General features: G+C 45.8%; 2 protein-coding genes across 3 annotated transcripts; one reads left to right on the top strand and one right to left on the bottom strand.

The window, feature by feature from the left end:
* Window positions 1-31,519: 31,519 nt before the first annotated feature.
* Window positions 31,520-33,558, bottom strand: CEBPB (CCAAT enhancer binding protein beta). Its single transcript, XM_090020666.1, has one exon. The coding sequence runs from the start codon at window positions 33,423-33,425 to the stop codon at window positions 32,535-32,537; it is 891 nt and encodes a 296-aa protein (XP_089876792.1). The 5' UTR covers window positions 33,426-33,558; the 3' UTR covers window positions 31,520-32,534.
* Window positions 33,559-48,394: 14,836 nt separating this feature from the next.
* On the top strand, window positions 48,395-70,409 carry PEDS1 (plasmanylethanolamine desaturase 1). Of its 2 annotated transcripts, none has more exons than XM_090020667.1 (6): window positions 48,395-48,558; window positions 52,811-52,930; window positions 65,266-65,357; window positions 66,949-67,093; window positions 68,173-68,385; window positions 69,158-70,409. In XM_090020667.1, exons 1-6 carry the CDS (start codon window positions 48,429-48,431, stop codon window positions 69,277-69,279), a joined length of 822 nt encoding a protein of 273 aa, XP_089876793.1. In that variant the 5' UTR covers window positions 48,395-48,428; the 3' UTR covers window positions 69,280-70,409. The 2 variants fall into 2 exon arrangements, with proteins under 2 accessions (XP_089876793.1, XP_089876794.1); XM_090020668.1 differs by lacking the exon at window positions 48,395-48,558 and adding an exon at window positions 48,760-50,568.
* The last annotated feature ends 918 nt before the right edge of the window (window positions 70,410-71,327 follow it).

Here is a 71,327-nt window from a genome sequence, read left to right as displayed (position 1 = left end):
ATGAAGTTACCTTTGATATAATATTATAAATGTCAGAATGAGATCCTGGTTCCTCATCTTATCTAATCATAAAGGCCCTGCTCCCCCACTGGCGATTTCAGGGACAGAACAGCTTTGGACCAGGCAGATTGCAGAATCCTTCTCTTCCATTGTACCACTGCTTGGAGAACTGGGCTCAGCTGATTCAGCAGCAGTAGGCTTTTGGCACAGGCTGGATGGCTTCAGCATCAGGTCACCCTTAGCAGCCAAGAAATATATGTAGCTCCTGCATACGCCACCCTGACTAGGGGTTGGATGTATCTCAAGACTCAGAGCTGTGGTGCTAGTGGGGCACCGAACTATGCACTCTCCTTGCTGGCCTCACATCATTTAAGAGCCAGAAGTAGCTTGGAGCTGTGTGGCAGCAGTGTTGTCCCTCACGCAGTTGTTGGTTCCCTTGAGCTGCTCAACACAGCTTACCCTGCATCAGGACCTGTGCTTTGCTTTTGCATAATGCAGGATCAAGCCTAGACTGTGTGAGCACACGTGCATTCACTGCTCAGTGCCCACTTGGATGCTGCACACAGCTGTATACTTGGATGGACTGATGTTTATTTTACAGGGACTGTGACAACACTGCCAGTTTATTAACTGTAACCCCACACACCAATCCCAGCTAGCAATCCACTTTATGTTGGGGTTCAGCAGATGCCAAATGGGGCAAACTTACGCCTCCTTTTTTTCTTTGTGCCATGTAACACTATGGAATGAAAATCAGATCTTTAGAGGTGACTTGTTTATTACATGTATTTAAAACAATTACATTTGCATTTATTAATTTTGTAGCAAAACTGGTATTACCAGTTACTCCAGAGTGTAAAAATTACTGTCACAGATTTCATTGGCTACCAGACCAGTTATCACTCTACACAATAAAACTACACTGATAAATTTCCTACTGAGCTCTGCAGGCCCTCCTGGGCTGTTGAAAAGCTGCTCGCTTGATTTTCCATGAGGAGTATCTGCAGCTCTCACTGGGTTCAGTATGAATTTGGAAGGCTCAGCACCTCAGAGAACACATACATATTCTTTGTAACAGCGCACACATACTATGCATGAGAAATCCTCATGCTGCTGTTGTCATCTCCCATCAGCACTGCTCCAACCATGATGTCTGAACCTGCCGATAAACTCCTCAGCCTTCCCTTTCAAGGTTCTTGCAGCCTCATCCCTACATTATCACCCCATCATTGTCTCCTAGTTTTTGTCTCCTTTCCAGCATTTCTATCAACTCTCCCTTCTTCTGGTTTCCTTCACCTCCTTCTTTCATGGATTCTTTGATTTTAAGGCCAGAAGAAGCTCTTACGTGTGTATAATATGACCTGATGGCCACAGACCTTCACGCTGGGATTCCTGCATTAGGTCCAGTAAAATGCCATTTAAATAGTGTATCTTTAGTAAAATGTCCAATCTCACTTTAAAGACAGGCTGTATACTACATTCAGCTCTGTCCTAGTTCTCAGTGGGCATGTCTACACATGCAAATACTCGAGAATAAACTCTCCTGGGTATGTGTCTTGCAGTGATGCAGGAACAGATTTGCTGCTTCTGGCAGTAAATTGCTCCTGCTTCCTGTGACCCTGCAATGGGCCCCTGCAACAGTTGGGGGGAGCTCTAGGCTCTGGGTACTAGCCCAGGGGCCAGGAGACAGTTGTCTCCTGGCAGAGGTTGAAACATTGCTCCCTGCCCTCAGGAGCTGCCTGCTGCTGGGATGGGCTACACCACTGGAGCACAGGCAGGGACAATGACTCCCTGCCTGGGCAGCTGAAAGCTCCCAGCTCCCTCTGTAATTGCAGATTCCAGCCTTGGAGATCCTTATCTCTCAGCACCAGCTTCTCAGTCAAGGGACCAGTGAGATTCTTCTCTCTCAGCCCTGCAGTCATGAGACCTGGTCTGGGAGATCCTTCTCTCCCAGAACCTGCTCTCCGGTTGTGAAGCCAGCACTGGGAGTTTCTTCTGTCCCAGCAGCAGCAGCTCCATGGGTCTCCTAGCCCCTGTCTCCATGACCACAGGATTTGGGCTGGGAGATAAAGATCTGCCAGCCCTGGGACCATGGAGCGTGGGCTGGAAGCTCCTTGCTGCTGGAGCAGGGGGACATTGTCTCTGCTTGGGCTTTGGTGGCAGAGCCCGGCCCAGCAGCAGGCAGCTACATCGGGCAGGGAGCAATATCCTGGCCCCTGCTGCCTTGCTGACCAGGGGCACATTTTGCTTCTGGTCAGGGAGCTACACATGCACTACTGCATGGTAAGTAATCTCGAGTAAATTTGCTACTTGCATTTGCAGGTAGCAAATTTTCTCTTGAATAGAGCCAATTACTGCACAGTAAGCATCTTCACATGTAGACGCAGGCATTTACTGCGCAGTAATTAGCTCTACTGTGCAGCAAAGCATCTCATGTAGATGCACCCAGTTAAAAGTTGGCACATGTTTCCACTTGGAAATGTTTAGTCTCCAGTGTTGAGCCATTGGGTCTGGTTATGACTAGAGGAGAAAGTTCTGAAGCATCTTCTTCCTGGCCACAGTTGTTATGGCACAGTAATTTAGTACTTGCATAACCAAGTACTAAGTGACTGCTCAGTAACCAGTGTCACTGCGCAGTAGTGTCCCTGCACAGTTTTTATCTGATGCTACTGCGCAGTAGGGCTGTGCAAAATGGCACTGTTCCATTTCGCCTTAAGTTTTGAGGTTTCGAAGAAACAGCATTTCATATCAAATTTCATTTTGATTCAAAACAGCTGTTCTGTTTTGCTTCGCTGAAACAGCGAGGCCGTTTTGACTTGTTTCAACATTTCGCTAGATCAGCGGGGTGGGAAGTCAGCCCAGCTGAGCTGACTTCCCATTCCCGGCGCTAGATCCGGCAGGGGACAGGGAGTCAGCCCACCCGAATTGGGCTGGGGGCAAGAAATCAGCCCAGATGAGCTGACTTCCCATTCCAAGCACTGGATTGAGCAGGGGACAGGGAGTCAGCTGGGCTGGGCTAGATTGGGCTGAGGGTGGGGAGTTAGCCCAGCTGAGCTGAGCTGACTTCCCATCCCCAGCGCTAGATCCAGTGTCCCAGTCAGCCAGCCGCTCCCTGTCCCAGTCCCTGGCCTGATCTTGCGCCGGGAATGGGAAGTCAGCCCAGCTGGACTGACTTCCATCCCCAGCACTATGGTAGAAACTTTTCAAGTTTTGAAACATTTTGAATAGCCTTGTTTTGTTTCAACACTGTTTTGAAGCCCTTTGTTTTGTTTCGATTTTGCTGTTTTGACCTTGAAATGTGCTGAAACAGTGTCAAAATGAAATGGCTGGCAAAATTTTGCACAGTCCTACAGTAGCGTTGCATTTTGGTTAGTGCCCCCCCAATGCTACTGCACAATAGTGTCTCATGTGGACACAGCCCCTATATAGTAGTCACTTCTGACTTCTGAGGTGTAACAGGTTATGATTTCTTTGGCTAAGTTAACATCGTTAATGTTCCTGTGGTTAACATAGGTTAGCGTTTGTTGTTAATGTTCCCATATCAAATGGTTCTGGCAAGCTTTGGTGGCCTGGCCTCATGGGTGTTACTGAATTTTGTAAGGTGACTCTGATGCATTCTTGCTAGGAATGCTGTTCACACTAAAGTAGCTGTTGAAGTAGAAGGGAAATTCTTCAGATCTACAGCTAAATTTCTTATGGATAAGAGTACAGTCAACTGCATCTTAGTAAATGCAAATGCTGGTTTATTTTACATGGCAGAAGTGATTGGTAATGTTGTTTTCCTGGGCTGTGGTGGATAGCTGTAATGAGAAAATTTCAGTCAGAACGTTTTTACAAAGTTATGAACTATTTCCAGATTCTAAGGCAGCCTCAGGCTTCACCCTATGGAATTTATAATTCTCATGAAATAAGACACATTACTAGTGCCACAGAAGATCTGTGATTATCTTCTAGTGACAAGGAAAGTGTCCCTAAAATACACAGTTTATTTATTCCAAGTTTGAGGAACAGTGAGGTAAATTTTAGGCTAGGCCAGCCTCCTGTTGAAACCATCTGCCTCTTGACTTGACAGTCTTATCTATAATAGGACCAAGATTTTCTGGCTGTGGGCAGAAGGACATAATGCCCTGAACCTAAGTTACCCAAGCATCCTGTACTACAAAAGAGAAGCTTGCGGCATTTTGCAACAATAACTATTGTGCTGCTTCTGTGGAATTTTCTGACCCCCTGATAGTGTCTCCTCCCTGTTACCAGTAAAAACCACACCACAGCTTGCAAGCTTTTCAATTTTTGTTCTTATCTATTTACCACAAAGGAAGAGGCAGGACTATCTAGTACTGAGAGCAGGGAGCTGGCAGTCAAGGTCCTCTCCATCGGTGACGTATGACACATCAAATCACTTAGACCAAACTTTTTGAAGGGGTATGGATTTTGGATGTCTGACCTGAAATAATAGATGACAGTCTTCAGCGGTACTAGCCCTACAGCATCCAAAGACCTCATTTGAATAGCTGGGTTCTTCATAGTTTCATAGTTTCATAGTTTCATAGTAGCTAGAGTCGGAAGGGACCTAGGTAGATCATCTAGTCCGACCCCCTGCCTTAGCAGGAAAGAGCACCGGGGTCAGATGAGCCTGCTCCCCGGGCTCCAGGCGCCGGTTGCAGCATTTACCCCGGGAGCCTGGGGGCCTATCCGTGTGGGGCCGGAGCCCGCTTCCCAGGCTCGGGCAAGCGCAGGGCCAGCCCCCAGCCCGCAAAAGGGGACGTACCTCTGAAAGTCAGAAAGTAGAAAAACGTCTTTCCTTTGATCATCCCAGATTATTCATTCCTTTGAAAAGACCTGGTTGTTTTAAGGCCCAAATTTTATATTCATCCATCTTTAAATGCAACTTCAGGTTTCTAGGTACCTAACAGGGACTCATTCCTAGGTATGGTCACCCTTATTCTGCAATAAGAATGACACGTGGCATTTGGGTCTGATCTACACCATGGTGTTTTGCTGAAAGAAGTTGCATCTTGGGCTTGTGTGTATCCACACACACGTTGCTGTGAGTTGACAATGACGCAGCTTTGTGTTCCCTGAATAGATAGATCCACCTTCCTAAGTGAAACCAGCCCTCAGCCAATAGACAACAGCTGACAAAAAACCAGCCTGGACTTGCTCCGGCAACATCAGCAGTGGTAAGCCCTGAGCTCCTACCAGTGGCACCATGTCTTCTACTGATCCAGCCTCCCACCGAGAGGACTTGAGGCACTGGCAAGAGCTGCCAGGTGTGACACAGCAATGTCAGTACCTTGCTGTAAGACAGCAAATGTTCTGTGGCAGGACATCCTAGGGTAGTACAAGGAGTTTATCAGGAATAACTCCATGTGTAAGCAAGAACTTCAAGTCCCTTAGAAAATGGGATTTACCATCTGAGTCATGCAAGTTTTGCCCCACACAACAGATCAATGCCTTAGTGCTTTGAAGAGTATGGACCCCATGAGATTCTCCAGAGTGCATAAGTACCCACAGCAATTAGGCACCCGCACTTGTCTGAACCCCCCACTAGGTGCTTGTCTGTGTTCTAGGTACCTACATGGTTTAAAAAAAAAAAGCCTGGCCATTTGCACCCCAGATTGCAGACCTGTGATAGGAATAATGACACTTAGGACACTGTACTGTGACTATGCAGTAGTGTAGCTATATGTGCAGGAGCTTTAAACTAGTTGGCTCGATACTGGTAGCTGAACAGAGCTAAGCCCAGACTAGCCACCTAACTATTTATCCTGCTTCTCAGCACGTTTTGCTACATGCTGCTGGCACCAACATGAAAGTAAGCCAACTAACAGTTAAGTCAGGTAAATCAGCAGGTATCTCAGTGATGCAGCATAGACAAACACTATTAGCATTATCGCAGAGACACTGAGATGAGACCTCATTATAATTAAAATTTCTATATTACCTGACTTCCCCTAATGACAGTCGCTTTAATTGTGCAACCTACTCTTAATTGTTTTTCCAAGAATAATTAATACTTCAGAGTTCATGTTTTGCAGTAGCCTTTTTAGTCACAAATCGAAGAGTTACCTTGCTATGGACTTCTCCACGCCCATCAACAGCAACCTAATGAACTAAGACACAGAACATTTTTTTGTGAAGCAAGAGAACAATCTACTCACCCTAATCAAAATTGGGCTTTTTCACTGGATACCCAAAAGAATAATTAGCAAGCCTGCAATAAGTTTTGTATCTAAGATGATGCCATGGTGATTGTGTGGAATGGAGCTGATCATTTGATTAAGTAATTCATTACTCTGATACACAGATAGGACACTCAACAGCTGTGTAGGCTGACAAAAGACATCAGGTCCAGTCCTGTAAATAGTCAGATGTGTTGGTGACTTTACACACAGGTGTGAGTAGTCCCTTTGCATTCCATATTTAAATCTGTTGCATTGCTCTCAGGAGTAAAATTCCTTTGGTAAATGCTTGTATTTATTTAGTCCTGCAAATGACAGGTATTATCACCCAACCTGAGAACTGACCCTGCTCAGCACTCGATAAAATCAAGGTGTTCAGTCCCAGTTCACCAAAGCTTGTTAGTGCATGCTTGACTTCAAATCAGTGGGATCTGGGCCCGCATACTTAGGTGATTTGCTGAACGAAAGTGAATAGTTTATTCAGCACTTACCTAAGTTTTAATTGTGCTTTCAATTGTGTTTAACTTACTGCTGGTAGAGAAGAACCAACCTGAAGTTGATGTTTTTCTCTAATGAGTGATAATAATGTAGAGCTGGGTTGGGTCATTTTTGCTGTAGGTGCTGTACTCTAGCTCTAGACTTCAACAGGACAGTTCCTGAGAGTACGCTTTCACTAGAGTAAGGGGCTTTGATGTGTGATGCATTGTGGACAGACTGGGAATGTTTTATGCCAGTTGATGGGCAGTTACTCGTGCAAGTGGTCACCTCAGCATCAGTATGATACACCGTGTGACCCAAAATTATCTTAATGCTGTTGTTTATTGCTGTAATACTGACAAGACAACCAGACTAAGGCCCCATGGGGACGGCCAGACAACCACAGATGTGCAGCATGTGGCACTATAGACCCATCTGCAGCACCACACTCCACATATGTAGGCATTCCTTGTGCCGCTACTTTGCTGCTACTTTTGACCCTGGGGAGATCCTGGGGTGAAAAAAAAAACCCATGCCAGAAAAAGCAGGGTGATGCACAGGGTGGCAGCATGTGCTGCCCAAAACCAGAGCCTGCCTGGCCAGGCTCTGACTGCCGGCCAGGTTTTCTGCCATGGCTGCAGCTCCTGGAGGACTCTAGCATAGTTGCTGGCTCCAGCCTCCCGTTCCCTACCTGGGGTAACTTGCTGCACGCCAGAGCATGTGTGGCATGGGCATTCCCCGGGGACAAATAGCAGCAGCATAAGGTGTGCCACTGCTACTTGTCCCTGGGGAAGCAAACGTTCCTGCTCTTCTGGATGGGCCTTATGTGGTAGGTTTTGGACAAACATCGAGCCCTTGCCCCAAAGAGCTTCTATACTTTGGAAATGTTCTTTTTTCCTCCTTTGTTGGATGATACCGCTCTAGGGAGTATGTTCATTCAAACAGGAGTCTTAGAACTGATGACCATGGCATCAACTCAGAATATTAACACAAAACAATTTATTTCATTCTTATTAGCTCAATAATTTAATTTAGTATCGCATGGCTGAAGTGACATTGAAATTAGAGGACACGAGTGACATTAGGAACAGAGTTAACAGCAAGGTTGCCACAGGGGAAATCAGGGAACTGCAGGACTAACGTTGTAGTATAATAATAACATTCCTTGCAGCCTCTTTGCAGCGTGGAAAGCTGCAAGCCGACATTTTTCAAATGTCCCAAAGAATCTGAAATGTAAATATTTAGAGAAGTGTTTTTCTTGCCAGACTGAAGCTGAGAGGGATCATAAACATCAGCTCCTAATAGAAACATTTAAAAAAGCCGCACTCACCATTGCCAGCTTTTGAGAGCAACATCGTTTAAATTAGATAGGACTCTCCTCTAATTCCTGACACTCTATGTCCTCCTGCTGTTTGCCAAAAGTTGCTGGCTTAATGTAATGTTTGAAGTATAAAATATTAACTGCAATGATATCAGATATGCTGCTTATACATCACACAGATGAGCAATAAATGACCTGCTTGGGATTCAGCTCAAGGAAGACACAGACAGAAGGAAAATGCCAAGTGAAGAGAACTATTGTTTTAATCATGAACTACTTTGGTGACATGTGTTAGGGCACTTTCTGTGGCCAGAGGAGCCTGCAGACTAATTGAGACATAACTCAGCAACACGTGACAAGAAATGAAGGCCCTTCTTTGACTGTGCTCTGCTTCCTGGGATCCTCATAAAAGGAATAGGTCAGATAAACCAATAGCCATTTTCAGTCTATATTGAGAAATGCTAAAATCTTGCCTCTCTCACCATGTCACCTCTTTTACATATTAACCACGACCTTCTGGAGAGGAGGGGAGCAGGGCGAACTTTAGTACCTGAAAGTTTTTGGGTCCAAAAATGCAGATGTTGTTTGACTGAAACACTGAATTTGTGTCAGTTTTAGTGAACTGTTTCAGGACTTTGAAAAAAAGCAGACTGAAAAAAACCCCCTAAATCGGTCGTGCTAACATTTTTCAAACAAAACATTGTGATTTGTTCATCTTAGAACTACTGGTATGATTTATTTTGAAATTTATTTCAGTTTTATTTAATTCTACCCCCCTCCCCCCAAATATAAATTAAACATTTGTTTTGGGTCCAACTAAATGTTTCAGCTGGTGATTTTTTTTAAAAAACTTTCTGGTTCACTAGGAATTTCAAAGAATTTTGTCTTAGGTTAATCCCAAATGACATTTTCTGATTTTTTTTCAGAAATGCCAGAGAATAGAAACAATCAGCTCCTTGCTCCATGCTAGAAGAGAGTGCCATCTCTGGTCACAGACCAAAGCTCCTCTGTATTCACTGCTCATTCATGCTCCTCTTGTTGTGTTGTGAGAGCGCTGGAACCAGCTTGTCTGTTTGTGCTCCATAAGGACTCCTTGCAGCTTCTATTTTGATAAGGACTGACCCTAATAATTCTCCCAGATTTTATTTAAACCAATCTTTGCTGGGGTAGGGCTTTGAGTATTTAGGGGGAAGATTTTCCAAGGGCAGTTCTATAAAATCCTAGTTTCGGCTTCATCTCCCCTTTAGGCAGGGCTGTGTGGACACCTTAATGCTCACAGACCTTTATCAGGTACCACAAACCCCAAACATTTAGAAATTATTTCTCAAGTCTCCAAAATCATGAGATTGGCTTAAAAGTAATGAGATTAAGAAAAGATATATTTGGGGTTCGCATCTAGTTGTCTTTTGGATTTTGAGCCTGTGGAGTTTATGTAGGTTCACTCCTGTAACCATGATAGCTGAGACCTCGTGTTTTCATTTAAATGAAAGATGTGGTTCACCTGGAAACACAACTCCAGGAACTGGGGCTTTAAAAAAAATCAACTATTACAAGACTTAGAATAAAACTACAAAAGCTGGCAACATGGTATGTCTCAGCGAGGCTCAGTCCTTCCATTCCATTTAAAGATTTCCCAGCATGTGGGACACTACCCAATTCTCTTTTGAAGCTGTAGAGTGCAGCTATTTTATTTTCTTTTGGTCCATCCCAGTAGGCTCAGTACTCAAGAGAAGGTGGGCCAAGGATCCTGAGAAGAGCTGAACATATTCACAAGTCTTGTGATAAAAAGCAAGCAGGAAAAACTCTGTGTCATGAAAACCAGAAGTCAATCTGAGCAACATAGGAGCCAGTGAGTGAGTTCAATTAATCCTGTGGGTTGGAATTGACTTTTTGCAGGAGCCAGTTGGTCCCTTTGGTGAAGAAGTACAAACTGGGATCTGCAGTGCTAACTGTGTCAAGGAACAGAGGCTGAGAAGGTAGAGCAAATGAGGACTGGGCATCAATTCAGCATGAGTGAAAAAGTATGGGGAATAGGAGATGCTACAACAACATCAGTGATGATGGAGAATAAAAGGATTTGAACTCTATTATTTTCCTATTAAAACTAGTGTGTGTTTTACCATCAGCTACAATGGGAGGTACACTGGACCCTCTGCTGCTTCTTACATAGGAAAATGAATTACAAATTTTAAAAAAGAACTAAAATTCCAACCTGGTTTGCAGAGCTAAGAAACTACAAAGAGCTGGGCCCCTGCACTGCCAAGCAGAGTCCTAGCTCCCAGCACCCTCTGTGCATTGTTTTCTTCTTCTGTCCCCGGTAATCATACATCCCCTTTCACTCTCATGCTTACTCCCAGCCCTGTGATTTCACCACTAGGCCACACAAAATCTCATCTTTACAGAAAGGGCCATCCAGCAGAGATCAGCTCAGCAAGGCTTGTATGAGCTTGCCAAGGCCAGGGGCTGCCAGCCTGGAAGGGGCAGCAGGAAAAGATTGTGGGGAGAGAAGAATCAGGCATTTCATTTCAAGAGGGCTTAATCCCCCTTTTATCTTCCTCTTTGTGGTGGTTTACAAAATGCTGGGAAAGAATGCTAAGAGCCAAAAATACTGCAAGGAAACCAGTCACCTCCAGACCAGTGCCCAACAGGCACCAAATGTACCCACTGAAGAGCTCTGCCTGGTATTTAGAAACATGCTTGTAGAGCCCTGTTTTCAGTTGGCTAAGACTTGCCCTTCTTTTGCACTCACTGAACTGAGTGTGGGAGTAGATCCTAAGCTCTTATGCCTCTGCCTACCTGGTTTGGGCTGGCCAAATTACTGACTCAAGTTTTATGGGCATTATTTGGAGCCATAAAATGAAGACAGCCCTTTGGGCACCTGGCACTTCCTTTTCTGGGAGCTAGTTTTTATTTCACTACAACCTGATGCAGTCTCTCCAGCCATTTTCTCTCCCCTATTTTAAAGATTAGCCTTCCCAAAACGGCCACCTCTAACAGCCCAGAATCCATATGCAGACTTCACATCTCTATAATGGACAGAAAGAGGGCCCTGGGAAGAAACCATCTCAGAGCTTTGGATCAGGAAGTTAACCGAGGTCAGAACTTCCTGGCACTGGGCTATTCTTATGCATGGAGATAATACAAGTTGGACTAAAACCTACATTTGTCTCTAGAGCCTGGTACCAATTGACCAGAACAACAGAGACTCTGCGCCACTCCATATAAGGGCCAACTCCTGCTTTCGCCTGTGTGTAATGGTTACTCCCCACTGTAGGCCTGGTGAATATTCAAGGAAATAAGAATTCCATTTTGGTGCAAGGCTTGAATTGTAAGACAGAAAGTGTCCAACACAAGGAAGAAAAGAAAAAGAAAACCTTTTCAAGGGACACATTTGAATGTGGAAAATGTTTATGTATTTGTTTGCTTTTAACTGAAGAAACCACAGTTATTTGCTGTATAATCTCATGAGGACATGATACGACATGTTGCTTCCTGCTGGGACCTGGCTTGCTCTAAAATGATTTTGTGTGTTAATTATGTGGTTTAGATGATGAAGATTAGTTCTGAATAAGCTGGTTCAGATAAAAGGAGAAGAAATGGTGACAAAGCCTTGGCCCCAAACTCCACGCCAAACGTTTCTGAGCTTTGCAAAAAAAAAGTTCATTTAACTTTTCTTCATTGCTCCTTTGTTTTGCAGTTAAAATGTTATGCTGCAATGCATTGTTATTTTATTAGCTGGTTTCTGCAGGGATTTGAAGGAGCAAAGTGCTGTATAAAGGGTAACTGCTGTTATTGTGCAAATAGAGGAATGCATGTATGTAGTTCACAAAGTTATATTTCTCCCTGATGTCCTGAGCTGGCTGCTGAACTGGGTTTAAGTTTTTTTTAGATTCATTCCAGGATAAATAACAATAGCAGGGATCTCCTGCTTCAGCATGTTTCTACAGACTTTCACTTTCTAGATCTCTTGGCATTGCATGTTTAGTTATTGACTGACTTCCTGAGCTGGTAATCTAGCCAGCGTTTCTCAAAACATGAGTACATAAAATTAGGTTCCTGAAACTAAATGTAGATGCCTGCATGGTCAGATTTTTCCAAACCCAGCGAGAGCTGCTGGCTGCTCACCTGTTAGAAAATCAAACTACATTCTCAGGGAGCTAAACACAAACTGTTTTATAAATGCCCATTTTGAACAGTTGCCTTAGTCTACTGCAGACCCTGGATTTCATTTTAAAAAATGTTTGGCATTCAGCAATCAAGAGAAATTATACATGCAGTTACAGTCACTATGCAGACTGGGCACTGCATGTGCAAGTGCTGTTTGGATGTATAATTAGCCATTTGCATGTGCATTTACTTGGTTTGTACATACATACATAGCAAGCATGAGCCAGACTCTTCACTGTGAGGCACCCTCCTGTAGTCCTTTCCAATTATGCAAAGTGAGAGCAAAATGCTACCCGATTTGAAAGACAGTGCAATATATCCATTGGACTTATGAGACTTATGTATATATAAAACCCCTGGCATACATTAAATTTAAGACACGATTAGTCTGTTAATCACATCTTAAATAGTAACGCAGCCACACATTCGTGGAATTAATGGTGCCCCTAAAAAGGGAAAACAGCGCTTGTGTAATATTTTTGTGGTTGGTTTCCATCTTGCCTTAAACTGAACATGTGGCAGGGTTAGGGTTTCATCAAGGTCTCCAACCAGTCCTGGTGATGTCCCCACTGGTCAACAAACAGCTGGTTTTTGGCTGGATCTGGCACTGTCCCAGAGCTCAAACCAGCTTGTGCCAGCTGCCAATCAGCTGATTGTCGGCCAGATCTGGGACCGTACCAGGCCTCAAACTGTCCCCAGGGCGCAGCAGGGCCCCCTGGAACCCTGGTGCGTCCTGGTTCAGTCAATTATCAGCTGATGATCAGCTGGCTGTGAGGGTGGGCTGGTTCAAGCCCTGGTGCAGTCCCAATCCAGTCAACAACCAACTGAGTGAACCTGGGTTCCTGCTGCACTGGCAAGTAGGGCACAATTGGGATCTGATTCCTGATCCCAAAATCTTGTGTCCTGCCATGAATGCATGGCATGGCAGGAGGCATGACTATTGGGATTAGGGGTCAGATCCCATCAGCCTTTAAATGAACATCTGTCAGTGCCCTAAGACTACACACTGTGTAAGGCAGTATACAAAAATAAGCCTGAAGTGTCCAAATTAGGCATGTGGGTGACGATTTGGGGGTTCCTGATTTTGGATGGGGGAGGAGGAGACACAGCATTTTGTGTGAGGTGGTATGATGCAGAATTTCAAACCAGGTGGAATCAGGATCTATTAAAAATGCTGTGAGAGAGCCTGCTCTGGAGAAAGATTCTGTTACGACTGAACCACAGAGGCTTGAATTAACATGTGAACTGTTGGGATGCTTTTGTTAAATAATTGCAGAATCTTCTAAGAGCTTCTTCCATCAATAATTAAGACCCAGAACTATTTGTCTCTGTTTAGTGCGTGTTCTTAGCAATTTTTACTTCAAAGAGATTTGAGTGGAAAATAGTCCTCTGCCCTGGGATGAATGGAGTAAATTAGACTTGGGCTAATGAACTAAATTCTTCCTTGGTAACTTGTTTTCCCTGTCCGTATATAAAGGCTACCAACTAGTCAGTGCCAGCCCCCTTTATAAGTTTATACAAGTAATCTGCTACAAAACTGCACTGGATGACTTCTAAAATCTGGGTTTAAAATGCAAATTCTTTCCTCTGTAATGGCACAGCAAAACGTTTTGGTATTTGTGCTTGTGCCGGAGAGCTGGAATCTAAAAGTGCCTCTGAACAATAGTGAACCAAGAAGGCTATTTTTATTCCCCTGTTCCTCCCCTTTCCTGAGTGAAAAAAATAGAAATATTATTAGGAAAAAAGAAAATGAGAAGGGATAGCATTTTTTTGTTTGTTTCAGCTATTTAATTACTAAGCTAATACACTTTGTTTCTGCTTTGTGAAGCAATTCAAATTTTGGACATTCTTATATAAAAGTATGTCAGGCTTATATTTAGTTATACAGATGCTGGTCTGAACTTTTCATTAGCTGTTATTCATAGCACATATCAGCACAAGGAGATGATTGTGTTTTCAGTCGGTATCTGTGCAGTAATGCTCAGATATCTCTCTGGCCTGTAGCCGTCTGTATGTATGTATGCACATCCTCTGTACTTACATGCCAGAAACTACAGATCTGTCTTGTATCATCCGGGCAAGCAAGATGCTGTTCAAATAATGTACATGCCTTCAAAACAGTTCAGATCAAAGGTCTGCCTTCTGATAAAATTAAAATGACAAACTTTTAAGGCGGTTTTACCAGTAGGGCTTGCTGTATGCAAATAAGCTCTCTCAGTCACTCTGTATGATGCCTGGCTAAATTAGTTATACATCTAATCTTATCTAGCCATCTGCCTGTCTGTCTGTTTTTCAGCATTTCAGTACCCATCACCGTATTATCTAGGCGCCACCACAAGATTAAGGAGCTCCCATGTCACATTCACAGCACAGTCTGTTCAAAGGGCAGCAGGAGAGGATTTTATGCTGGGGAGTGTGGAAGAGGGCTGCAGGAGAGAGAGGGAAAGGAAAAGAAGGGCATAAGTGGATAGAGAAGCAGTGATTCTGCTGGTCTTGAGCTACTTAGCTAGTATTAAAATATAAAAACCTCATGTCAGCCCTCGGATTCTGATAAAACCAATTTGATTCTGATAAAAGGACTGTCGGATAGGAAGGTTCTTCTGTTCATGTCTCTTCAGAAGATTGCCTTTGCTTGGTCCTTGTTGGCCTGCTGCTGTTCCTCTTTCCTGATATTGTTCATGTGTGTTGGTGTGCACGGTCCCAATAGGTGAGATGGCACGGCCTTGCAGTTCTCCCACATGCAGCTGGGAACCTCTGGCCCTAATTAACAGAGAGGCAGAGTGCATTTGAGTTTTACCTTGTTGTGCACAGCCTCATAAATTACCACATTTGAAGAAATTTGGAGCATGTATTTAGATATGTGCAGAGCCACGGTCTCCAAAAGCTGGTTTGATGCTATGAAGGTCTAGACCTGTTCACCTGATTGCTATTAACCCCCACTCACTGCAGTGGGAATAGGCTCCAGCTGATCTGTGTAATTTCCAAGATGACCCTGCAGTATCAACCATTCTGCCATCATCAATGAGTTGTGTTGCTGACCATTTAAGCACATGCTTGATAAAATAAACATTATCAGAAACACGTTCCTCCATCCGTGACAGGAGACAGTGGGTATTTCATTATCAAGCCTCCTTACTGGTACTTCAGTGACCTTTTGTCCCTCTTTTTATTTCACTGAAGTGTTATCCAAGCGGGAAAGAAAGGACCAGAGTTGGAAAGTCATCATTTTATGTAGGTGTAAGTGAGTATTGAAAGCTTTATGAATATGGCCTCAAGAAAGTTTCCCTCCACATAATTAAAGAAGCAGATAAGTATCTAGGTGGAGGGCATAGATTGGTTCCGAAAGAATTATCAGCCAAGGCTGGTTCACTGCACCTATTGTTAAAGCCAACATAGACTATCAGATGAATGCATTATATTTGCCTATTATAACACTATGTCATTATATGACATGTTATAATTAAAGCCTGAGTTAGTAACAAAACTATTTGGCTGGGGTTATGTTGCCTTATGGCTTTTGTGGTTTTGGTTTCCACCTTTTTTTAACCCTTTACAACCTACATTATAGCTTTTGTCACTATATATATAGTTTCTAAATTAGAATTTGATTTCTGTACCCATTCTGTACCCAATGTCAAGAGTCAGAATCTAGCCTATAATCTGCCTGAATCTGTGCATTTGCTTGCAATGAAAATGTACAGTGATCTTTAGGACCTGATGAAGAATGTCTTGCATTTGAAAGCTTGTCTAACTTTGTCCCAGCTAGATAGTTGGTCCGTTAAAAGATATCACCCTAAGAAATCCTTGCCTCGTGCAAAACTTCTGGACCATCATGGCTACAACATCACTGTTACATTACTTTAAGATTAAGGTAATATTGAAGATGGACATTAGACAAACTGAGATCATGTGTACATTGCCTCTTCAGTTCCTTTCATTTTAATTTTGCTGTTTACAATCTCAGGGCTCCTCTTTTTCCTCTTGTTTTTCTCTCGATCTTTTACATAGGGAAAAAAGTGACAGCTAGACAATATTCTGGACCTAATCCCAGACAGCTTGCATTCACAAATACCAATTGCTAAATTGAGCGTGTGATTGCATGTACAAGATTACTGTGGTTACAGTTTGGGTTGCTGCATGTGTAAATGTGTTGAACTGGTGATTTGTATATGCAAGTATTTTAAATTTCAGCCATTGGTTATTTATGCATGCATTTAGCTAATTTATATGAAAATTAGATGCAGTGTAATAATCAGATGTCCATAATATTGCAGCCATGCCTCCCCTCCACTTCCCCCAAAACGCACAGAGCAAGTGTCATGGCAAGTCCACTAGCAGTGTTGTTGGAAGCATCCAGGCACTCTTTGTACTGGGAAGAGCCTGAGATATTTCAGGGCAACATGATACAACACTAGCTTTTCTGTTGTTGTTTAGCAACAACTTCTATTGATAAATATTTTGGAAGACATAAGTCCCACTGGTGTCTGTCTTTATATTGATAACTGGACTGAGACTCTTTTTGGACTGGAGATGAGGCTAATAAAGGTTATTTATTAAGAGGTAGCTGCACATAGCAAGAAACACTATCCCACCAACCTGGTAGATCAGTCAGTGAGTGTGTCTCTGGCTCCTGTGATGTTTTTAACTTGATGCACTGCTCTTTAATGACCTTTCTTCCGGGCTTGGACAGAACTGGATTCAGCCCCTGTAGATTGCTCTTCCAGTTTCAGCTAAGTGGAATTAAACTCTTAAGGGTAATTTTACCGTCATCACTATCACCTGGATCTTTTGACATGTGCTGTCTCATCATGGATAAGATTCTTCCCGTGCTGCCAATGACTATAACAACGGTGTTGCATCAATCATATGTCCTTTGCTTCATCGGTCTGGGCTTTATTTGGAGTGTGAGTGATCTAGAGGATGGGGAAGTTATTGTCAGCTTCTCGTCAAACCAACTACACAGTTAAAGAAAAGTGAACGTTTTTCTCTGGAAGCCTGATACTTTGCATGGAAAATTTCATTTTGTCAAAACTCCAAGTTTTCTTTGGAAAAGAGCTTTGATAGAAAAGATTTCAGCCTTTCCTAATTAGTGGCATGCTGATCTTGCCCTGGTCCTCTGCCTAGAAGAGGATTTTACCCCCTTACTCCTTTACGCTCATGAGCCAGTCAGTGGGCTTGTTCCCTTTCATGTGACTCTTGCTTGTACTAAAGTCAGTGGCCTGCTCCTGCTCCCATGTAATTTGGTGGGATTGCTCCACATGCCTACAGTAGAGGAGAGTGTGCTTCTTCCCACTACAATTCATTATTTACTCAGCAAAATTTTTAGCAATAAAAAACAGCTAATTTCTCTTCTCCCTGAAACTTCCCATCAATCTCTCAAAGCCACATTTACTGAACTCCATTGAGTGATTATTGCCCCATCTTTTTGGAGTCAGGCAGAATTACACAGATACTTTATCATGACACAGTCAGTGGACAGCATATTATTATGCACTTAATAAAAGTGTGACTGTTCTCATCAACATGGAATGATATGCAAGGGGAGTTTGAAGGGAAAATACAGAGGGGCCAGGGAAACCAACTTAACATAAGGTTCAACTATGTAGGGAAAGAGGACTCAGATTTTTGCTGTAAGAGTCATTTCAGAGCACATTTTACAATTGGGTTTGTTACCATGTGGAATGTGCTGGCTAAGCCATTCTCAACAAAATACATATGTATTGCCTGTAAATCACTTGCAATGAATTTTACCCCAGTGCAGAGGCACAGCACATGACCTTTGCCATTAAAACAAGGGGGAAGGAAGTGATGCAGAGGCCCCTCTTTAGCTTGCTTCTCCCTCAGGCTGCAGCAGCTATTTTAAAACTCCTCACCTACATTTACAAAATCTTAGTTTCATAGCTGGTAGGGTCGGAAGAGACCTGAGCAGATCATCAAGTCCGACCCCCCCATCATCAAATCTAACCCCCAAACATCTAATAATGTTTTAGTTTGCTTGCAAATGGATCCATAAATAGCACAATTGGTATTGTTGGCTCTGGTCCTCAAAAGGCTGGAGCTGTTTGGTAGTTGTTCTGCAGTGTATGAACACAAGGGAATCTCAGCTCTGTTTTAAGAATGTTTCTAGCCTTTCTCCACCACCTTCTGTCCAGCGAGCCCCTGACATTTTGCTAATATGAGTGAGTTAACCTCCTAGTCCTTGATCCTGGTGTCCCAGTCTCCATGAGCTATGTCAGCATTATTGCCATTTTTTTTTACAGATGAGGAAACACAAGGCCTGAGCCATGAACTGATTTGACTAAGGTCACATACTGAGTCTATAGCAGTGTCAGGCATGGGACTCTACGTTCCTTGCTCTGCACCATTCTTCCTACGTAAGTAATAAGGGGCAGATTCTTTGCAGTGGCACCCAGAAGGCAATAAGATGAAGCCTGATAAGAGGGAAGCTCTTGGCAAGGGGAGCTGTCCATTGGCAGCTGGTACCTGTGTCAGCCCTTACACCTCTGGCCTGGTACAGACAGGGTGCCTTGAGCATGTTGTGCTCCCACAGTCACCAGATGAAACCTGGCTCTTGGAGCAGTTAGGGTCAGCATAGACAGGCTTTTTATACCACAGCTTTGAACCTGGGGCCTCAGCTTGACCAACATGGCCACTCGTCCTGGCTTGCCATCCTATAGTTAATCACCCAGGCAGGTCAAGCCTGTCCTGAAGCCTCCAGCAGGGCCTGGCCATCCACTCCCTTGTTGGCACTGGAGTGGCTGGCCAGTATCCACTGGCTGGCTGGCTTCAACTTCCCCCATATAAACCCCTGACCCAGAAGCAGAAATGTCTGGAAAACAGGGCTCAACATGATCCCAGGCTACCTTTCTGGTCCCTTTAACTTGTGCTCTGACTTCATTCTCTGCTTGATCTCCTGAGTCCTTGGCCCCACTTGCTCTCTAACTCCACTATTGGCCTGATTCCCCAGCTTTCAGACTTGGCTAGTTCCTAGACCCTGCTCTTGGATTGACCTCCTGGTTTCTTGACCCAGTTTGTCCCTGGAATCTGCTTGTTTCTTCCAACCCCCCTCAACACCATGACCCCTTAGTAATCCGAGACCTGGCTGCCCATGATATGGTGTTACACAGGCATTGAGAGCCAGACTGCTATCATAGGTACTCTGAAACCCTACTGGGGAAAAAAAGCCCAATAAGCAATATGTACATACCAAATTACTTGGACTCTTCCCATGCAGTTTGATGAAGGAAGAGGATTTGACCCATCAGCACATAAACAATCACATATTCATTTCTTCCATCAAGGCTGTGTGGCTTTCAGCATGGGGGAGAATATGGGCCAGGATTTCTAACAAAGTTTATGATAATAAGCTCTTGAGAATCCTAAGCATATGCCTAGGAGTGGTTCAGGCTAGGTAGCGCCTGGGGATTCGAATGAAATTGTGGGTTGCGCTTGCCTGAGCAGACAGTTTCTAGGAAAGGAGATACGCAAAAGGTAGGTGTCACTGCTGGTGGGATTTTAGACATTATGAAATGATTTTTTTTCCATGGGAAGGTGATTCATTTGTTCCATTTGTCTATCTCTGCTTCCTTAGAGATGCTAGTCTGCCTCAAGTGTGCATGACAAATTCCTCTCATGGTAAATCCCACTTCAAGGGCAATTAGGGTTGTGAAGATCTGACACACCGATAGCTTGCTGAGAGCAGCAGGCTAAACAACAAAGGGTAAAGTCCTGCCCTGGCTGCTGTGCATGGATGATGGGAAGAGAGTTAGGGAGTGCAGAGAGATGATCCCCACCCTCATTCTTAATGACTACAACAGGGAAGAGTCTGCCTTGTGCTCTCTCAATCCAGGTTAGAGTTTCCCAAGGAGAAAGCACTTTTCATACAACCTTCAATTTTTCAAGGGGAAAAAAAATCTCCCTAAGCATGTAGAATGACCAGGACAACCTTCAGTACATGAGCTGGGCACAACTGAATTTGCATACAGCCCGAAAGAAGAGCTCTGAGAGGCGCTGGCTTCCCAGCTCATCTCAAGAACACATTGGCTCTGAAACCTAACAAGGTGAATGTACCTGTCAGCGTTATTAGTGATTTCACACTTTCATGGAAATGGAAGATTGGGTTGGTCATTCAGCATTGTGTGATGATAACTCAGGGAATGTGGCTAATGTATTCCTCGGTCCTTCGTGGCCCCAAGCGTACTTGGTCTGTTCTCCTGGGATGACAAGGCCCTTCAGCTCTTCTGCATGTCTGTTCGGAGGGCAGCTGGTGCTACAGGGGGACACCCGGTCCATCTGCAGCAGCGTTATGTGCATTGCCCCAGCTGTCTGTGTAGGATCAGGCTAGTGTCAGGCTTCACCACTCCAGTGCTTTCTGTTCCTCCAGTCTCCTCAGAGGAGGATGGATTTTGCCCTCAAACTTTTTTTTTAAACTTGAGCCCTCTCTACTTGTATTCACACCCATCAAAGCCTCAAGTGCCAGTAACATTTCCCTAATTGACAGGCTTGGAGTCTGAGCGTTTCAATTTATGCCCAGAACAGGTGGGGCAGCTATAGAAGCTTCCCCCATCCACCCCAGCTCCTCCCCACCAACAGGACTCAGCCCTGCCCTGGAGGGCCAGAGAAGGGAGTTTCCTCTCCCTGTGTGATGAAAGAGAGCTCAGCCCAGCTGATCTCCCAGCTGCTTCAAAGCCGAGGAGCCCCTGACTATCAAGCTCTCGGGATTCTGGGCACCTACTACTGCAAAATCTGCACAGAGCTGCTGGCAGCCAACCCACTGGCAGACAATTGCTCTGGTTTTGCCTTTAAGGATTTGGCATAAAAGGCTGGAGCAGAAGCCCTGGATCATGTTAATGAGGTCAGGGGCTTGGCTGTCCTTTAAGGAAAATGCTGCTCAAGTTTGGCTTGCCTTGTCCTCCTTTGTTTCCCTTTGCCATGAACGACCCAAGGCATATGCATTGAGTATGTTGGAGCCTGAAGGCCCTGCCCCCCCCCATCCCTAATTGGCCAGGACAGTCCCAAAATGGGAACTTCAAGCAGGGGTGAATTAATGCACAGGCCTGTGGGGACTAGGTCCAGGGACCTCTGCCAATCAGGTGCCACCTGGGGCACCAGGAACAGCACAGCTGAGGTGGGCATCCTGGCCATGGGCACCCGGAGTAGGCAGCAGGTACCTCCTTCCCTCTGGCCAGGCCAGGGCCAGGAGTTAGGGGTAGGTGTAGGGGCTCTCTGCAGGTAGTGGCAACTTCCTGGGGCCGTCTGCTGCCAGGAGGCTCCATGGGCTCCCCCTCTCCCTGCCATATGCCGGGGGAGGGCAGATTGAGGCCCCCGTGGTGAGGGAGGGAGTGGGACAGGGGCTGGGCCTTGAGCTGCCCAGCCAGGGCTGTGCATTGGGCCCAGGGTCAGGGAGGGGAGTGGGACAGAGCCGCGGGTGGCTTGTTCAGGGGTCAGAGGCAGCTCTCTACCACTGTGTGCACTACTGGGGAGGGAGAAATGAGGAGGCATGTGCCCCCCATATTCGTGTGCAGGCTCCCCACTGTGGCTGCGGGGCTCCCCACCCTGCTGACCTTCCCCCTGGGAGCCCCATGGCAGCTGCACTGCCATGGCGAGGCACTCCCTGCCCACTTGGCAGCAGCAGGAGCAGCAGCGTGGCGTTGCGCAGGCTTTGCTTGGCTCTGCTCCAGCCCTACCACTGGCAGGGAGGGAGGGGCATCATTTTAGGCCCCCCACCCCAGCAAAAATAGAAGTCAGCACTTATGACTCTAAGCCTTTTTTCCGGGCACTTCTTGGGCCTGGAACAGCTTCCTTAGCCCCGTGTGCCCTTTTGTCTCACTTCCCTCTTCTGAGGCCTCAGAGTTCAGTTCTTGTGGGAAGTTTCTTCTTAGCATTCACCCCACCCTTGACCTCTCTGTTCATTGCTTCAGACTTCATCGCGCCACTCTGGCCTGTGCTGAGGGCTGCCAAAAGGACAGATGATGGTAAAGGGCCAGCATATTGCCTCCCCTGGGCCCTTGGGTACATCAGTCTATTTCTCTGTATCTCAGCTTTTCCATCTGTAAAGTGGGGATAATGAGACTTGCCTGTCCAAGGAAAGTGTTTTGAGATCTGTGGGTGCAAAACCCTATATAAGTGTTAACTAATTATGACCTTACCTTTAGAGTATAGAGTTGTAGAGCTGTCATTATTATTCTGCCAGGAATCACAAGTAGTCATCAAATTGGCCACGGCATGCCTCCAGCACCATCACTTTTCTCAGTATTTGCTTTTTCCATTGACTTCTGAATCACAGAAACCTATGGATCTTGGCACTAGCCCTAGGTGGTCCAACACGGATTATTGCTTAAGAAGCTTCTGACCACCAGCCAGGTGCTAACATCCTGTCAGAAATGTTAGCCTGCCCTGACCTAGCCAGCACACACACAGACAGGGCTCTCTCTACATCACTGACAGTATATCAGGATTCCTTTTGGCCTTCGGAGTGCAAGCTGATTTACATCTCACTTACCATCTTTCTGGGCATTTAGCTTCTGCAGCACCCTTTCCTTCCAGCTGCCTGTGCATGTACCACAGCTACGTCATAGCCAGGAGGCCTGATGCCACAGACGAACTTTGAAAGTTCCCGTGACACCTGAGTATTTTAGCACACAGTGAACTTGAAGCCCATGTTTAAATCCACCTCTGTTCTGCAAAGCTCTTAAGCATGGGCTAAAGTTTTAATGGCTGCCTTGTTGAACAAGGCCCAACATGGCATCGGGAAGGTGTTTAGCATCTTATTTGTGAGATTCCTTCCTGCCTTGGGTAGTGTAAAATGTGGCGGGCCCCACTCCTTTTGCATAGGGGGAGCCAACCTACTGACCCTGTCTTCAGCTCCACAGGCTCATTCCCCTCAGCTCCCTCATTCAGTGTTCACATTTATCTCCTCATGTTATAGGACAGCCCCAAAAGTACTACGAAGTGTACAGTGGGACAGAGCCAGTATTCCAAAGACTGCATCCTCTCTGGCCCCAATCCTGCCAAGAGCTATGCATGTACTTAGCTTTCTTAACATGGATAGTCCAACGGATGACAATGAGGCTAGTGAGCTGTATATAATGAACTTGTGTGGAAGGATTTGTCTGCAGCACAGAGTTCTCCTGGCAGTGTTATGTTGGCCAGGGTGTTAAAAGATCAAATCCTCTTGCTGATGTAGCTCTGCTGGGAGACCCCTGGTGTTGACACACCTCCGGCAGAAATTTTCTCTCCTTTGGGGGAGCTGGACTAAGCCTGGTAGCAGAAAAACTCCTGCCAACAAGGCCTGGTTTATACCAGTGGGCCTAGCTGCTGTAGCATAACTGCCTGCACCAGCACCAGTCGCATAGCGTCTTCAGCAATCCCTCACAGTTGAGGATGATCGTCTTCCATGATTGTCTTATCTCTGTGTCTGTAGATGGCTGATGATGAGGCCTATCCACGACCGTCAAACTCTACTGCAGCTCAGACGTGTTTCTGTGTGGGGTGGGTGGTGCTGAATTCTTGATTTGGTCTGCGACGGGCTGTTTCTGCCACTCCCGCTTTTTCATTTCCTCTTGCTTTCGTGAGGTTTCAAAGTAATGAGATCCTTGCAGCCGACTTCCTCCATCTGGGGTGGTCCTGGGTGATAGCCTCCCAACAAATTGACATCAATGTTGCATTTTTCAAAATTTGCCTAGAGGACATCCCTGAAGCGCTTCCTCTGCCCTCCTTTCGAGTGTACACCTCAGCTGAGCTAGGAGAATAAAACTTGCTTCGGGAGTCTGGAGTTGGACATCCGGATGACATGGCTGGCCCAGTGACATTGATGTTGTTTGCTTGCACCTGTCTTCCCACTGGATTTGGAGGATCTTCCACTGGCAGCACAGATGGTACCGCTCCAACAACTTTAGATGTCTCCTGTATGTTGTCCATGTCTCAACTCCATGCAGCAAGGTGGGGATCATGGCTGGTGGATAACCATGAACTTGGTGTTGGATCTGAAGTCATGATCTTTAAACACTCATTTCATCGGGCAGCCACTGCACATTTGAGGCTATGTTAGATTTCTTTCTCGATGTCAGCCGACTGTGAGAGATGGCTTCTGAGGTACGCAACGTTATCCAGAGTTTCACCATGGAGCTCGATTACCAGAGCTGGGTACTGTTCATTAGGAGCTTGTTGGTGGAGGAACTTAATCATAGGTGATGCACATGTCCCCCCTAAAATTGGCCCTTGCCGGCCGGGGAGTGGGGATTGCTGCTGGTGCTCCCCTTAAGAAGTACTGTTGGCACTTCTGGTTTGCTGCCAGCACTTCTGGGGTTGGCGATCAGCCGCTGAGGGACTCCTCCCCCTCCCCAGTTGATGATCGGCCACTGGTGCCCCCCCAGAGCCAGGAGGCCCACCCATGACCTTAGTCTTCTGCATGTTAAGCATCAGTCCTGTTTTCTTGTATGCCTTGATTGTATGCCTTGGTAAAGACATTGATGATTGCCTGAAGCTCTGCTTCTGAATGAGCACACACTAAGCATCATCAGCATACTGAAGCTCAATGATTGGGGTAGGGGTGATCTTGGTTTTGGCTTGGAGCTGGCTGAAGTTAAACATCTTACTATACATTCAGTAGTTGAGCTCCACTCCATCTGGAAGCTTGTTGGTGGTCAGATGTAGCATCGTGGCAAGGAATATTATGAAGAGTGTTGGAATGATGATGCAGCCTCGCTTAACTCCCATTTTAGCCTCAAAGGGATCTGTGATAGAGCCATTGCTGAGAACCACCACTCACAAACCATGAGGGAACAGGCAGGAATGTTGACAAATTTCACCACGCTTCAGAAGGATCCTCCACAACACTTCTCAGCTGACAGTGTCAGAAGCTTTCATGAGGTCAGAGAAGGCCATGTAGAAAGGCTTATGTTGTAGAAGGCCATGTAGAAAGGCATGTCTTCTGCAGCTGGCAAGCTGTGAAGGTAATGTCAGTTGTGTCTCTTAATGCCCTAAACCCACACTAAGATTCTGGGGGAAGCTCTTCAGCAAGTAGAAGAAGACGGTTCAGGTATGCCCTACCCCACTCTTAGGCTCAGGGGTGCTTTGGCATGTGTAGAGCAAATGCGCATGCACCGTCATGCCATAGGAACCAGCATGGATGTGCCTGGTATGTCACATGGTTATGTGCAGTGAAAGCTGTAGTTTAGTCTTTTGCCTTCTGCTTTGCTCCCTCAGAATCAGGGTCCCAATTCAGCAGTGTGCTAAATACATACTTAAACACCCCAGTCCTCACTTCCACTGTGTTTCCTTAGCAGTAGGTGGGGGAAAATACCTTTCTGGAGCCTGCACAGATGCTGTGTGTTGAGACTGAAGTTTTAGGTGTCAGTAGCCAGGGCCCAGCTTGCATCCTAGTCACAGTCAACCAAAGTCCCCCCTGAAACGCAATCTTCTTCTCATTCCATTCATTATGCTAGAGTGAACTATTTCATTGGCTTCATCATGATGACTCCAGTGCTTAAAGAGTTAAAGGCATATTAAAGTTCTAAGCTTTCTGGCTTTTTGTTTTCTCAGACGCCTGTAAGAGTAGGCAGGGCCAATATTTCACTACCTTCCATAAGACACCAAGACAAGTATTGTCTATGGCCGGCGTCCGGGGAAATTAGCAAACCAGTGTTTGTGTTAGCTGGCTAACAGGGCTGTTTCCTTCTGCCTTTCAAATGGGCTCCGGTCACTTTCTCTTATTCCTGTGATTCCCTTCCTGAATTACTTCAGCCAAGTAATTGTTTCATCATGTTGCACAGAAATATTTTCCCATCATGTCACTGTGACATTACTGCCTGAAATCAAAACTCCTCAGCTCACCTAATACATAAAATAAGGCAAGCTCATAAGTTTCATGTAGTCCAGATCCCAGACAGCCCAGAACTGGAGGGGAACACAGTCAAAACATTACAAATTAAAGGGATTTTTAGAGTTTTGTAGAGACTACTGTACTACTGTAGACTCCATTGATGAAATACATACCAGTGGCTTAATGAAATGCTGTTGCAATAAACTAGGAAACCCAGGGTATTTATAGAACTCAAACGAGCCATAGTGCTCACTTTAAACAGGGACAGAGACCACTAGACTCTGTAAACCCTATCAAAGGCATGTTGCCCTCATTTCTTTCTGATTGGCTCTGTGTACTGACTTCTGCTGTGTGGAGCCCAAAATACAAACCCCAAATGGGTCTATTCACAGAAAAGCCCATATTACTGTATTGCACTGTATTTTGGAAATATGTGGATTTTAGATACTATTTTTCCATCATATTCATTGCATAAAAAGACAGCATGGGACCTAGCTAAAAACCCCGAATTCAAATACTCATGAACTTTGTGCAAGGGTGTTTTATAACAGTTGGGAAGGAGCCTTCAAAATCTAACAAGCTAGAGAATAGGGGCAAAATCAAGACTAACTCTCCCCCCCACCCCAACATTGTGCATGGATGTGTATGTCAAGACACCTTTTAGTGGGCTGAACATGAAAAGACTTGGATCTCAACACCCCAAAATGTGGGGAAATTGAAAGCAGATGAGAATCAAACTGTTGTGGTCCTGCCTGAAATGGGTAGCAAACAGCTGAATCTTTGGACCAAATTCAGCCCTAGTGTAAATGGCTGCAACTTTGATACCTTCCGTGAAAATATATCCATTTACACTTCATCTGAATTTTACTCCTGTTACTGAGTGCAGAACATTGCATTTCAAATTGTTTAGCAATTCAACTGCCTGTTTTCCAGGGCGGGGGAAACAAAGCCTTGATTAACAAGAATAGGAAACAATCTAGCAGGCAGGCAGGAATAGTCTCCAAATGGCATTTTAATTGTGAATGAATCACACTGACAAAAACTCAGAGTTAGGGCTGTGATGAACTTAGCAGCTTCACTTCACAGGTACTTGTACATACAGTCCTTTGGCTTTGGTTCACATTTGGGTGATATACCCCCTTGGATTGTCTTCTGGGCTTCAAGTTCAGCACATTCAGAAATTCAGAGAGAAGTTCATTTGGAGGTTTGTACAGTCTTACATCAGAATCATGTGGAATTATACATTTTGGATGATTTCAGTGTCAGTCCAAGAATACATTAGATCTGCTTGGATTAGCAGTCACCTTTGCATTCTGGTGCTCATCTATGCCAGCACAGATTGAAATAGGTCCCAGTTTTACCTGAAAGCTTCTGGAAACATAGGAAACTTTTGGTGGATGTGATGTCAGTCTATACCATTATTTTGCATTCTGTTGCAAACGCTTCCCAGGGCTTTAGGTAGATGTGTCTTGAAACACAGCAAATAATTTGCAAAATAAAATGTATTAGAGAAATACACCCCTCCTTTCCTCTTCGAGGATCATTGCCAGAAGAAAGAGAATGTTCTCAAATGTATTCACTGCTTAATGTTAGCTACATATTTATTATATATTTTACTTTATAGAGAAGTGAGCAATAAATAGTCAACATTGAGCTAAATGGTTTAAGTGTGATTAGTCAAGTAAATTATTGATGTTGCTTTTGTTTCCTGGTTGGACCAGAAGCTCTTTTAGCCCAAATCTGTGTGTAGGGTGTGGGGAAATTTAAAAGATACTTTCCACTAACACTGCTGTGTGCTGCTTTGAAGCTCATCTTTTTTTGTTACTAAAAGCCTGTCAATATTTGGAGATCTTAAAGGATGCAAACAAAGTTATCTTTGTTACAAAAAGTAGGGGGAATAACCATGGGTATTGTTTGTATTATTTCTGCTGCTTCTAACCTGTATTGGCATTTATCTGTAGCAAACGTTTTAAGGGCCCTATTTATCAGTACCGCACGTAGTCATTTTCACCAAAGGGAGTACCAGCCCTTGCCATTCTGATTTAGTACAGCCCCATTGTAAGTGACTGAATAAGGTGCAAGAGAATATTGAAGTGGTAATTAAAGAATGAGATATAATCTCACATCCAAATACTGTTTTCATTTTGTTTAAGCAGACATTTTGAGCTGTAGTATTCTGATTTATGGCTAATATAACATTGCTTGAAAACCAGGAAGATTGTTCTGTGTGTGTGCATGCATTTGTTCTAACAAAATTCAGTCATCAGAACTCTTGGATACAAATATTGCCTTATTCACAGTTTCCCCCCAGTGTTTTAGGTAGTTGTTGGCTATCACACAATTTCAACAAGAAAAGTGTGATATTATCACAATCATATCTGACTGAGCCCTGCAGTACTCCTTTTGTGCTCATTTACAGTGTGTAAGTGTTTGGTTTTGAGTGCTATAGGACAACACTCCACAACTACTGTAATTTCAGTCAACAGCTCCTCCTCCTGCTAGTTCAGGTGTAACAGGGTGGCCATTTGGTTCTGAAGCACATTTACGATGCAAAGCAATAACATACAATAGTAGCTGTGCAAGGGGCTACTGCTGTTGTATCAAGATAAGTGTCATATAAAATAGACAGCCCAATAGAAAGCCAGTTGGCAAATAAATAAAATTACCATGCTTTAAAATGGTAGTGTAAGAGTGATGTTGTAGTCATGATGGTCCAGAATTATGTGAGAGGCCAGGATTTCTTAAACTGATACAAGATATCAGACTAACTGCATAGTTGGATTAGTGCCAGACCTGAAAAAGAATCTTACTTTTGAAAGCTTGTCTAACTCTGTCCTGACTATACAACCAGCCCAAGAAAAGATATCACCCTAAGAAATCCTTGCCTCTTGTATGTTTTAAAACACCTTTTTGAGAATGAGCCTTTCTGTTTTGGGATTAAACAGCATCAAGTACAAATGGTCCAGCAGATGTTGAAGTGGATCTGGAGGCCTTTAGAAAAATAACGTAAAAATGATTTTGCTTCTACAGGAGTCTGTTCCCCCACACAACTGCAGTAGCCAGTAAGAATGACCCAGTAGGAATTGTCAGTCTGTACCAATATGAAAGAGATATTTGTCCAAACTGAATGATGGTGTATATTTCAAATGAGAAGACTGCGTACAAATTTGATCCCGATTCCTTAACTCAGTGGGAGCTGTGCTTGCATAGACAATACAGGGTCACAACTAAGCTATAAAATAAGCCTCTTCAGCACAGAGAAGCAGGAGAGACAAGGGATAGCTAGTGAAGTGCACAAGGATTTCCCAAGGTGCAGGAACCTATTGTGAGCAGGAACCTGCATCAGTGTTTCGGAATGAGTAAAGTTTGGGTAGGGATATATTTCTGTCTCCCTGGTGTGATTATAGTTGGAAAAATACAGATTGTTTTGTTTGGTAGTTATTGTTCCCTTCTTCCCTATGACAGTTCCCTAAATTTTCTATGAGGTTTCTCTGAAATAAAATATTCCATGACCCACACATATGTAAGAGCAGCCCAGGGCTGCTGAACTGTATCGAAGGTGGTTAAATATAAATCAGAGAACCTGAGACTCAGGAGTTCCTACCTTATTAGCCTTCACACAGACACCCTTGGGACCTTTGGCAAGTCGCTGCCTTTTGCCTTCAGTTTTGGCATCTGGAATATGTCCTGCCTCAAAAAAACCCAGGCTGGGTGTTACACTGACACCTAAATGGGCAAAACGTGGCCCAAGTCAGGAGGTGCATTGAATTCTGCAGCCATTATCCAAACATCAGTCCATGGAAAAGTGGATACTTTTTAAACTACAGCCGGTTAAGGCCAAGGGGCTTGGCTCATGCGCCTCTATTGGAACTCCATGGCTGGAATATTAAGTTGGGCCAGCAATTTAAGTATTAAAATCTTTAGTCTCCCCCTCTTTCAGTCCCATCCCATCCCTGAGTTTTGGAGGGACATTTTGTCCAAGAGAAATCCTTAGGGGTTATTCAAGCTTCCAGCATTTCTAAAACCAGCCACCCTCCCACATAACTTGGAAGCAGTACTCACAAGTTTGATTAATGATACACGGCCCTGTGCTCCAGAGAGTGTCTATCCCCATACGGTCTGTCAGTAGTAGGAGAGGAATGGTAAAAACAGCCTCCCCACATTATGAAAACCATCCTCACTAGAGAGATTCAAAGCAGGTTCTAGCATCCACCTACCACAATGCAGAGGCTGACTTTGTGATCCAAGAAAGTCCAATTCTAGAGGCTCGGAAAATCCCCTGAACTTCTTTCCACAGATTACAAAGCAGAAGGGAGCTACATCTAACTAGGACTCAAACCCACCCTTCCTGCTCTTGTACAGGCCCTGGTGAAAGCTACAGCTGGGCCTGAGCACTTGGCTGTAACGAAGACTCCAGCAGGAGTTTCACTTGCCTGAGGAAGACGTGCTCAGGCCCCATGACTGAAAATTAAACTCAACTTCTTCATTAAACCACCTACTCCACTTGCAAAAGTACTGATCAGTAAACTATTCACTCCCTACCCCAGTCACTGCCTTTTACAGCTTGACATATAACAGCAAGTTCAAGTCCACTATGCTTTAACAAAAAAAAAAAAAAGAATATTTGCATTCAACTGTCAAGCACAGCACAGAGCAGGGAGGGAATTTCCCCCTCTCTCCCACCCCAGGGACTATGGGCATCTGGATTTAGGAGCTGGAAGTGCCTAAAGCAGGTCTAGCATGGTGGAAAATGCTGAGTAAGGCCCAGTTCTTTACCCAAGCCTTTTGTGTAATCAGCTTCAGACTGTTAACACTGTTATAGGCACATACATATACTGTGGCCTATGAGAGAGAGCCAGGAAATGTGCAGTTCAGAGGCCTTGACAAGCCTCACATGATACATCTGTAAGCAAAGCCTCCTCCTTCCTTGGTCACAAAGTTCTGCCTCCATCCATGCCTCCTTTCGCCTTTACCTCGGTACCCCACAGACACATTCCTGACCCATCCTTCCCTCCAGCAAACACGCACATGCACTTTCCAGAGGAGCAGCGCTATCAGTACTTTGTTAGAAAGATGTGGCAGAATAACAGCCCAAAAGAAGACTGTAGGGAGAGCTGTTCACATGCGTCTCACCTCAGCTGGGTTTTGTGGTAGGTGTCTCAGTGCCGACCCAAAGTTCCCGACATTCAACACAAAAATTCTGTCATCTTCTGGTTTATCCCTGTAAACTACAGGCAGCAGAAATCCTGAGTCACATAACCAAGAAGCAAGGAACCTGGTTTAAAAAAAACGAAAAAAAAAACAAAAAAAAGAATCCCCAGAAAACCCCCAGGCAGCAGCAAAATCAAGGTATTAGAGGAAATTCAAGGAGGCAGCGAGGGGGAACTGGCTCAAACTCCCAGGCTCGGCTCTTCACCGGTTCTCTCTTAGTCTTCTGCTGAGTCACGGAGTTAAAAAGAAAAAGTTCTGCTCCCTGCTCTCACCGAGGCAGGCCAGAGCGCGCCAATTCGGTCTGCCTTGACAGTGCCTTGAAAATAAAACAAGCACCTCTTGTTCCTAGCCAGAAAATTTATTAAAATTGTTCATTAATGCTTCGACCGCAGCAAGAAGGCATAGATCCCAAAATATACACACGCTTTCTTATAGAAATAGATTACTCTTTATAATAAAAAAACAAAAAAAAAGTAGAAACATCTTTAAACAGATTACTCAATTCATGACTGACAGTTACATGAGATTGCATCATGTCCACAGCATTCCCAGCCATGTTTCAAGGATTGCATCACTCTCTGCTCTCTCTCTCTCCCTCTCGCTCTGTTTTAAATAACTCTAGCATTCACCAGCCTGCAGAGATTGTGCATCGGGAAGGGGGGAAAAGGCGAGGGGGGGGCAGGAAGGGGGACTTTGGCTGCTGTTGAAACAAAGCAATGGCCCCCAGGAAACACGGTTCCTCCGGCAGGGATGGAGGAGCCCGGGAGCTCCCCCCTTCCCGTGGAAGACGGACGCTGGGGTGGGGGTTTCTCCCGCCAGCAGGTACATACAGACACCAGCAAAGACAGCTCGAGGCTCTCCCCGGGTCTCCTCTGGCCCCAGTCCAGGCTTGTCTGGGGGGGGCAGGGAACAAGCAGCCACCAGACCACCCATACACACACATCCCATACAGACATACATACTCCACACACACATCCCTCATACAGACATCCCCCATACCTATACATACCCGCACTGCACAGTATACACATGCCCCATACACCTCTGGACACACACCCTCCATACACCCCCAGACACCCCTCTCACACACACAAATAGATACACGACATCCCCATGCACGCACACACAACACCCCTCACGCACACACACCCAGCCACACAAATAGATGCACGACACCCCCCACGCACGCGGGCACACACACAGATCCATGCCAGGCGCCAGGCACACAGTCAGACGGATACAGGACACCCCCATGTGCGCGCACACACACGCACACACAAATAGGTACAGGCCCCCGCATACACGCACACTTGCGCGCCCCCCGCCCCGCGCCGCGGCCGCGGGGCCGGGCCGGCTAGCAGTGTCCCGCCGTGGCCAGCAGGGGCTCGGGCAGCTGCTTGAACAAGTTCCTGAGGGTGCTGAGCTCGCGGGAGAGCTGCTCCACCTTCTTCTGCAGCCGCTCGTTCTCGGCCGTCAGTTCCAAGACCTTGTGCTGCGTCTCCAGGTTGCGCTGCTTGGCCTTGTCGCGGCTCTTGCGCACCGCGATGTTGTTGCGCTCCCGCCGCAGCTTGTACTCCTCGCTGTGCTTGTCCACGCTCTTCTTGCCCTTGGCCTTGGCGCCGCCGTAGCCCGCGGCGCCCGCCGGCTTGGCCGCCTCGGCCGGGGTGGGCGTGCCGGGCGGGCTGGACGACGAGGACGTGGAGAGGTTGCCGCTGCTGCCGCTGGGCACGGACTGGTAGCCCAGGTAGGAGCGCGCCGCGCTGCCGTAGGCCGCCGCCATGGCCCCGCCGTCCTCCTTGCGGCCGCCCTTGCACGAGTCCAGCGTCTCGAAGACGGGCGGCTCCGCCTTGGCGGGCTCGAAGCGGCCGGGGCCGTGGCCGTGGCGGGGCAGGCCGAGGTAGGCGTACTCGCCCTTCTTGGCGCCGCCCTTGTAGTCCTCGGCGAAGAGGTCGGAGAGGAAGTCGGCGCCGCCGCCGCCGCCGCCGGGCTCGAAGCCGCCCCCCGCGGCCGGCGCGGGCGCGGGCGCGGGGCCGGGCGGCGGCTCCAGGTAGGGGCTGAAGTCGATGGTCCGCTCGTGCTCGCCCACGCCCGCGCCCAGCTCGCTCATGGGGCGGCCGCGCGGGTGCAGCTTGCTGAGCGCCGCCAGGCAGTCCGCCTCGTAGTACAGGTTGGCCACGTCCATGGGCTTAAAGGCGGGCGGCTGGAGCGGGAGGCATGCCGCGTCCCAGGCCACCAGGCGTTGCATGAACGCGGAGGGCGGGCGCCGCTCCGCAGCCTGCGCCGGAGCCTGCTCGGGATGCGCTGCGCGGCGCTGCCCCGCTCACTGCCCGCGGCTCCTCCTGCCGCCGCCGCCGCCGCCCCGCGCTCGGACCATCCGGCCGCGGCCCGCGCCCCACGGCTCTGACTTGGGAAACTTTCTTCGCGCGGGGATTTATAGGCGCGGCGCTGCCATGGCAACAGCCACGTCACGGCTGGCGGGGAGCCGCGCGCTCCGCTCCGCTCCCGGCCCCGCACCGCACCGCGCCGCGCTCAGCGCCCGGGCGCGGCCAGCCGCTGTCCCGGCCCGGCAGGTGCCGAGCGCCATGCACACACCTACACGTGTGCCCGCACACAGACACGCGCCGATACAGACACCCTTGCACAAACACACACACGTACGCACACATACACGTGTGCCTGCGCACACATACATGCACCCATACAGACACCTTTACACACACACATGTACACCCGTACACACAGGCATGTACACCCCACCCTTATACACACACATATGTACACTTATACACAGGCACACGCACACACACACATACATATGCGCACGTGCGCACACACGTATCCATACACAGTTTCATAGTCGTTAGGGGCTGGAAGGGACCGTATAGATCATCAGGTCCAGCCGCCCTGTGCTTGGGCAGGAAATACTGCTGGGGTCAGCTGTATTACTGCAAAGGAGAAAACCCACCATGCACACACCTGAGCACACCTACATGCACAGACGCACATTGACACATGTACACATGCACATGCAGACATATTCACCCATACACACATACATGCACACACACATAGGCACATACATGCATGCACGTGCACCCCCCCGCCCCCGGCCCATGAGACGCAGAAGCTGCCCTTGTGCCAGGAGAAGCTGGGTCCTTTGAATGTGACAGTGTTTGAAAGCAGCACTCAGGTAGCACCGCTTATGTGTACCCTCCAAGTACTGCCCAACGTCGGGTGAGTATCCTTCTCCCCATTTTAGGCAGGGGAAACTGAGGCAGGGCCTGGGGAAATCGGGACACAGAGCAAGCGATTGATCCAGGGTCACTCATCAAGTCTGGGGCAGAGCCACACACGGAAACTAGATCTTCTTATTCCCAGACCAGCTCCCAGCTCAGTCGTCACCCTGGCAGGCAAAGCTGCTCCGTGCAGATGTGCTCATGACTGGTTATGACAGCGAGCAAAAAGGTTATTGCTGTGGAGTCAGAGCAGGGAAGGCCCCGCCACAAAAGCCACCTCCGAAGTGGAGGCACCTAGAGTGTCAGGCAAATCCCAAACTGCCCTCCCCACCTCTGTGCGGGAACTGTGGCCTCAGAGTTTGGCCTGGCGTGTTTACCTTGAAGGGTATGTTGCAACTGTCAGGGTACACAGGAGATACAGAGCTGGGCTTTGGAACAGCAATCTGCAACCGGAATGACTGGGGAAAAGGCAACGTACATGCACAAAGCCATGGGATACTCTCTTTCGTTCAACAAGATCGACCCAGAGGAGCCATAGCAAGTTGGAGAAGTGAGAATGAAACTCGATTCCCATTTTAATTAAAGACACCCTTCTTGGGAATCCAACTTATATTTTCCTTCTTTTACTCCCACATTTACCTGTTTACAAGCTGGTGATTCATGCCCAAAATAAAAGACATCAATTTAAAACAAAACATATAATTAAAGGAAGTAGGAGTGTCCTTCGCCTCAGCAAAGAAGACCCAGCACTGCAGGGAAAATGACACTGCCTCTTAGTCTACTGTGAAGCAATCCTGCGGTGTGGGAAATATTGTAACGTTAAGCCAGAGGAACAGGTATTGCATTATACAATTCAAACAGTCAACTGTTCACGAATGTTCCAACCTCCGGAGTTCAAAAAGAGGAAGGATTCGAGAATCGGACTTTCTTTTTTTCCTTTCGTTCTTTTGCTCGTTCTTTCGTTCTGTTTCATCCGGTCTTGTAAACTGATTTTCTTCCAAAGCAAAGTACGCTGACAGGTTCGGAGACTTCACACATTTCCTACTGCACATCTCTCTCATTCAGCTAATGTTTGGGGACGGCGCATTTCGTAATAAGGGCATTGAGTTGTGTGGCTGGGTCTGGATGTTGTAGCGTGTGGACATCCCTCTACAAATACAAGCTCCACACAGGATGCAGTTTCTGGCAAGTTGTGGTGAGCTGTTCACATTTATCTTCCTGATTTCTGACCTGACAGTTATAGCCAATTGCTGCCGTACGTGGTACAGTAGCTGAACACATCACAATCCACTTTGTGCATTATCCATTTCCAAAATGTCCCCCTTTGCAAGCACTCGTAGAGCACTTCTGGTCTATCGTGGTATTACATTTGCTAGGTCTCTGATTTACCATAACCATCTGATAAAACTAGTTGCCAGTAACAATCAGCTTGGCGAGCCTGTTCGGATCTACCTGAGAAGTCTAACACTCCCCCGCTTGGACACCTGCCTCCCTCTGCCGCTTGGCAGCAGCGTGCTGTGTTCCAGTCTGGGCCTGCTTGTCCCTCACGGGGTTGATCCATGTGTAGCTCTGTGAGACCTCCATATCAAGCTGTCTGCAGGCCATGCCTTCTCCCTAGCTACCAGTGCTAAGCGGTATTGTTTGCACTAGAAACATTTTAACCACAATGGTGACGAAGGTCAGAAGCTCACCTAACACCTTGCTGCATCTTTTACATCCCCTACACCAAGCTTTGGCACACTGATTTTTCAGTAGCATGGCAGAGACTCTCTCTTGCTGGCAGAGACTAAACACTTGCTTGTCAAAAGCCTAACTGTTCAGCGGCCCAGGTTTTGACCTGTGTTATCTGCTCTGGTCAGTGCCAATATGGTGACATCAAGTGAGGTGGGGGATGATCTAAACTATAGATATGGCCAAATGGAGACTTTGATTCATGCTATAGTCCCAGCCTGCTAACTTTTGTCTGGAGAATGTCACGTCTTGGCTTGGCTAGATGTGCATAATAAGTCTCCTAAAGAGCCTTTGCTCTGGAAACCTGCTCTTTGCACATGTTGAGACACAGACGTTCCTCCTACTGAAAAGCTGGGCGCTAGCCCTTGCTCTGAGAAGAAGTGAAGAGAAACAGCACTTCTTACCAGGGCTGCACGAAAGTTTTCTGTCCAAACATTTTCTGCAAGCAATCAGGTTTCTCACTCCATGGTTTTGGTGGGAGAGGCCTGCTTTCCTGGAAAATGTTTCTGATTTTTCATTGGGAGATCAAGAGCATTCAGTTTGGCAGCCAAAATTATTTCTTTTTATTCAAAAAAGAAATGACTTTCTCAGTAAGAAGACAGAAGTTCCCTGGAGAGAAACCCAGTTTTCTGGCCAGCTCTTGCTTCTGACTCAATAAAGTACAAATGTTTATGGCTTCACTTGACTGTAGATGCAGACGCTGGAGGGTAAAACAAGGACAATCTAAAAGGGAAAAGGTGAAGAGAACAGTGTGTCCTGATCTGCTGAACAGAGCTCTCTTCTACTTTCCCACCAGGCCTTGGATCCTGCTCCCTAAGCTGCTGCAGGACAGGAACACCCGGACTCCCAGTGCATTCTCTTCCCTGGATCAGACCTCTGCTAAAACCTTGCTGAAGTTCCTCTCCTCAGAGGCTCGCTCTGTCCCTTTTTGAGTGGTTCAGGATCTCTAGTTCTGCATCTCTAGTTATCCCAGTCTGACCCATGAGTTCATGTCAGCTTTGGGCAGAGGATGTTTGTATGATGCCAGCAGATCAAAGAGCAGAATATTTGCCAGCTGGGATTAAACTAAGTATTCTCTTGAGAGGTAAGATGGAGTCTGGCTCAATATCACAAACACTTCTCATTGCAAGCTGTCAATGTTTATTATTTATCCTTTGAATTGCAGTAGTGCTTGGAGGTCTCAGCTAGACCAGGGTCCCATTGCATTAGGCAGTCTTCAAACTGATAGAAACAATCTGTCCCAAAAAGCTGCAGACTAAAAAACCAAACATAACTGAATGAACCAAGGAGTGGGGGATGGAAGAGGAAGGGCGAGGCATACAAATTCATAGATGTTGTAGACATTAGTGGCTGGAAGGGACCTCATGAAATCATCGAGTCCAGCCCCTTGCCATAGGCAGGAAGTCTGCTGGGGTTAAATGATCCCAGCAAGATAAACATCCAAATGCCTTTTGAATGAGTCCAGAGTAGGTGCTTGCACCACCTCTGGGGGCAGTCTGTTCCAGACCTTGGGCACTGGGACTGTAAAGACATTTTTCCTTATGTCCAATCGAAGTTGGCCTTCCAGGAGTTTGTGGCCATTAGATCTTGTTATCCCTTGGGGAGCCCTGGTGAACAACTGTTCTCCCAGATCCTGATGGTCACCCCTTATATACTTATTCATTCCACCTGCAATAAGTTGCCACCTGCCTGGGCAATTACAGCAGGCTGTTTTGCAGACAGCATGCCAGAGGATAGTTAAGGAGAGACTGGAAGGAGGATAAAGGTCCTGGCTTCTTGTGGGGTGTGTTTGCCAGGCACTATGGATGGTCTCGGAGACAAGACAGAGGTGTCTGCTGAAACAGCTGCCTATAGGAAGCTTTTCTGGAAAAGTGAAATGTTGGCTCATTGCAACAAAGGCAGCAACTTACACAGACAAATGTTCAGCGTATTTTTGTTGCATTTGGACACTGTGCTCCATTTCATGCTGTCAAGATCCCTTCTGTAACCTTGGCTCCCTCTGTACCCTCTCTCATATACATGCACCCACCCGACTACTAGTAGCTCTTAACTTAGACACCCGCTGTGCTTCTAATCTAGCTCTGCACTCAGTTAACACTCTGTTCTACAGACACAGCATGTGTGAAACTTTGGACAGTGGTTAATACCTGAAGTTGGATCCCATTCAGGCTCTGTCCACCTTAACCTCTGCTTATCACTTAACCTTACCAGGGCACACAGAGCCATATATCCTGTAGTAACATAAGATTATCCTTCCCCTCTTAAACTCCAGGCCCAGTGTTGACCTTTGTGCTCTCCAGCAGCAGTGAGTTCCCCAGGCCAATGGTGCACTGATAAGGCAAGGCTCCATCAGTTCTCCCAGGTGACCTGGTGATGCTCAAGTATCCTTTACCCTCATACCCTCATATGTTCTGCTAACTTCTGACCAAGCACTCCCAGCCTTTGCAGTGTGTCAGGTTGCTCAATCACTGCGTTATCTATCTGCATGTTGCTCTTTGTCCTGAAGAGTGCTCAGAAATGTCACCTGGAGACCAGCCCTGTAGTCTGTGAAGCAACCTGGACAAATTACCTTCATTTGCCAGATTGGGCTGAAAATTTTCCAGTGAACCTCAGAGGTCAAGGCACCTGCTTGCCAGCCTCCACAAAAGAAAAGGAGAGCGTAAGTGGTGGAGCTGGAAAGCACAATTAACAATACCAAGTCAGAGCTTTCGGTCTTTTCTCCTTTTCTGTCACAGGCAAAGCCCCTGTTGAAGTCAATGCTCAGCACCTCTTGGGAAGTAGCCCAAAGCAGTTTTATCTAAATAGGCAGTAAGATCTGACCTGATGTTCTGCTGCTGTCTACCTGACTGATATTTAACTACCTGGGCAAACAAGTCCCAGCACAGCTGCAGCTTGATTGGGTCCTAGGGTTCTTGTCTAGGAAAACTGCCCCTGCAATTCTCATCTTGGATCTCCTCAACCCGTGTGCTGCAAATGATAACCGCAGCCATGGGAAACTGTGTAAGGATGGTGGGAAGGGAAGGTATTCCTGGGCTGGAAAGTCACTGACCAGTGAGTGGAAGATTCTCCCCAGTACAGGTGAATTGCTGGGCTGTGGGAAAAGCTTGCATGTTATTCCTTTGGCTTTTTCCTCATTTTCTGTGAAGTACAGCAGAGAGGATCAGCTGTCAAAGAGTCATTGAGTTGTTGAGTCTGAGCTCCAGTAGATTAGACCAGCCTCTGGATTGCCCGAGTTTGTGTCAGCTGGCTGCTGGCCTTTATGGGACTAGCTGGACTACTATATATATTGTACCCCAGACAATCCCCTCTGACTGCAACCCTCTCCACCCCAGTACAGCCCCTGCATTAAAAACTGTATTAATGGAGGTGTAGGAGCAGCCTAGTCTGGTTCTATCTTCTCTGGAAACTCCTCCCTGTTGGGGGTATCCTCAGGCAGCAAGTGACAGGAGTGACTGGGCTCTCTTTGTGCCATGTGGATTAAAGAGTGGATGGGGTGCAGACATTGGTCTGCAGTCTCCAGTCCTGCACTGCCACCGAGTTCACTTTTATGTCATAATGCTTCATTCCTTCACCTGAGGCACTGCACCTTCTGCTAAAGCAAGCAAGGGGGGTTGCAAGTTAGGGGCTTCTACACTGCAGTCTGTGGTGTGACTGAAGCAGGGGTAGAATGGGCTTCCAGCATAAGCTGTACCAACCTGCCAGAGTCCTGGATATGTATGTAGGTTGCTGGGTGATACTGAAGCCCATGTTACTGCATCTTCACTGCTGCTGTTACCTGTACTAGTTATAGAAAATCTAATGCAGGCAGGCCTACCTGTACTGCAGGCACACTTCAGCTTCCAGCATAGACATACCCACATTTATGCCAGGAGAGGATTTGGCCCTACAAGTCAAGTGTCTTTGGCAGCCCACCTTGTTCGGATTTGTAACTGCATGCCAGCCCCAGGGTTAGGAGTGGTGACAAGTCTTACTTGCATCAGCTGCAGATTTTTATACATGCTCCCTGATTTTGCTCCAGATCTGAGCTTTGTACTGAAATGCTTGCATTGCTGTAACAACAAGGATTTTTTTAACTAAGAAGAAGACATAATGGTCATGTTATGGTTTGTTAGAGCAGAATCTTATTAAGTGTAATTAGTGTAAGAGCGGTTGTAGATGCAGTGGTCCAGAAATTATGCAAGAGGCGAGGATTGCTTACACTGATATTTTTTATTGGATCAGCTAGGTGGTTGGGATACAGTTAAACAAGCTTTTGAATGCAAGACATTCAAAGTTGGTAAGCGGCAGGGATCTGGGGCTTGTGTTTAAACACAGTGTATAGCCATAGCCCAGGGGTGGGCAAAATGCAGCCTGGGGGCCAGATGCGCCCTGCCAGGCCGTTCTATCCGGCCCGTGGGGCCCCTAAAAAATTTAGAAAATTAATATTTATCTGTCCTAGCTGCCTGTCTTGTGGCCCTTGATGGCTTGCCAAAACTCAGTAAGCGGCCCTCTACTCAAAATGATCGCCCGTCCCTGCCATAGCCCCCGTATAGACAGGCCAGGTTCTTTGGGTAAAGGTGAGAGCTTTTACATGAATGGTGAGTGGTTTTGTACTGCCACCTAGTGGCCATGTGTCAAAACATTTATTTATACATTTTTAAAGGGTCAAAAGCACTTCCTTTCATTTTACAGAAACTGTTTTCACCCATGAAATAGCAGTCAGGGCTCGTCATAGAGATAATATCTTTTATTAGACCAACAAGATTTTTCCAAAAAACATTTCTTTAATAGCAAGCTTTCAGGCACAAACACCCTTCATCAGGCATCAGAGAAAAGAGTGTAAAAGTTCGCCTGGACAGAAATGAAAGTTCATATTTCACAGAGGAGTCGATAGATGGAATACTCCTCTGGGCAGGCAGTTCTTAGCTGGTAAGGTGTCTCTGAGCTCTCTTGTTAGGCCGTGATGTTGCAAATTACCTTGAACAAAGGCAGAAGCAGTATCTCAGGTGGTCGACATTGCTTCCTCTTTGTGAAATTATGACTTCATTTTAAAAAATCAGCTAAAATTTGATATTTCCCATGTGTCAAGTGTTCACGTTGTAGCCATACTGGTCTAGAGGAAAAAGCAATCAGGAAAAGAAAAAATGCCTGCCCAGAGGAGTACTCCATCTATTGACTCCTCTGTGAAATCCTATGAAATATGAACTTTCATTTCTACCCAGGAGAACTTTTACAATCTTTTCTACGATGCCTGATGAAGGGTGTTTGTGCCTGGAAGCTTGCAATTAAAGAATTTTTTTTGCAAAAATCTTGTTGGTCTAATAAAAAAATATCACGTCTACCATGAGCCCCAACTGCTTTCTCCTCTAGACCAGTGGTCTCCAACCTTTTTAAGTTGGAGATCCCTTTGGCATTTAAAAGCAACCTAAGATCTACTGCCACCCCCTTGCCCCTCCCACCTAGCAGGTATGTCTGTGGGGAGGGAAAGGGTGGAGAAGATTGAGGCAGAGGGAGAAAATGTTATTTGGGAGCACGTTTCCCCAGCAAGTAAATCCCACCCAGTCGGGGCCCCACTCAACTTACCCCTGCTCCTGCCTCTGTGGCACTGTCCCTCACTGTGGGGGCCTTGATCTAGCCCCTGCCTCTTCCCTCCCCCATAGACTGACCTGCTGGGCTAGGGCATGCGCGTGCATGCACACGGGCACTCAGCCCCCCACCCCAGTGTCAGATTGACTCCAGAAGGCTCCGAGATCTACTGCAAGAGGCTACCGGTGAATCGAGATCCACTGGTTGGTGACCACTGCTCTAGACCAATATGGCTACAACCTGGATACCTCACGCATGAAATATGTATTTGAATATTTGTGCCAGCAAAATAAATCACAGATGACACTGTGCAGATGCAGATTGCATCTGAAACAGGAGGTGGGACTTCTGAAATGCAGCCCTCAATACTAAACTCTGACATAGCACTTGAAAATGTTGCATGCATGTTAACTCATTGATTTTATGTAACTGATTTTCCTAGAAATCTCATGGATGGTAAATAAACCCAACAGCTGCTCTGTCTGTCACACACCATAAGGCAAATCAGATCCAAATATAGCTAGCTCTCTGTCTTGCCTTATTAAAATGGGAATCTGTTCAAAAGAAGAAGCTCAACAGCTGAGTTAAAGGAGCTTCCATGTATTAGCTTGAGCCATTGCTCTTCAATGCAAACTGCATATTTTGGACCAGGGTGCACAAGTGTTGTCTTGTGTCTTGGGTGTAAGCAGGTTGCTGGGAGTCCAAAGACCACACCTCATCTTTCAAACAGGTGTGTATCCTATATGGAGAGCAGCTTCCAGCCAGTGATGCCGCATCCTCAGTCAAGTGGGAGGCTTCGGCAGCCTAGCTTAATCTTGACCCAGTTAAGGCTCCTATAGCACATTTCTTTGAAATGTATCCTGCACCTGAAACAAGCTAAACTAGTGTTTAGTTCTCTTTGGGGCACTTTGCAACAATATTGTTCTGTTATTATCTGGCAGGGTTGTACTTGGTCTTCTTACATCAAACAGTATCAAGACTCAAGGGCTTCTTGCATACTTATCCACCCGAGACCCAGTACCTCTGAGACCTCAGCTGGATCTTTCTAAAACTCCTGGATCCTTCCAGATTGCTCTCAGATTGCTTGGTACATCACTTTCATCTTATAGTGGACTTTTTAATGACCGTTGTATTGGTATGCAGCACAGATTTATGAGGAGAAGCTGAGGGAACTGTGCTTATTTAGTCTGCAGAAGAGAAGACGGAGTGGGGGCGGGGGATTTGACAGCAGCCTTCGGTTACCTATAGGGAGGTTGCAAAGAGGATGGAGTTGGACTGTTCTCAGTGATGGCAGGCGACAGAACAAGGAGCAATAGTGTCAAGCTGCAACAATGGAAATTGAGATTGGATATTAGGAAGAACTCTCTCGCTAGGAGAGTGGGGAAGCACTGGAATGGGTTACCTAGGGAGGTGGTGGAATCTCTATCTTTGGAGGTTTTTAAGGCCCGGCTCAACAAAGCCCTGGCTGGGAATCTAATTGGGGATGGTCCTGCCTTGAGCAGGAGGTTGGACTAGATGCGACCTCCTGAGTATGTAGGAAGGCTGTCAGGAAGGCTAAGGCAGAGACGGAACTAGGGCTAGCAACAAGGATCAAGGACAACAAAAAGTCCTTTTTTAAATACATAGGGAGCAAAAAGAAGGCACCAGGCAACGTGGGGTCCCTGCAGGATACGCTTGGCAATCTGGTGGTTGCACCAGATGGAAAAGCAGACCTTTTCAACAAATTCTTTGCTTCCATTTTTCTGAGCAGGGACCAGGACTTCTCCTCCACTGGGATACAGGGCGGACTCAGGAATGACTCCGCCAGGCCTAGGGTCAGGGAGGACCGAGATAGGGAACTTCTGGAGGGGCTGGACATGTTCAAATCAGCAGATCCAGATCCTTTCCACCCCAGGGTGCTGAAGGAATTGGCAGGGATCATCACAGGGCCCCCAGAACAGCTTTACGAGCACTTGTGGTGCTCTGGCCAGGTGCCAGAAGACTGGAAGAAAACCAATGTGGTCCCCATTTTCAAAAAAGGGAGGAGGAAGGACCCAGGCAACTACAGGTCCATTAGTCTTACTTTGGTCCTGGGGAACCTCTTTGAGAAAATTATCCAGGAGCACATCTTGGAGGGACCAGCAGGGGGAAGGATGCTCAAGGGCAACCAGCATGGGTTCATTAAAGGCAGGTCCTGTCAGACCAACCTGATTGCCATTTCTGATCAGGTCACAAAATCATTGGATGCAGGTGTTGCGGTGGATGTAGTCTTTCTGGACTTCAGGAAGACCTTTGACGCTGTCTCCCACCCCATTCCCATTGAAAAGCTAGGTGACTGTGGCATTGATGCCTACACAGTCAGATGGGTCACAAATAGGGTAGGGGGCCGTACCCAGAGAGTGGTGGTGGATGTGTCATATTCAACCTGGAGGGAAGTGGGCAGTGGAGTCCCCCAGGGCTTGGTTTTCAGGCCCGCACTGTTCAATTTCTTTATCAGTGACTTGAACGAGGGGGTGAAAAGCATCCTGTTCAAATTCACTGATGACACCAAGATTTAGGGTTAGGTGGGCATGCTAGAAGAGAGGGACAAGTTACAACTGGACCTGGACAAGTTACAGTGGTGGGCAAATGTGAATAGGATTCGATACTGACAAGTGCACGATACTGCACTTGGGCAGGAAGAACCAGCAGCATACCTAGGCTGGGCAACTCCCTTCTTGAAAGCACATTGCAGGAAGAGATCTTAGAGTCATTACTGATTCCAAGACAAACATGGGCCGCCAATGTAAGGATGCGGTCAGGAAGGCTAACCGCACCTTGTCATACATCCACAGATGCATCACGAGCAAGTCAAGGAGGTGATCCTCCCCCTCCGTGCAACACTGGTCAGGCCACAGCTGGAGTACTGCGTCCAGTTCTGGGCGCCGCACTTCAGGAGGGATGAGGCCAGCATCGAGAGGGTCCAGAGGAGGCCACCCGCATGATCAGTGGGCAGCAGGGCAGGCTCTATGAGGAGAGGCTACGGGACCTGAACCTCATCAGCCTTCACAAGAGGAGGCTGAGGGGGAATCTAGTGGCTGTATATAAACTTACCAGGGAGACCAGAGGGGATTGGGTGAGACCCTGTTCCCCCAAGCACCTCCCAGAGTAACAAGGAACAACAGCCATAAATTGATTGAGAGTAGGTTCAGGCTAGACATCAGGAGGCGCTACTTTACTGTCAGGGCAGCCAGGGTCTGGAATCAGCTTCCAAGGGAAGTGGTGCTGGCTCCTACCTCAGGGGTCTTTAAAAGGAGGCTTGATAACTACCTAGCTGGAGTCATATGAGCTTGAACTTAGAACGGGTCATAAGAGCCCTGTATTCATTCCTGTCCAGGGCAGGGGGTCAGACTAGATGATCTGCTCAGGTCCCCTCTGACCCTACTTCTATGAAACTATGAAACAGTTATGTGCCTCACAGGAGGTGTAGACATACAAAAAAACTAGAGCTCTTGGTTCAAAAATAATACATTTTATTAGACCAACTGGAAAATAGCAAGAAAACTGTCCTTTTCTGCAGGAGGTATAGTTCATCGAGATATAGTGATCGTTATGGATCACCTAGCTTACCCCTGTTCCCATTTGTCAGAGTCCTCTGCAGCACAAGCTTTGCATTGCAAGGGAAGTGAGGGAGGCTTCTCAATGGCTTGTCTATTGTGCCTTCATAGGGACACGAGGCAGCAAAGGGTGTATGCATGGCCACAACATATATGGGCTATACAAAAGAATCCACTATCGTGATCGCTCCTATAGGGGCATTTGCACTGACTTCTGTATCTCAAAGAAACAGGGTTATTGTAAGGTTAGTAACTGATCTTTATGTGCATCCCATCCAGGAACAGAAACAGTATCAGGTGACTAACTTGTCCAATTAGTTTTCACCAAAGCAGCTTGAAATGCTAATGTAGAAAACTGGCCGCAACTGCTGACAAAGAGCAGCAGACTAACAACTGCTCAGATTTACTGCTATTTTGTTTGATGTTGCCAAACTGACATTTTTATAGCCAGACTATGGTGTTTAAATATCGTTAGGGGTTCTTTTTAATATTTGCTTTCCATGCAAGGCCTTTTGCTGTTTGCTGACCTCGCTCCTCCTTTTCCCTCAGGAAGGAAACCCAAGTAGGCAGGACTCACCAGCGATCGCGATCTCTTCACACAAACAGAGGATCCTCACATCATCCCGTCATCTGAGGTACCTGTATCCCTTTGGTTTGGCTGCCGGGCTGTCTCCCAGTCCTTCAACCAGTTAATCCAGTTAATCTGCCATGCCTTCACCGGGCTTGCATGACCTTCTGCTCTCCAGTGTGTCACTTCTCCGGAGTGACTAGACCTCTGGCCCAACTTGGGTTTTAACTTCCAGGTTTCCTCCTGGCACCAATAAGAACCAGTACTGCTCCCACGTTTCCCCGCCACTGGCGGTACAGGAGGCAGTCAGTGACACCTGGAATCTGGGCAGCGTGTGCAGTCCTATTCTTTTAATTTGCCTTTCACATACAGGTTTTTCTCCTTCCAACAGGTGTCAGGTGAAGCTCTCCCAATCATAACAGGCACTGAGGAGTTACAGTGGCTTTTAACCAAGTGTACATTTACATACACAAATCCAGTGCTCCACTGAGAGACCCAAGCCATCTCGGATCAAGTTAGCAGTACAGTCATGTTAGCATGGTTTTCCACACACGCTATTATAGCCTGCTTCTCAAGAGAGTCAAGAGAAGCACCATCCTAATATAGCCGTACTGCTTCTGGTAGCTAGCTATCAGTGAGCGCTATACAGCATTGCATTGGCAGATGTCAACATAGCCTGAGCCTAGTTGGTTTATTGGATCTGAGAATGATGTGGTTTAATAAATAAAGAAACTAAAAAATATTTTCTTGGTGTTGTAGATTAAACATAGGGACTTTTAGAACTATAATGCTGGGTATCCCAGGGGGATGAAGGAAAAGGGGTGGGAGACCCCTCCCGTGGCGTGGGTGGAGGCAGGGACAGCCCACCATAACAAGAAGAAAAGCCCTGAGAACAGGGAAACTTACCTTTCATAGATGCAGCTGGGTCGGACGAGCCGCAGAAGGGTGGAACGCGTGAGTGGGGTGGGCTGAGGCCCCTCCCTGGGATTTCAGTTAATTGTTTTACTTTTGATTCCGTCTAAGCTCCAGGGTGAGGGAAACGGCCACAAGCAATGCTCAGAAGGTAGAGTGAGCTGGGACCAGTTCAGGGACCCCAGCATGCAAAGGGACCCAACACACCACCAAGGTCATCTCACCACCCTCTGTACACCCAAGCATAGTAGAAAACTGGATCTGGAGCAACAGAGGGAGGATGGGAGGCAACACTGGAGGGTGACCGAGCTGACCATCGATTGGCTGTTCCAAGAGGTTGGCGCATGGCTGGGGTCTAGGGGAGGTGGAGCCCCAAGAGCATCTGTTAGTGACAACACCTGGCACGTGCACCGCTACAAGAGGGAGCCCCACTACTGAATGAAAGATCCAAGATGTGGCAAGCGAGTATTGGGGTATCTCTTGGTGAGAGCACGACCCAACATAGCAGCAGCAGGAGCAGCCTCCACGGCAGTGCTCCAGGGCTGTCAGAGAGAGACTCTGCAAAGCCAGGCGGCTACACTGAGATTCAAGATAATCATTACCACAAACTCTGTAAATGAAATTCATTTTGCTCCAGCTTTGTTCGTCTCAAAGCAGTTGAACACATCACAGAAACCAGCTGCACAATTAGTAGTGAGCAAAGAGGCCTCAGGCTCAGTGTTGAAATGATCGTGGAGCCTGAACTTGGCTTGCAGCAAGAGGCTTTCTTCTCTTGCATCAGGTGTATTGTAGGAGCAGCGGATGGGAGAGGTGACAGTTACACGGCTCCGCTCGTAGACCCGTGCTCTGCCTGTTGTGCGGGTAAGTGCAGGAGTTTAATTATACAGGCTGCCAATCCTTTTTGGTTTTCACTTGGGAAGTTTCTTTCGTTAAAGCAAGCCAAAAAACCTAATCCTGTTACCTTTTAAATCAGGGGTTGTCAAACTGGGGGGGGGGGGTCACGAGCACCTTAAAACGGGGCCGCAAATGTCTCTTCCCTCCCCAAGGCGCCAAGGCTCTGCCTGCTTCCCTCCCCCAGTTTGAATCATGAGCCGGGAGCCGTGCCCTAAGCGAAGGGCAGCCATCCGCTTGGGTTCGTGGGGAACAGGAGCAGCCGGAGGCAAAGCGCAGGGCTGGACTCCTTGGAGATTTCATTTTAAAAAGTCTGGGGGACGGGGAAGGGCAGCAGCAAAACCAGGTCGCTCCTCAGGGTGCGACCTGGGAGCGGGGAAAGGCTCGCGTCTGCACGGATGCCGGGACCCCTGCAGAGCCGCCCGGGGGCCTCACGGCGCAGCTGCGCGGGCGGGGGGACAGGTCGCCCTGCCCGAGTCGCGGTGGCCGCCGGCTCTGGCGCCGCCCCAGATAAGCGCCAGCGGAGCCGGCGTTCCAGATGTGGCGACCCTCACCATTGGCCGAGGCTGGCCGCCCCATTGAGGGGAGGGGCCCGCTGATTGGCTCGGGGGGGCGCCGGGGCGTGGCCTCCCCGCCCCCTCGCGGGTCATAGGCTGCGGCCGGCCCGAGCGCTCGCGCGTCATTGGCGGTGCCGCCCGTGTTGAGTCGATCGCATCACGAGCGTGAGGCGCCGCCGCAGCGGCAGGCGGCAGGCGGGAGGCGGGCGGGGCATGGCGCGCTGCGGGGCCGGGGCCGGGGCTGAGGCCGAGGCCGCCGCGCAGGAGGAGCCCGAGGGCGGCGGGCGGCGCTGGGGCGCACAGCACGCGGGGGCGCGGGAGCTGGCTGAGCTCTACTCCCCCGGTGAGCGGGGGCACGGGGCCGGGCGGGGGCACTGGCCGGCGGCTCCTGCGCCTTCCTGCCCCTGCCCTGGGAGCCGGGCGCGGGGCGGTGGCAGGAGCTCGGTCGGGCCCGGGGGTTCTGAGCTGAGGAGGCTGGGAGCCGGCGGGGGGGTTTCTCTTCCGTGTGGGGGGGAGGGGCCGAATGTCTGGTTTTCAGGCCAGTTTCTCCCCTCCAGCAAAACCAAGCCTTGCCCGGCCCCAGCACCAGCTCCACGCGGGCAGGGGGTGCCTGGCGCCTGCTCCCTCCGGGCCTGGTGCGCGTGTGGCTGTAGAGACTCTGACAGGACCGTCTTGTCGCTCCTGTGGGGTTTAGGGCTCATCCTGAAGGGACGGGCTGGGGTCCCAGAGCAGGTTCCTTGGTGCCCGTGGCGAGAGGAAGCCTGCGGGCAGCATGGTCCAAAGCGGTGCTTCAGTGGCAAACAGTTAATGAAGAGCTGCTGTTAATAATATTAATGTCAAAGAGTTGAAGCTAAGTAGCTGTGCTTGGTCCTTGCAGAGGTTTTGGTGCATAAAGGCGTATGTTTTTTCTAGATGGAGGTGATGGAAGGAGAGGCTGGATGAGTTTTCAGTAACAAAGCCAGTGCCTCGAGTCAGTGCTCCACCCAACAGAGCCAGAAGAGTAGCGGCTGCCCTAACTGTTTTCCCCTCTTTTATTTCTAATTCCCAACACTTTCCATTCAGGACCCTAGAAACTATGAAACTAGGTGCTGTTGCTAGACAAGACGGTGCCAGCAAAAATATATATGTGGCCTATTCTTGTGTGATGTACTGCTTTGTGACAGCAGCCTTCTGGAAGGGAAAGGTTTACATTTATTTTATACATATTTCCCCAATTTTGACACTTCTCACAAATGGAAAAGAGAGTGTGTGTGTGTGTGTGTGTGTGTGGATTTTATTTTCTTCCAGAATGATAGGTAAAGGAGTAAACTTTATCGCTGGCAGGTCCAGCTGATGCTCCCTTAATAGACAACTTCAACCTTTGGAAGAGAAATGTATATGGTAGCACTTGTGCTTTGTTTTCCATTGCAGCTTCCAGCACAAAGGCCACAAATGAGCCTGTCAGCTAAACTGTTTTAGCTGAACTGCCAAGGGGGAGATGAGTGAGAGCATGAAGACAAGTTCAATTACATGTATTAACTCTTTAGTTTCTTGGACCAAGGGTTGGCAATGTGACCCACAGAACCAAAGATCCAGCCTGTAGTGCTGGGGGACCTTCAGCTGCGTGTCGGGGTCAAGGAGTGGGGAGCTGTTTCTGCCCCCCAGTCTGGAGGGTTGGGAGGATGGTGGTGGCAGCGCTAGGTTGGAACGCCAAGCTGCCTCCGACCTGAGCTGGGTTCCTGCTTGTGGCTCTGGAAGTTTGCCAGCTGCTGTCTGACACTGTTTAGTGCAAGTCATGTACTTATTTCAGTTCCCACCTCATTGCTGTTGTTTTGTTTTTTGGTTTTGTTTTTTTTTAAGTTTGCTTTGGAGGGAGGTAGGGGGGTTGTTTTGTTTATTGCTTTGTTACCAGAGCTGAAAAATCAAGTACCTGATGTTCTGATTGCAGCCCAAATCTGAGTGAAGATGAAGAACCTGAGTGAATCTTGGTGTTTCTAGGTTGCTTATACAAAGGAACTTAATTATGCTCCTGTGATTTCAAAGAGACATCCCATCTTTGAGTTTGTAGCTTGGATTATTTCCGTAGTCCATGCTTCTAAAACCCTTCCCTGTGTGTTTGTTCTTTATATCATCTTGCTTATTTTGTTCTTGACCGCCCTTTTTGGCACTTTTAAAGGTCCAGTGTTGTATAAATGGAGGCCATTAGTGCTGACTTCCACATTCTTAGTAACGGTTTTTTTTCTGATCCAGCTGGACAGGATTAGAGCCATGCTTTTGGGCTTGGAGGTCTACATGAAGGCTTTACTGGTATCCTTGATATGCAAAGTCCTGGAGCTCTGTTCACACACAAAGGTCTCTTGGGATGTGCCAGCAGGTACCTTGGTGTTTCCCCACAGACAGCTGCTAATTGTTCCTTGTGGACCTATCCATTTAGCTCTTCAATCAGGGTGCTCCATTTCCTAAGATGAATGTGGGGTTAATTAACTCTTGATACGGATGCCTTGGAGGCCCTTTTAGAGCAGCTCCCACATTGTGACCTTATGCTTCTTTGAAACCCAGTTCTGATAGTACTTTTAATCTGTTGTGCTCTATTTGCATGGTCCTCTCTCACAGGATATATCTATGAAGCTCAGATGCATCTGCTCTTAACTATGCCCTGGGTCAGACTATGACATTTTTACCTCTTAAGAACCATTTCTTTAAAACTCTTTGACTTGTGAGAAGAGTACATCCTGGGTGTGCTGTGTTGCCCTCTGTGCTGGAGGATAAAAAAATGCCTTGGTTGTCTTGGAGACCGTGGAGCACCCTGTTTCTTTACTGCTGCAGCTCTGTATACAGTTCAGTAAGGCTTGCCCTGATACTTCAAGAATCCAACTGGGCAATCTGTTGCAGAAATTGTCACTAATTGCCTTTGTCTTTGGTTCTACACAGAGTGTCCTTTACTGATGCCAAATGTCTGCCACAGATGCACTTGATTTGGCACTGAATGCCATTTTAATAGGATAGGTAGCCAAGGTGAGGTACCAGCTGAACAGGAGCTGTACATATTTGGAGCTTTTCAGGTCCCTAAATCCCCTTATGGATCTGGTCCTTAATATCTTTGTCTTGAATTCAGCATCTCTCAGTTAATATGCTGTGGCTGAGTTCCAGTCAGGTGATGATCTGACTCTTCTTGGGTTGTAATTCTATCCTGAGACATGTGCTTCTTCTCTGTACATGTCATGAGTGAGCTTTTGTTTTGGTGTGAAATACTGTAGTAAGTTGTAGTTGTGAAACGCACAATCTTGGCACTCACTCTTTGCCTGCAGTTGCAGCATAATTGCTAGAGAGCTTTCATAGGATTAAATGCTCTGCATGGGTCTGGGAACCAAGACTCCTGGATATAATTGTTGCATACTTTTTGGATGGAAGTAAACCATCCTGTTGACTGTCCTATAAGGTGAGGATAATAATGCCTTGTGAGTTCACTGGGGCAGGGTAGAGAGTGGGGGATTAACTCAAATGAAAATCCTAGTGAAATCTAAAAAGGTCCTAGCATTAACACAAGCTGGCAAATTGACTTGAAGACTGCCATGCCCTGTAATTGTTTAGCAGGTTGAATTGGTTAAATGATGGGTGAGGAGGAGCCTGACTCTTTTAAAGTTCAATTTGTGTGAGAACCACAAGCTGCCATGTCGCGGCTAACTTGTGGCCGCCCCCCCGCCCCAACAATACACCTATTTCTCTTCCTTGGGGAAGGAAGAACCTCAAAGGTGTGAGGATTGATTGATTGATTATTTTTTTTTTTTTTTTATTCTTAAAGAGATCTGAGTTGCCTGTAAAAGCAGCTCTGATGTGGATACAGGAATACCAGGGGACTTGCTTTGATGCACACTTCTATTTTTTAATATGTTGAATGGAACCTGCATATAATAAATTTAATATAACAAGATGCTACAGTGTGTTTCTAGGTAAAATTTTGGGTGATGGAAGTCATTTGATCTTCAGTCATTTTTTTTTAGGTACCTGCATTAGGTTTTTAATAAACCAGTAATGCATCGTTGGCTACTAAATGGGCAGCTTGAGCAGAAATTCATTTAACTGACAAGATCTAATGTTATAGACAGATTCATGATAGTTCTTAAAGAGATGTGAGGGAGGAAAGGGTCTTTGATCCCTTTCAGTTAGAGGACTCTTGGAATGATTCATCCGTTGAAGGCTCAAGTTTGAAGTTCTGACAACGGTGGAAATGTGCAGTAGACATCAGTGTAGAGACTGCTGCTTTTGCCCACAGGGAGAAGGTGTAACTGTAGAAGAGTGGTCAGGTTTACTTAAACAAACAAGCTAGGAAATTTGTTAACGAAACTGCAGTAAACACTGTAACTTGCCTTACAGTAAGTTGTTTGTATAGTCATAATATTAGTTCTCCAGTAATGGTGTAGAGAAGTAGAATGCCACAGGTATTTCGTAGCATATTCATTCCTCGCCATTCCACTAAATGAAGTGCTGCAACATAATTTCTGAAGAAGTAGTAAAGGAAACTGTGAATTTTTCAGGGAATAGAAAACCACTGTACTGTATCTTCTTGGGTTGTAAATCACTGTAACATTTATTACAACATTTCTTCTTGTCAACAGGGAAAAGACTGCAAGAATGGATCTGTGTCATTTTATGCTTCTCTCTTATTTCTTTCAACTTCTACAATCTCCTCTGCTACTTGAGACTGGAGCATATGACCTCTGTTATTGTTGGGATATGTAAGTAGAAACTCTTCATGTTAAGTAATTGAACACAGTAGCAAATGCATTTTGGTGAACCAGGGGAGGCATTATGGAGCTGGAGTCCGATATGATTACAAGTGTTTGTCTCCTAGTCTTGAAATATGTTTGACCATCTGCAACTAAATAGTCAGCATAGGGTGTAGCTTGAGACTCAAAATCATCATAGCCTTGTGACTTCATTTCCAGCTCCTTCCCCAAGTTAAGTGCTTTGGGGCTGTATATAAGAATAACTCATATATTTTATTGTCCTGCCCCAATGTCTTATTTATTTGCCATAATTGCAGATACTAGAATGTATTCAAAAGACAAATGGCTGGATTACAGAACTGCCAGTTATTTTATTTGCTTGAATACCTAGTGGGTAAAGTGTGTGGGATAGTTCTAAAGAAGGCTACAAAAATGTATCTTTTTGGGGGTTTTGTCTTTTTTTTAATTTATTGGACAGCTGTCTAACTTAGAATTTTGGTCATACATAACTGTAGAGCATGAAAGAAGGCATTTTGTTGAAAAGACTGCATGTTACAGTTGTAGAAATAAAGAAATTTCTAAAGGTTTTTTTTTTTCTTTTTTTAAATGTGAAACCTGGCCTTTGCCCTCAAAATGTTGGCTGCATTTTTATCATGTACCCAAGATCACAGGAAAGATTGATTACAACAAAGGAACTGAAAATAAAGGAATATGACTTTTGATCTCTTTTATTAGACTGGCTGGAAACAGCACCTAGATTTGGAAACTGAGAAACAAATTTGAATCCAAGTCAACAAGCCAGACTCTCTTGCACCTCTGGAGTGGCACAAAAGTACCAGAGTGCAAATGGGCCTGAAACTGACTAGATCTTTCTTGTTGAGATGAAGAGCCCTGCTTGGGCAAGTCCCTGATGCAACCTTGCTATGCCTCCTATTATGGGAAAGGGAAAAGAGAATTAATGTGTGGGGAGAAGGATTGTTAATGGACTATTTCTGTACTCTGAATCCTGCCTGGTCAGCTGCCCTTCAAGTTCTTTGAACTTTAATGGAACTCCTGAGGAGCCAACCTGAGAACTGAGGACTGCTTCAGTGCTCAGTGGCTCCGATGAATTTCTCTGCTGCTTTATGCACCTTTTTTAAATGCACTGAGCTCTACTGGTGCAGTATGAAATTGGCTTAGCAGACCCTGCTTCACAGAATGGAAGTGAAACCATGGTAGAGGACTTCTTTGGCCCCTTCCCCCTTCCTCCCCATGAGATTCTTCAGCTGTCCTTTTAACATGCTTGGGGTCCTTGGACAACACAGAGGAGAGGTGTGCGTTCTACCTTGGCCTATTAAAACCTTGTGTAAAGAGGATGGGAATCCCAGTAATTATTTAGTATGGTCAGGGTTGCTCATTTTAGATATCCAGCTTTTTGCTGTCTTTGTGCTATCACTTCCTATGGCTTGCTCCTAACCTGAGCAGTGAGACTGCTTGGCTAGGCCTTGGTGGCTTGTAAGCAGGCTCATGTTTTTTGGCTGGGGTGTATGGATTGTTCTCTCTGTCTCTTATGAACTATTCCACCCAAGTTCCTTGACTGTTAGAACATTCTTTTCTTCCCTTCTCCACTCCTCGCTTAAGAGTGTTAAGTGAAGGATTTTTCATATAAGAATTGCCTCATGATAAAGAACATATGTGGGGGAGAGACTTGTTGATGATATTTAGCCCATGTTATCTGTTTGCAGCTGGCTTTCCTAGCAGTTAACAGTTTTATGCAAGCCTGAGCCCTATGTTTTCCTGGTTACCAGCTTAACTGATAAGGTAGCCAATTCACTGATAAAGCTATTTAAATAGCAGTGGATAATTAAAGTAGCAGAATTTGGATTCTGTGCAAACAAAGTAGTGTGGAAAATTGGCTGACTGCTTATTGCAGCTGGTCTTTTGAAGTAATAAAAATGTCATATACCACCTTTTTGTTTGTTTGCTGTTTCATCACACTGTTCCTCTGTATAGTGGGGAAATGATAGCAACACTTTATCCAGATGTCTGATTTTTCCAGATGAACTTTGGAAAGATGGAGAGCTTGTGAACGCATCTCTCGTTCTCAAGCCTGTTCTCACGGAGCCCACCTAATACTGGGTGGGAAGCTGATCTTTTGGTTGCAGGTTATAAGATGAATTTGCTTAAAAGATGGGTGGCTAATTTATAATATGCTTCTTGCTTGGGATAAAGCAAATGCCAGTTAATTACCTCTGAAATATTTGCTTTGAAGTGCTATTTTGTATGTGATTGTATGGAATAGCAGTAATGTTGCAAGGAGAAATCTGCTGGTCCTAGAGTCTGAAACTGCATGTTTCCTGATACTTTGTCTGGCCCTTTGAAGTCTTCCACCTCCCCTTACCTGTACCATGCATAGTGCTGTGTACGCTGTTGCCAGTACAGCAAGTCTTTCGTTTGGTCCAAGCCTCGTTCCCTTTGTAAGCAGCCTAATTTCTGAGTCTCTCTTGTTCTCCAGCCTCATCCTCCTTCCATTAAGCCTCCACTGTGCATCTGTTTGCCAGAGGTGCTAAATGACCAGTTGCTATCCTTTCCTTTCAGAGCTTTAAAGGACAAGCAAAATCCATTTTTTTTATTTTTTACCCTTGAACTTGTTTAAGATGTATATCAGTGCTCACTTATTCAAGATGCACTTCAGAAACTTTGAGTCTGGATCTTTTATGTTCTGGCTGTGATGCAGGCAGTTGCTTCTTATCTGATGTAGGCCTACTCTTTGCTTCAGAAGCCACCTCACATGGCACACTGTAGTATGCTATGCTGAATTACCTCTTCCTGCATGTGTTGAGGTCTAGAGCTGTGTCTTTCTTTCCTGTTTCCAATGTAGTGGTTCACCATGAGTTGAGAGGGAATCATTGCTGAGGGGGACTGAGCACAATGGGCACCATATATTATTCAGATGTGCTGCACTAACCTAACCTTGTGGTAGATTTCCATCAGCAATTGCTCAATATGGGTGAGGTGTTTCATAGCTGTGTTCAGTGTTGGCCTCATTCAATCAACTTCATAGTTGGTTTCCATTATTCAGATTCTGCTTCTGGAGTAGTTTAATGATGGGCAGTGTGTCTTAATGAGGTTTTATTGCATTTGAATGTAGGATGAGGTGCTTCCCCATGCTGATGGGGGGCAGGGGGGAACACCATGTCTTATTTGTCTATTTGCTGTACAGATCTCAATGTAAGTTGTGTGGGCACAGCCCACACAACACTTCCTGTGTAGCCATTTAATAGAATGTCATGTGGGTTGCAGCAGTGTGCTGGTTGGCCCACATGTAGCCTGTGGGTTGAGAACCACTAAAATACACTAGTATTAACTTAGTTTTTGGAATTTACGTGCTACTTAATTCCTAAGCTCATAGAAGGGAGTCTTTTGAGTCCAGTGAGTCTGGTTTTTTTGAGAACTGCTGCTGTAATATGCAAAAACCTGACGCACACATGCAGAGGAATAATGTTTTAAAATAGGCATTTGTCTTGGCTTGGGGGAAAAAATTCCCTGGTCCAAGCTGATGTGCAGCTCTGCAGTCATCTGCATTATGGAGAGTAGGTGGATATGTCTGAGCATACTGCAGTTCCGGTGACAGGCATTCTGTATAGAAGTGACTTTAAAATCGAAAGTCCTGTGCACACCAAAGCAGGCACTAGTTTTAATTCTGTCCCTGTTGTCACACCGTCAGACCTCACCCTGCTTGTGTATCCACAAGGACTTGACTAAGACTGTTCTCTCTAAACCAGTGGTCTCCAAACTTTTTGATCACGCACCCTATCAGTAAAAAATTTTTGAGCACCCCCCCCCACAATATATGTATGTTTATATAAATATAAATAGAAGTTCTAATAATTTTCTTCCTGCACCCCAACAGATTGTCTTGCACACACCCCACTTTGGATGACTGCTCTAAACCACAGACTTTGCTGTACCTGACCATGCATCTCCAAGACCCTGCCCTGCTTCATGCATGCTCCCTGTTCCTTCTCTCCCACTAAAAACAATGTAGCCCTGCCACCAAGTGCAGAGGACCAGCTAGTTAGCACTTGATCACTGCCCCCCTGTACTATGAAGCATGTTGTAGCATGCACAGTATTGTATACACTCCTTCCACATGCTGTATACTTTGTACAGTACATATATCAAACCTCAGATGAACACCATGGCAGTGTTGTGCACATGCAGCTGTTTCATTTCATCCCTTTTGTCTGAAAAGTCTGTGACGTACATTCACTTACCTCAATCCCCAAGACAGCCCATCTGAGTAAATCATGCTCCCCTTAGCCCTAAATCTTATTGCCTGACTCTGGCTGTTCCGCAAAATTTAAGTCATAATTCCAGTTGCAAGCCCTGTATCGCAATCCATGGTCTCTATTACAGCCTGAAGGTGTTCAGTGAAACCTTGTTAACAGTTAAGCTCTAACAGGCAACAGATGGCTGTTAACCCACTTTAATTTTGTCTAAGAGAATATAGGTCCTGAAGTCAGTCGTGTGGCTTGCTTCATATTAGAATGACTACCCTAATTGCTAGTCCCTTGTTCAAATTGATGTAAAAGAGGGAAAGCTCTTTTTTCATGAGGCTGCTGTTAGATCCATTCTCTTTTTTTCCTCCAAAAGTGGCCAGAGGGTTATGCTGTCATGTGAGAGCCATCTCCTTCCCTGCCTCTGGCTCCTAGTGTCAGGACAGACCAAAGAGCTATACAGTGAATATATTAAAAATGTTGACTGCCAGAATACACACCTTGAATATGATGTCCCTGAGGCTCACCTCAGCCAGTATTTCTCCTTCCATTAGGTATAGCAACTAGACTAATCTCTTGGACATTCCTGTTGGAGAACAAGAGCTGAGTCTCATGGGGGCAGGGATACAGATTTTTGGGGAGCTGGGGGCTGGAGGAGATGTCTGGCTAAAAGAAGCAAATTCTCAAGGGACATCGTGGCTCCTAGGCCCTGAAAGGTGCAGGCTCTGGCCCAGACTCCATAGATGTGGAGCAATTCTTCACTCTGGTGCTTAGATGTATAGGTCCTCTCTTCTGTTGGCACTAGATAATTGAGCTTAATTTTGCTCATGAACTGGAAGTGCATCCCCAATGCTGTTCTTCTATCTAGTTGTTTGTGCACAGAAGGAACTTGCTGTGACTGTGAAGGCTGGGATAACAAAGAGAGGTCTGTTTGATTGTAATGTCATTTAGCAGCCTTCTTAAAGGGACAGCATGAATTCCTGGGGGAAATCTAGTAAGCCCATTAGTAAGAGGCATACATTAATATTCTATTTCTAACCTCTGCACATATAGCACCACTGAAGTGCTGCTGCCCTTGGGCAGAGGGTGCTGCTTAAGGCTGCAGGAAGGAAGGAGTGTTGGACAAATACTGACCATGTGCAGAAAGCTGTGAGCTCTTGAGGATTTTATGCTTGTGCAAAAGATAGGCTTAGTAAACTGTTAGGACCTGAAAGAACAAAGCTGACACTGCTTAATTAGAACCAGAGATCCCAGGGAATCTAAGACTGGGAGGTGGGAGGATTAGCTCACCAAGCCACACTCAGTGAAGTGCTCAGACTTTAACAAAGGAAGGCATCTCCTGTATTTCTCTTGCAATGGCTCTGGTTTATTATACTCTGCTCTAGGGTCCCTCTGCTGTGAACACTCCTATCATCAAGCACTATCGGACATAGTTTTACAGGCAGTGGCATGTCTGATGCATTATAGTAGAAGAGTGCTCATAGCAGCACCCTCCATTTGGCAGCCACTTCCTAGTTGCGCACATTAGCATGTTGGGAACGTCTCAAATGCTTCTGGCCCATCGGCTTCTCCAGCTGACAGGCTTATTCAAAGCAAGTCACATTTCAGTGGCTTTTTTGGCTGTTTTGACTTTTTTTTTGTTTTGTCCTTGCTGCTTCCCTATCCTTCCCCTCTCCTCCCTTCCCCCTGAAGCTTGATGCGATAGTGGCTGTTCAGACCTTTTCTCTAATAGATGTAGATGTAGATGTAGAAGTCTACATCTATTAGCAACTCCTATGGCTGCTTCTTGGAATCTGTCTGGCTTCCCTGCTAACCTTCCTAAGCTACAGGATCTTCCCCCAGCCCTTTTTGAGTAGTCCTTCCCTTCTTTGGTTCTTTTTCTAGTCTGCAAGTCTTATTTTGGCAGACAAGCTTGTGTCTCTAGATGTCATGGTGGCTCCTTTTTCAAAGGAAGCAGCATCCCGAAAGGTGGTTCCACTTTCTTTATGAGTCCTTGTACTGAAGTGAATGAAACTCCCCCATGCAAGCTGCTTAGTGTGGGCTTCCAAGAACTCAGAGGCCTGCTGAGTCATCCCTTTCCTTAGGCCCCCAGTACTATAAGGTTCCCTGTTGCTGTTTGCATCTGGTCTTCTTCCCCCACACTTCTGGGGGTGGGAGGAGTGTTCTCTCTCTCCTTTATAGTTTACACCTGCAAGGGGATATTTGAGAGAAGGTATATTCTCTGGCTTTTTTTTTTTTTCCTAGTAGGCCCTGTGGTTTTCTCTGTAGGCTTTGTGTTGGGCCAAGTGGAACAATGATTGCTCCTATAAAATAGGGAAGTGGGGGAGAGGGGCTAGGTCTTAGCCAAGCATGTCTGGGAAGGAGTGTCAACTAGGTAGTGCGTTTCCTTCTGGGAAACCAGGACATCCAAGTTCTAACTCTGGTTGACTGACTTGTTGCATGTCCTTGGGTGAGGGCTAACTACTTGCTTCCCTCTATGTAACTCTCGTCTTTAAAGAGTGTTGAGATCCTTGGATGGAAGGTGCTATAGAATGGAGAAGGCAATCCTAGGAACTGGAAGTACTGTTGACAGTTTATTCATTCAGTGCCTTTTATTCAAAGGCTGTGGCAAACACGTGGCATCCAAAGCCATTTGAAAGTAGCTTTTAGTTCAGTAAATCTTTCCTACTTGCTAGTGACAGGATTCTTCTCCTGTTTATGCTTCAGCTGTTGAGTGAGCTGTAGGAGGCTTCAGCCTAAACTACCTGATTTTAATAGTGGTGTAGGAAAGGGGCTATAATCTATCCAGATTCAGCCTGAATTGGGAACAGTGATTCAATTCAGATCACTGTCCCCAGTTTTTAATTTGGCCAAATCTGAAGACTTGATGCTGACTCAGTATCAGCAATTTGGCCACGGACGCACCTTTTAAATGTTTTTTTTCTACATACCTCAAGGTACCAGGTACAGTTCGTGAATGCTGTGATGTTGGGGCAGATGGAGCATCCCACAGTATGGGGGGGGGGGGGGTGCCTCCCCGACACAGGAGGCACCAGTTGCCGAGCTGGGGGGGAGGGGTGCCCCCGCATGCTCCCTGGCGGACCCAGAAGTGCTTCTGGTCCACTTCTGGGCCTGCTGCTGAGTGTGCTGGGGAGCCCCCTGTATGGGACACTCCATCCACCCCAACATCACAGTATTCACAAGCCACCTGGTACCTTGAGGCATGTAGAAAAAAACACTTAAAGCTGTGTCTATATATCCAAATTGCTGATTTTTAAAGTGTCTCCTGATTCAATTCAGAGATTCCGAGAGCCACTGAATTGGGCCAAGTCTCTGCTAATCAAACTGAATCTGGGGCCAAAGCTTTGCACAGCCCTACTGATTAATTGGCTAAATTTTGCCAGTAAACTGTTTCACTTTCTGTTGGAGTTATTGTGTGTGGTGTGTGTTATGCCTGTTCATGGCTGACAGGCTACAGGCCCTATGTAAGAACTTCAGCTAGTGGGTTCCAGACCTCTACTGAAACTTCCTTTTTCTACCTGAAACTGCTATACTTCTTGCCCCTTCCCCCCAATGCTTGCTAACTTGCCAGATCTGACCATCAGCAAGACTTCCTGCCCTGCAGGCTTGGAGGCAGCCTGTTTTGACTAAATAGGTTCAGCAAACATGGTTCCTTTTGCTGTAGTTCTTCAGTGGCCTTGTCCTTCCTTGACAAGTGAGTCAGAGTATGCATTTGAATTGCCAGCTACAGGCTTATCTCTGACTGTACTAGCCCTCACCTGATTTCTGAAACATTTCTGTACATTTTGCACCACCCTACAAAGACTTGCTGTTGTTTTTAAGCTAACTAGAATAACAAACTCTCTCAAGCTCACCAGCAGGATCTGGTGAGCGTTGGTCACCTGACAGTTACAGCTTCAATTTTGGGAGGGTTAGAGACTTTGTTTTCTTAAAAACAAGCAAACAAACAAAAACCCAGCAACTCCACTTTATATGATTCTCTCCAAGTGAAAGCTGTGTCCTTGGCATAAATTCCAAGGACTACTAATGTGCAAAGCAGGCCCTGGATGGGACAACCTGTAGTGCACATCTTTTTAGAATAAGGCAAGTATAGAACCACCTTGATTTTAAAATACTGCAGTAAACATGACTTGTATTGCCAAGGGAGCTGACCAACATCAGAGCCTTGCTGCTGTGCTTGGTGCTCTTTCCTTAAAGAGCTTTCAGTCTAAATAGATGAGACCTGCTGGGGGTGGGGAGAGAGATCACAGTAAAAGCAAAGTGACTGTATGGCAGTAAAATCCATGCTTGTTCTGAGCTCTTGGGGAAAGGGAGAGCTGGAGGATTTTCTAAATTGGTGGTTCTCAGCTGCTTTAGACTTGAAGCACCCTTTGGAAAATGCCAGACCTTAATTTTTACTCCTTTATTTTTTTTGTAGGCAAAAGATAATAGAGAAGTTTGTTGGTTAGAACTCAAAGATTATACCTATGGGTTTCTATTAAAAGTCTCCAGGCTGAGCTTGTGAATCATGCTTATAAACCTAAAAAGTGCTAACTTTGTGCAGCGCCCTTGAAAAGATCAAGGCATCTCAGGGTGCCATGGCACTTGGCGGGGGTGGGGGAGGACTGCTGCTCAAAATGGCAAGAAAGCATAGGGGATGAAACAGGGAAAAGTTCCCTGAAACATATACTGTGCATAAGAGCCTGGCTATACTGTACTCATTTAAAGTAATTACAGCTGCACAAATGGGCTGGAGAGTTCATGTGGTATTTGGAAAAGAATAGATTGTTTTTATGTCTTAAAAAAACAAAGTATCTGCTCTTAAGGAAATCCTGCTGGTGCTGAACACAATCCTATTAACCAGACTGCCAAGAGGGTCGATGTAAGCATAGTGATTGGAGCAGGGAGCTAGCTGCTTTAAACCCTAGAGTCATGAGATTTGTCTTGGTCACAAACTGACACTGACATGCCAGACTCGACCTCTGGTTTCTGGGCTAGAAGGCACAATTGCTGTGTTTCCAATCAAATGAATGCATCCCAAAGGGGGCCACATCAGGATTCCGATTGCTCGTGGCACTTGAGCACCTCACTTGCTCCCCTGTGTCCCTTGATATCTTGCCTTGGATCACTGGTGAGAGGGTTTGTTTTGTCTCTGCCTAAACCTCTTGAAGGTAGAGGTGGTAAGCACCAGAAAAGAGCTACCTCTTGGTCAGAAGTGGGATGTTGTGGTAGAAGGAAGTCTTCAGATGTTTGGTAGGGCAGATGCTTGCTACTCCCTGCTAAGTAGGAAGTTGGAAACCTTTGCTATGTTTCAAAGTGGGTGACCTGGGTCTTGGAGTCGGTGGGGCAGTTGGAAATTGGGAGAGAGGGAATCTGTCCAGCAAGCCTGTTTTGTGAAAGGGCATAGTTGTGTGTCTCTTGTAAGCAGGTGTTGTATACAAAGTGTCAACTGTGAATCTTAAAAAAAAAAAATACAGCTAGAACTGGACTATCACAGCTACGTCTGAGTTCAAGCTGTCTGCCTCTCACTTGGTATGAGCCCAAAAGCTTGTCACTCTTCTCTCCTAATAAGATAGTGCCCAAAAAATGAAGAAACTCTTGCCTGGTTTAAGGTTGCAGCAACTCTGACCTTGTCTATGTGACTTTGCCTGTTTAATTGCCTATTAGAAGCCATGTCATGTGTCCCACACACCTTTAGTACACAACTCTGTGTGAAGTGCTTATGCCAAGGGTCAGGCCTGAGGAACATGCTGCCACTAACTCTGTTCAGAAGCATGTGGTATGCCCACACCTCCTTACTTCCTTTGCTCCAATCTACAGATGTCCTTTTGACAGTAGATTGCAAGATCAGTCACAGGACTTAGTCTGACAGGATGTCACGTGACTCCCCAGGATAAAACTTTTTAGCAGCTTTGAGTTGTATCTTATTTGCATGTTACAGTACAGGCAGCATGGAAGTCAGATCACGCTGAATGGTTTTAAGCAGAGCTGCAGAAGGAGTTGGGATGTATATTGCTTGACAGTTTAAGTTCAGCTCTGCCTTGAGAAACATGAACTTTATTTATCCAATACTGCTCTTTCCTCTGTGTTTAAACTTACTTGCTGAATTTGGCAACATAATTCTCTGTTCTACTTGCAGGGCTGACACAACGCCCTCTCCTGCAGTTGTATTCTGTTCATTTGTTCATTCATCAGCAAAATTGTAACCTAATTCTGCTGTGGCTAACACCTGTGAGAGCTCACTCAGAGCAATAGGGGCAAAAGTTGATCTGCAGAATGCATAGCTAATGATTACTGTACCTCTGTGGGAAGGAGCTGGCATTTTAAAATGTGGTTTAACCTTTTTAAAGCTCTAATTGCCTTTAGACATATCTATTTAAGATGTTCTGTCCTTTTGTTGTACTGCCACTGCTGGGATTAGCAGAAGCCCTTAAACTTGATCCCCTTCATTATAGGGTGAGGTGATTCCTGGCAGAGCAGTCAAAAGGTAAAAGGTCTTTGCTGGGCTGAACTTCTGGACACTTGCACAGCCCTTTAGAAGTGTAATGAGGTGCAGGGCTCCATGGCTGGAACCCAGCTGCAGAGGGTTAAGGGGATAATAGCCTCCCTGACTTGGCTGACCAGAGGTTTGGATCAGAGGTAGCTTAAAAGGGGGACTGCATCGCTGCTCCAGATCTGAAGGAAGTTTAAGTTTAAGGTGGTGTGTGTGTGTGTGTGTGTGTGTGTGTGTTTTGTTTGTTTGTTTTTTGTGCCTGTGCTTGTTGGGCTGCTGTGGGGAGGAGACCTGTTTGTTTGCTGGAATGGAAAAACTTGTGGTGTTTCTCTGGTAATCTGGATGTATAATCAAGGGAGTGGCTTTTATAAAGAAACTGGCTCCTGAGTCTGCCTAAGGGAGTGTCAACCCACAACACAAAGTAACTGCTCAATCTTGCAAGCAGCTAGGGATAGGTTTGCTTCCAAGTGACAAAATTAGGTGTCACTAACACAACTTAAGTCTTACTCACTCCTGCAGCCTTACAGCTGAGGGCAAGCAAAACTTGGGGGCATCTGAACCCCAAGCCTCCGGGCTTGGGCCTGCAAGTAGGATGTCCACCAAGGGCTTTGGAAACAGCTGAAGCCCCAGATGGGGATGGAGGATGTTTGCTGGTAGTAAGGCTCTTGTGGTTCTGAACTGACTCACAGATTTGAAACTTGTTTTGGCTAATTGGGCTTGGAATACTGAAAACTTTAAAATAAATAAACTTATGCTGTATTTAAAAGGGGAGGGGGTCAGCAGCAGCATGCCTTGCTGTAGCTCATGTATTATTGCCCAGAGCTTGGATAGCTGCTTTTGGTGCATAGCTTGTAGGCCAAAACATGAATTTGTGCAAGAAGGGATGAGCTGTACTTGACTGCAGATTCCTGGTGAAGTTTGCATGGCCAACAGTTTTAAATAAGTAAAAAATCTTTGTATACAGTTTTCCAGAAAGTTAGATATGCATATGCCTCAAAACTGCATACCAGTGAGGAACACAGTCTGCAGAGAAATCTCATTATGGCTTCTGGGGTTTCTTAGCCTTGCTTTCTGGAAGTGCCCTTCTCTTCTCCCCTGCCCCCAGCCTCCCCCAGGTATTAGTGTGTACCTGTAGTTGATAGAGTTTACTGATTCAATTAAGTACTAAATTTACATGCTTGTGGAACTGGTGTGGGAGGGTGATAAGAGGACTTCATGGGGGGAGGGGGGGGTTGGGTTTTTTTAATTATTATTTTTTGTACTCGGCCAAAAATAAAGCACAGTAACTACAGTTAGTATGCAAGTCTGTTACACACAGCTTTGAAAGAGTGGGAGGAGAGAAGGGGCAGAAAACACTGAATAGCTTCAATAATTTTAATTTTGGGGAATTAATAACCTGTTGGTACAGAAATTATTCCATGTTCTGATGCAAGATGGTGGTATCAGGTGATAGAAAATTTTAACAGCTCATCTCAGTCATTTTCATACAAGGCTTTTGTGAATTTGGAATATCAGGGCCTGCCATGTTTCCCTGGAGAAATAATTAAGGTGTCTCTCTCTTAAGGGGGGGCATGCCTAACGTTGTATGTGTTTTGTTTTGTTTTTCCTTCAAGTTGCTGGTGTTATTACTGCTGACTTTCTATCAGGCTTGGTGCACTGGGGAGCAGATACCTGGGGATCTGTGGAGCTTCCTATAGTTGGAAAGGTTTGAGGCTATATTTTTCCTTAAATTAGAAGCTTTTAAAATTCATTTAAGAAAACTTCCATGTTTTGATGGGAGGACAGATGCAAAATAGGTGTTTATAATAGCAATCTGTTGATTTTGTCATAACGCTAAAGTTTGGCAAAGGTAAAGGGATAAGTGGACGAAATGCTTGGCATGCTGCTGTTGACAGCTTGCCCTTAATTCTTAGGTAGGCAGTATCGTAGAAAATTAGGGTTGGAAGGGACGGTCATCTAGTCCAACCCCCCTGCTCAAAGCAGGACCATCTCCAACTAGGTCATTCTAGCCAGGGCTCTGGGCTAGGCTGTTTAAAAAACAAAAAAAAAACAAAAAACAAACAAACAAACAAAAAAACAACCCCAAGGGTTGGGGATTTCACCACCTCTCTAGGTAGCCTGTTCCAGTACTTCATCACCCTACTAGTGAGCTTTTCCTAATAGTTTCATAGTTTCTAGGGTCGGAAGGGACCTGAGCAGATCATCTAGTCCGACCCCCTGCCATGGCAGGAAAGAATACTGGGGTCAAATGACCCCAGCAAGATGTTCATCTAACCTCCTCTTAAAGACCCCCAGGGTAGGAGCCTGTACCACTTCTCTTGGAAGCTGGTTCCAGACCCTAGCTGCCCTGACTGAAATAGCGCCTCCTGGTATCTAACCTAAACCTACCCTCTGCCAGCTTGTGACCGTTATTCCTGGTCACTCCTCGTTATTCCTGGTCACTCCTGGCGGTCCTCGGGGAAACAGTGACTCCCCCAATGCCTGCTGATCCCCCCCTGACTAGTTTATAACAGGCCACAAGATCCCCCCTCAGCCTTCTCTTTTGGAGGCTGAACAGGCAGTTCAATATCCAACCTAAATTTCCCTTGCTGCAACTGGAGACCATTGCTCCTTATGTCACTTCCCACCACTGAAAAGAGTCCAGCTCCATCTTTTTTGAAACTGCCCTTCAGGTAGTTTAAAGGCTGCTATCAAATCCCCCCTCAGTCTCTTCTTCTGCACACTAAACCCAGTTCCCTCAGCCTTGCCGCCTTAGTCATGTGCCCCAACCCCTGAACTATTTTCATTGTCCTCCAGTGGACTCTCTCCAACCTGTCCACATCCTTTCTGTAGTGGGGGGGCCCAAAACTAGATGCAGTACTCCAGATGTGGCTTCACCAGTGCTGAATAGAGGGGAATGATCACTTTCCCTTAATCTGCTAGCATCATTCCTACCAGTGCAGCCTAGTATGCCGTTAGCAACAAGGGCACACTTGACTTATATTCAGCTTGTCCACCGTAACCCCCATGCCCTTTCTACAGAGTTGCTGCTTAGCCGGTTGGTCCCCTGCCTGTAGCGGTGCATGGGATGCTTTCATCCTAAGTGCAGAACTTTGCACATGTCCTTGTTGAACCTCATGAGATCTTTTGGCCCAATCCTCCAATTTGTCTAGGCCACTTTGAATCCTAGCCCTATCCTCCAGTGTATCCTATTGCTTTCTGTATGTACATTAGGTAGTACGTAAGGTCCTCTAATATAGATATTATTTTGCTTCCTTCTTTTTTTGTGGGTGATGACATTTGCTCTGTTCTTTCAGGCTTTCATCAGACCCTTTAGAGAACATCACATTGACCCCACAGCAATTACGAGGCATGACTTCATAGAGACTAATGGAGACAACTGTATGATGACACTAGTCCCATTGGCAAACATGGCCTACAAATTTGTTTCTCTTTCCCCAGGTAAGTCTCTAACTGGTTTAGACTTTTTACTGGCAGATAAAGTTTGTCCTTGAGAGATGGAAGCATTTAACATGCAATAAAGCTGATAAAAAGTAAAAACTAAAAAAAAAAAAAAAAGAAGAACTTTTGAGCGAAAAAGGGAAAGTCTTTGTGGTCTGAAGTGGGCAAATACCATTTCTACCCCCCCCCCCCCCAAATTGCCCAGAGGACTCTGTTGGATCATTCCTCTAAAGCTTAGTAAAGAAACTCAGTAAGAACACTAGCTTTGTAAACTTAGTAAGAATGCTAGCTTTGCTGTAAAATTTGCGTAAGTAAGTTGCTTGCATCTCACGCTTTACCAAAAGAATAGACCTGCCAAAATATGGTTAATTGACTAGTGGCAGTCAAATTGTAGAAAGAATTGTCAACAGGTCCAAATAATGCATAGAAGGCACAATTTTTTCCATTAAGAAATGTGTAAAAAATAATATTTCTGCGAAGAAATCTACAGAAAAAGTAGGGTGTAATTTTTTTGGTAAAATTGCTATAATCTGTGACCAGTCAAAAAAAAAAGGCAGCTATTTGACTGGTCAACTGACTAGTTTGCCAACCCTGCAAAAAAATGTTTAAATCTAGGGCATTAATGAAGACCTTTTTAAATATAGCTTAAAATCAATTTTACTCTTACAGAGATGTTTAAATTGCAAAGACTATGAATACAGCCTCAAATGCTTGTGCTTAATTGTGCAATAGCTAGTAAATAAAGAGCTTAAGTTACTATTATGCATTGAGTTCAATTTTGGATGATTGTGGCACACCAGTTTTTGTTTTTGTTTTTTCCTTGCCCTGTCGCCTTGTAAAATTTGAGAATGCCTCACAGAATGAATTGTTCATGGCTCAGTGACTCTGGTGTCTGTATCTTACTGCTGAAGCAACATGGCCATGTATTTTGTTAATACCCAAGGTGTCAGCCATTGCTAGGATGTCAGAATTGATGTTGATGGGCATGATAGGTGCATTACTAGTTCCTATTGGGATTTAGGGGCGGGGATCTAAATCCACAATTAAATTGACAAGCATATTTAAATTCTGTTTTGCAGAAGCACTGTACCAGTCCTGCCCTTGGGAGTGTTATATCTTTGCCCTGGTCATCTTTATAACCTTAACTAACCAGATTCACAAATGGTCTCACACCTACTTTGGTCTGCCTTGCTGGGTCATCTTTCTGCAAGACTGGCATGTCATACTGCCACGGAAACACCACCGAATCCACCATGTGTCTCCCCATGAGACTTATTTCTGTATTACCACTGGTAAGTTGAACTTTGTTTCTTTGAGCAAGCTTCTTGCAATAAACCATAAGTGACAGTTTTTATAAGTGGTTCCTACATGTAGAGCAATACATATAGAAACCACCTATGAACTGCCACTCTTTTATGGTTCATTGCAAGAAGCTTGCTCAAATTTAGAGGTATCTAGGTATTTAGATAGCTAGACCAGTCTCTTTAGCTTGCCCAAATATTTCAGGCATGGCTTTACTGTTTGAGCCTTCTCCTTTTTCAATTGCATTGAAATTGGATGTTGCCTAACATCCAGTGCACATGGCTTCATAAGGAAAGCACTAAATGAGGAGCAAGTATGAAGAAGAATAAATATTGCTCTCTTCTTTCACCACATGCTCTTATTCCACAGAGAGCATCACGCTTCATTCACTAAATGCAGTGTGGCATACGGAGGCTTTGGGGTGCCTAATTGCTTCATAGCCCGTTCCTGCATTAGACTAGTCTGTTCCTCTTGAAGGCTTAGGACTGGAGATATGGGAGCTATAAGCTTTGGAATTCTTAAATCCAAGGTGGTAATGGCACACATGATCTGCTTTATAAACAAGCCTGCTTTTTAGCTTTGTGGGTCTTTAATAGCCTTCTGTAACAACTGTTAGTCAGTATTTGACTACTTGAAGGTTCAATGACTTGTTTCACAATTAAAGTGAATAACATCCACGGGAGGGCACAAAAAAAATTGCAATACGTAGTTAAATTGTATTAGTAGATGCTGATTTTTCCTTTTTCCTTTTGTAATAATTAGGCTGGCTGAACTATCCGTTGGAAAAGATTGGCTTTTGGAGATGCTTGGAGAACATTATCCAAGGAGTCACTGGAGAAAAGCCTAGAGCAGATGACATGCACTGGGCTCAGAAAATGAAATGACACTCTTGCCAGCCTTCTGCAGTTCTCATCTTTGTTGCCAATTTTTTTAGGAAAAAAAAAAAAAGCCATCAGCCAAATTCAAGACTTGCAAAGAAATAACACTCTAAAGCACAAACTAAAAAGTGCTAACAAAGACCGCAATTAAAAAAAACAACACAAACTCATCCTTAAAACGATACTTGAAAAGCAAATGGTTATTTGTCCTGAGCACCTTTTTTTTATTTTAGCCATGTCTGCTGATTTATCTTAGAAAATATTTCGTCATTGAGTCTCATAAAAGCCATCAGGCAAGCCAGAGAAGAAGACTATGTGCTGTCACTTGCAGTTTAATATCGGTGGCTCAATAAACGTGTTGTATCAACATTGTTTAACATGTCCGAAGTAGCTTGTTGCCTAAGACCTATCCAGGGAATAGCGAAGGTACCTTGTTGCTGTGTTCTAGGTGGTTCCATCCAATATGCTGCATGAAAACAGTGTGGTGGAGTACTGGAAGTCTATAAAAACAAACAAAACTGTTTTGATGCGTTTAGTGGTTGGTAAATCTAGCATTTCCATCTTCACAATCATGTTCAATTGTATTGATGTGGTGTGGAACAGACTCTTTGAGAAGCCCATTTTGCCCGTGGGCAAAGGATCCTTAAGTGTCTTCAGTTTTCCTTTTAAAAATAAAATTGTTCTAACTTTTTATGTGGAATTAAGCAAACCATTCTGTATAAGCCTTCAACATAAAATAGATCTCTGAGGAGAGGGAGGGCATGCTATTTGTATAAACACACAAGCTTGCATTAGTTCATTTGGACTGCTCATTTGATAGCCTTTCCACCAAGTGTTTCCTGCCCAGTAATCAATGGTTAAAATAGATCTAGCAATGGGTACATCTGCAAATAGCTGTATTCAAGAGCTAAAGATATCAAATTTAATATTTCCCTTCTAGAGATAATGGGTGGGGGGGGGTTGTTCTTGTTTTCTTTTTTTTTTCCCTAGGTGCTTGCTTGTTTGTGTAAATAATATAAAGCCTTAATCTCTTTTGGTGTAATATGGAATAATATTTTAACGTGATATTTTGAATGTGTGTGTGTATATATATATTTATAACAAAGGAATTGGATAATACTAATCATGTTTGTTAAGACCTGTTGCCATTCTTTATTCATAGTATCCTCAACATATTTAGCATGAAGAATGTTACCTTCTGCAAGGTTAGTGATTTGACCACTTATCCAGTAATCTGAAATGACAAAGTCTTGCACTTCATTATTTTTGTTTAGTATGCAGTCATTAAATACATGAACATAAGGGTAGGCTGTATTGCAAAAGGAACATTCGTTTCTACCACTATCTAGAAATGCCTTCAGTATTGATCTTGTAATAGGCTTCCTGAGAGTGATTTCAGCAGGGGCACAGGGATTCACAAGTGAAATGTACCCTTACTCATAAAACAACAATTTACTGACACCAAGCAGCTGCATCACTCAGCCTGTATTTAACTACACTGTGCTATACTTCTAAGTGCATTGGAAGGAAATAAACACCTGCCTCTAAATGAGAAGGTACTTCTTCCTAAGCCAAGCATAAAGGTCATATTTGTGTCTTTTTTTTTTTTTTTTGAGCTGAGGATTCTAGTCACCACTGAGTCTTTCATAGACATCAGGGCAGGAAGGGACCTCGGGGGATTGAGTCCAGCCCCCTGCCCAAAGGGCAGGAAGTCAGCTGGGGTCATAGGATCCCAGCAAGATAAGCATCCAATTTACTCTTGAAGGTGTTCAGTGTAGGTGCTTGAACCACCTCTGCTGGCAGACTGTTCCAGACCTTGGGGGCTCGGACAGTAAAGAAATTCTTCCTTATGTCCAGCCTGAAACGGTCTTGCAGGAGAGGTTAATTTTAAAACACGGACAAAAAAAAAAGTTTGATCCGTGTTTTTTTCAAAATGTTCTTGTGTTGACAGCTTCCATTGGCACTGTTGCTTGACATAAGGAATTTGAGGGCCTGTATTCTAACCTACATGAAAATTTCTGCTTCTCTAAAATGATTTGCCTTCTTCAAACGGT

This window comes from Crocodylus siamensis, chromosome 10, assembly GCF_052110815.1.
Source record: "Crocodylus siamensis isolate JL-2025a chromosome 10, ASM5211081v1, whole genome shotgun sequence".
Lineage (NCBI taxonomy): Eukaryota > Metazoa > Chordata > Crocodylia > Crocodylidae > Crocodylus > Crocodylus siamensis.
The sequence above is the reverse complement of the archived record's forward strand: the minus strand, read 5'-3'. Positions and strand labels throughout refer to the sequence as shown.

Excerpts from the sequence above, each read along its gene's own strand:
- CEBPB (XM_090020666.1), bottom strand. The coding sequence starts at position 33,425 with ATGCAACGCCTGGTGGCCTGGGACGCGGCATGCCTCCCGCTCCAGCCG.
- PEDS1 (XM_090020667.1), top strand. The coding sequence starts at position 48,429 with ATGGCGCGCTGCGGGGCCGGGGCCGGGGCTGAGGCCGAGGCCGCCGCG. Across the intron at positions 65,358-66,948 it reads AGCTTCCTATAGTTGGAAAG|GCTTTCATCAGACCCTTTAG; the intron begins GTTTGAGGCTAT and ends CTGTTCTTTCAG. Across the intron at positions 67,094-68,172 it reads ATTTGTTTCTCTTTCCCCAG|AAGCACTGTACCAGTCCTGC; the intron begins GTAAGTCTCTAA and ends TCTGTTTTGCAG.